This window comes from Cibotium barometz, chromosome 11, assembly GCF_041138505.1.
Source record: "Cibotium barometz isolate CiBa-2024 chromosome 11, ASM4113850v1, whole genome shotgun sequence".
Lineage (NCBI taxonomy): Eukaryota > Viridiplantae > Streptophyta > Polypodiopsida > Cyatheales > Cibotiaceae > Cibotium > Cibotium barometz.
The window spans coordinates 13,608,219-13,680,307 of NC_141056.1; the positions used below are offsets into that span (position 1 = coordinate 13,608,219).

At 38.1% G+C, this 72,089-nt stretch overlaps 2 protein-coding genes and 1 long non-coding RNA gene across 6 annotated transcripts; 2 read left to right on the forward strand and 1 right to left on the reverse strand.

Moving 5' to 3' along the window:
• The first annotated feature begins 32,673 nt into the window (after positions 1 to 32,673).
• LOC147633785 (uncharacterized) lies at positions 32,674 to 44,930 on the forward strand. 2 transcript variants are annotated; one of them, XM_086804825.1, is made up of 7 exons: positions 32,674 to 32,953; positions 34,031 to 34,157; positions 34,334 to 34,453; positions 35,803 to 35,942; positions 36,039 to 36,447; positions 44,255 to 44,373; positions 44,484 to 44,930. In XM_086804825.1, exons 1-7 carry the CDS (start codon positions 32,910 to 32,912, stop codon positions 44,590 to 44,592), a joined length of 1,068 nt encoding a protein of 355 aa, XP_086660951.1. In that variant the 5' UTR covers positions 32,674 to 32,909; the 3' UTR covers positions 44,593 to 44,930. The 2 variants fall into 2 exon arrangements, with proteins under 2 accessions (XP_086660951.1, XP_086660952.1); XM_086804826.1 differs by lacking the exon at positions 34,031 to 34,157 and having other exon boundaries at positions 32,675 to 32,953.
• On the reverse strand, positions 33,189 to 54,516 carry LOC147633786 (putative multidrug resistance protein). Of its 3 annotated transcripts, none has more exons than XM_086804828.1 (3): positions 54,243 to 54,516; positions 53,994 to 54,136; positions 33,189 to 33,541 (listed from the first exon to the last, which is right to left on the reverse strand). In XM_086804828.1, exons 1-2 carry the CDS (start codon positions 54,405 to 54,407, stop codon positions 54,035 to 54,037), a joined length of 267 nt encoding a protein of 88 aa, XP_086660954.1. In that variant the 5' UTR covers positions 54,408 to 54,516; the 3' UTR covers positions 33,189 to 33,541; positions 53,994 to 54,034. The 3 variants fall into 3 exon arrangements, with proteins under 3 accessions (XP_086660954.1, XP_086660955.1, XP_086660953.1); XM_086804829.1 differs by lacking the exon at positions 33,189 to 33,541 and adding an exon at positions 49,041 to 49,089; XM_086804827.1 differs by lacking the exon at positions 33,189 to 33,541 and having other exon boundaries at positions 53,929 to 54,136.
• LOC147633787 (uncharacterized) lies at positions 39,285 to 41,493 on the forward strand. Its single transcript, XR_015266859.1, has 2 exons — positions 39,285 to 41,115; positions 41,217 to 41,493. It is a non-coding gene; the product is annotated as an uncharacterized LOC147633787 (long non-coding RNA).
• Positions 54,517 to 72,089: the final 17,573 nt, after the last annotated feature.

Genomic DNA, 72,089 nt, shown 5'->3' on the forward strand with positions numbered 1-72,089 from the left:
ATTGGAAGGCTTTGAAGCACTTCGTGTGATACTTGAAGGAAAGTAATACACCCTCACCTATCAGAATAATTTTTTTGAGATTCAACCAACTCTTTACGATTCTATGGTGATGCAAACTATGGGGGGTGGGGGAGATCCCTCTTCTCATGGCACTCCACTACACATAATATCTTCAAGCTTTAAGGGGGTGTGTGAAAGGTTGACAACATTTAACCTTATCGTCGTTAAATAAATCAAACATTTACTTTTACTAGTTTCATAGGATCAACTACTTGTCTCACAAGACATTGGTCAACTACCTTCACAAGAACTTCACAAGATATGTAACCATGAAGTTTCTTGTTTAACTCTTTCTATACAATGAATATACATATTGTGTGTTCAATCAAGTTTGCGCTTTGTGTTTTTTTGGTGCTTTGCATAGGTTCTAGGTTCTCACACTTTCGTGCCTGATTTTGTCAATGGGGGGTTGTTCTCCACGTATTTATGTGCTTATGCTTGCTTTTTTTACCTTCATTGGTGTCTTGTGATGTAACGGTTTTGTTGGGTGCTCGATTAATGAGATGGCATTGCATGCGGCTTCTCCCCAATAGTTAATTTGACACATCAATGTTGATTATTATACATTGAATTGCCTCCAGCTTCTATTTTAACTTTAGTATGTTTTAAAGTGATTTCATTTGAACTCACCTCCCCTGTATGTGGTGGCTAGGTTTTCTTTCATGGCCCTTAAACCTTTGAAATTACTCAAAGGTGTTGTCCTTTTATGAGCTATATAGGCATTGCCAAAGTTTTTCTACTAAAATCATCAATTATGAGCTATAGGCTTTGGCCAAAAGTTTTGTCCTTATGAGCTATAGGATTTGGCCAAAAGTTTTGTCCTTATGAGCTAGAAGTTTTGTCCTTATGAGCTATAGGATTTGCCAAAGGTTTTCTACTAAAGTCATCAGTTATGGTCAAGCGGTACCTTGCTCCACCCAGTGATTTTCTACTGAAATCATTAGTTATGGTTAGGAGGTACCTTGCTCCTCCACCTAGTGATGTGGCTACCATCAATCCATAGAGGGTCATTGGGAAGGGTTTCTTGTGCAACTTCTTAAGTGAACATTGTATGTAGGGTTGCTATACTCCTTCAAATTGATAATTTATATCCTGCACATGTGTCTTCCTCTCCATTTCCTATAAATTGTGGTCACTGATGTGACCATACCTTCTGTGCCATAGTTCTCTTTTGTTTATTTCTTGTATTGTCAATATGTAAGCTCGGTGTGTGTTTTGTCATGCTCCCTATTACATCCCAAGGCTAACTAGGGTTAACACCTACAAGTTAGGTTAACCATAGCCTATGGGTAAGGCATCTTAATTGGAGGTAAGTAGCCATTATGAGACATGTACTATATTTGGCTCCTAGTTTATAGGAGGCTTATATAAGTGACTTTATAGTAGTCAATTTGAGAGAGAGCTTCTCAGACGTGGACTCAAGGCCTTGAGACTAATCCATGCTTATGTCCTAGTGTTATGGGGGGACACTAAGGACTTTGCATGTGGACTATGTCTTTGATGTTACTATCCCCTTGTGCTCAAGAGTGAGCCTGAATGGCTCTATAGTTAGGCGGCGAGGTGGATGCCCGAGCCTTTTTCCTTTTTGTTAATGCTTAATCATTGAGTCTACTAGCCTAGGGGATTTGCATTTTTCCTGGCTTGGATGAGGCTTGGAAAAATCCAAAAGGGGGAGGGCCGTCATTTAGATCTTCCAGAGTTCAAGTTTTTGTGTTGTTATTTTGCTTTGCAAGATGGGATGTTTGGATGGAAAGTGAGGAGTAACCAAGCGTGAGGGAGCAGATGTGCTGGGGATTTGTTTACCGGTAAACCTATATGTTTGCGCATGTCGTTGTGTATGCTTTTCGGTTTCTACTTATGCTTTGAATTTTTATTCATTCCAAGTTGGACTGTTAGCATTGAGCAATCACCATAGACGTGGGGCTGACTTTAGCCCTTTTTGCCTTCATCCTGCTATCCATTGCTCATACACTCTTTATAGGTGTTTTTTTTTTCTAGACTGATTTATGGCTGAGTATATGGACACCTTATTTCTTCTGTGGAGAGGTACATGGAACCTTGCCGACCTATCCACTCAGACACTCAACCTGGAATAGCTACTGTACTACCTACTCCTATACAAGGTGGTGACATTTTTCAACCCAATATACCATAGGTATTCCCTCAGTATGTGGGACAACCTTTACTGGCAATATAGAAAGGTGTGGAACACAATTTTTTTAAAGCTTTTTCTCAATTTGTTGTTCTATACTCTCAACATGTAGGCTATGTGTAACCTCCTCTACCTACTATGGACACCCAACCTCCTGTATCTCCTTTTGTGGATTCTTTGTACTCCAATGTACTTGATTTACAGAGAAAGTTGGCGGAGCTACGCTCCTAGGTTCCCTAAGCTACAACAGCTAGTAATACTCCTCCTTTGCAAGTTTCATTTCACCTAGAACTTTTCTCCGGTGGAGAAGAGGGAGTGTGAAATAAGGTTTATTGATGCCACTTCTAATTCTAGATCCCCCTTGGCATGAGTTATCTATGGATTTATTACTAGTTTTCTTGTTACTTCTAGTCATAATGATATGATCTAGACAATTGTCTATAGATTGGTAAATAGGCATACTTTACTATTTGCAAAAAGACTTTAACTACATGATCAAGCTACAGATTTATACTTTAAAGAAGTCTTTGTTCATTGAGTTATACCAAAAGTTATTGTTTTTGATAGAGATAGGAAGTTTTATAAAATGAATTATAGATTAGTTTATTTGATAATCTTGGTAATAGACTAGATTTCATTACTTCTTTCCATCTTAAAGCTAACGGTCAAACTGAGGTAACAAATAACACTATTGTTTATTATGAGCCTATGTTTCTAGTCAACCAATTCACTGGGATAAGTACTTACACATTTTGCAATTTTCTTACAACACTCCACATGCTACCATTGGTAAAGATCACCTTTTGAGGTAGTATATGGTAAGTATCTACCTACATCTATCATATATAGTAGAGGCTGCAAACTAGTTTACTAGAGATTTCAAGAGCATTCATGACCAAGTCCGCTTAACTATCCAGAAAGCTCAACAAAAATACACTCTTCAGGAAAATAAGATACGTAAATTGGTCATATTTAATGAGGGATAATATGTTCTTTTTAGGATAGAAAAGAAGTGACTAAAGAGTGTTAGCACACCCTTATAGTCCTTTACAATTTTGAAAAGAATTAATGATATGACTTATAGATTAGAACTACCTTCAAATTAAAACATTCATAATTCTTTTAATATTAGCCTTTTGAGAACATTTAGAGGACCCATCATCCTCAGTAGATGATCATGACTCACGATTAAACTTAGTAGATGATGTTGAACAATTAGAACCTAAGCCATAGTTACCATGAGAAAACCACAACTAGGAATGGTAATGTCTACATCAGATATCTTGTAACCTTTAATAACCACCCTTGAGACAGGATGCCCATTAGATACCTAAAAAGTTTTTCTATAGTTACCCAAACCTCATTAGCTCTTATAACCAAACAAGCAATTGGGATCAACTTGTAACCCACGCGGGAAGGATGTTAGCACACTACACTTCATGACCATTATTGATATTCATGGGGGCTCATAAGCAACAAGGAAGCTCATGGTCAAACATGATAATGAGAGATATTATGATTGAACTAAGAGGATTAGATTAATCACACATAATGGACATAGAGATTAGCATAATCACACCATGAGAAGGGGAGATAAAAAGGATATTTCATTCATGAGAGTGTGCCTCATAGGATGAATATAAAGCATAATATATGTCATGGATAATGTAAACCATCTCCTTAACCAACTCCTACATTCTCTCTAGAATCTCTCATCAAAGTCAACATTGGTAGGTTCATAAATGCATAAGAATAGGTGCCATCTCCTTAATCAACTACATCCTCTCTAGATTTTCTCCTAGAATCCCTCATCAAAGTCAACATTGGTAGGTTCATAAATGCATAAGAATAGGCGCCTTCTTCTACTAAAAAATCCCAAACTGCTTTAGCATAGTTGGCCTCATCGGAGGCCTCTTCTTGATGCTCCTTCTCTTCTTGATTTGCAAGGTATGCTTTTTGTGCCTTTTTGTTAAAGAAACAATTCTCCTCAATATGATTATCTTTACCACAAAATCCATTAAGCTTCTTTGCCTTTGCCTTTGAGTCGATGAAGCTTTTCTTGTTGATAAAGTTCTCATTTGTTGTGGAGAACTTATTCTTGGTGTAATATGCTCCTTCACAGACACTAGTCCTCTCTTGCTTCTTGTACTCCTCAAGGAGTTTAGCTTCAATGTCCTTAAGCAACAAGGAATCTCATGGGTAAACATAATGATGAGAGAGATTATGATTAAACCAAATGGATTAGGTTAATCACACATAATGGGCATAGAGATTAGGATAATCACACCATGAGAAGGGGAGATGAAAAGTGTATTTCATTCATAAGAGTGTGCCTCTTAAAATAGGCTGAATACAAAGCATAATATGTGTCATGGATGATGTCAAGCATCTCCTCAATCAACTTGTACATTCTATCTAGATGCTCTCCTAGAATCTCTCATCAAAGTCAACATTACTGGGTTCATAAATGCATGACAATAGGTGCCTTATTCTAGGTAGAATTAGTGCCTTTTTACAAGAGTAAAGACAAGGTTGTGAATGCCCCAAATAACCTTAGATCTTAGTCATGGATATTAGGTGTATTTCCCACAACCATTGGGGATGCCCGAGAAGTCATTATGTCATGTGAATGGTTCATGGGTGATTTTGTTATTTTCGGATGCATGGAATATGTGAGACGAGCTAGACTAAGTGTTACAAGTGATACCATGTGAAACACCACAGTCATCAAGTGTAAGTTTGGGCTTAGATCATTATTAGTGTGTGATTTATATTTACACCTTTGGGTGGCACTGTCTTGGTGTGTAATTTGATTTATTCATAGCTTATGTATTCAATAGTAGGTGAAGAGAGGCATAGGGTGATACCAAGCATGTGTGAACTATGATGATGGTACAATATATGTGGGATACTTATTGGATATTCAATGGTATTTTTGATGGTGCTGTGATCGATTATTTTGTTGGCCATGTGCCATAATTAGTACATGTTATTTATCCACCTTGAACTTAGGCTTGATTTTAGCACATGTGAACTAAGTTTATTAGTTTTACACACTCCATGTGTGAACTAATTTATTTTTGAAAAGTGCAAGCCTAATTTTATAGAGAAAATAGTTTTAGCTCCAAGGACTATAAAAAATACTCATGTCATGAAGGGAGCTACATGCATGAGGGGGAGATTCAACTCAATCTTGTGTTGATGGTGATTAATTTTTAAATTATTGCTTATGGTATGCTTTTTGTGTCTAATTTGCTCAAGGCCTATGTCTACGCTTATGTTTATTGATATGTGCATGAGGTAATTTTATCAAGTGGTACAAAGGTCCTGACATATATCCACTTTAGTAATATAATTTTTTGATTATTGCTTATGGTGGTTTGGCTTTTGTGTCTAATTTTCTCAAGGCCTATGTCTATGCTTATGTTTGTTGATATGTGCATGAGGTAATTTTATTAAGTGGTACAGTCCTAACATATATCCACTTTAGTAATATAATTTTTTCTCTATCTCTATTATTGTGCAATTTGCGTTTTAAAGTTTTGAGTTGTGAAAGATCCTTTTTTTTTGTGAGTGCTCTCTTGTATACACCACACATTGTACTCCTCTCACATTTAAGGAGTTTAGCTCATGGGATAAGGACATGTGGATGTACAAGCGTAATGATGGTGAGTAAGAGTTCTTTCACTGATTACAAAGAAAAATGGTAAGGATTCTAACTCTTCAAAAGATTAAATGGATTTATTGTAATAACAGGAAAGGGTACATAGCTAAAATTTTGTATGATGTGTGATAGGCCCATAAAGCTGATGTGAGCTTAGACTACCAGTCAATGCATTAAGCCTTAATAGTCTTTATTAAAATTGAAATAAGAACTTTGTTGGTGCTCTTTGCTTAGCCATTTTCCTATGGGGTAATATGGCATTGGCTTACGGTGTGCGATCATGAATGTGTTAGTGAGATTTTTGATAACATGGTTGATATGAAATGCTTACCTTGATCACTCACTAGCTCAAATGGACATCCAAAGCGGGCAATGATATTCTCGTAGAGAAACCGCGTAGTCGCTATGGCATCCACTTTTCGCAAAGCTCTTGCTTCAGCCCATTTGGTTACATAATCTGTGCAACAATGATGAAGCGTGCTTATGTTCCATGTGAAACAGGACTAATAGGACCAATGAAATCTAAGCCCTATTTTTTAAAAGGTTGGTCGACTCTGACAGGATGCAATGGCATCATGACCTTCTTATGTGGCTTGGCATAATGTTAGCACTCATCACAACCTTTTACACAAGTAGCACACAATCCTTGAAGAGCGTGGGCCACCAATACCCCAATTAGAGTATTTTTATTACTGGGGTATCGTCTTCATATGTCATCTTTACCACGTCTATAAAGAGTTCCAACAATTAATTGGTAAGGTTTTGCTTCTTTAAGTATCTTCCGTGCTAGATCTTTCCTTAACTTTTTTGCCTTTGGAAAATTATTAGGTAAAAAGTTAACAATTCTCTCACTCCACTCTAGTATAGCCTCCACTTTAAACAATGTATTGTCAGGTAGATCATCATCTATTCTAGTTGGTGCTTCACCATTAGGTACACGAGATAAATGATCAGCCATGACATGTTTCTTGCCAGGCCATACTACCATTGTGAAACCAAATTTGAGAAGAATCAACAACCACCTACTGATTCTTCCTATGGAGCACAATTTGTTGACAAGTTATAGTAAGGCTTGATGATCAACATAGAAAATCAATTTATTAGCTAGAAGGTAATGTCGGAATTTCTTCACAGCATATACCATTCCTAAACATTCATGATCTGTGGTGGTATAATTCATCTCAGCCTCCCACTTTGGCACTCATAGTATGGGAGCACTAGCCAAAGCTTGCCTTAACGTGTCATAGTCTTGTTGTTGGCATTCTTCTGTCCACTCAAATATAACGAGAAGCTTGTACAAGGAACACATAATCTCAACATAGAAGAGGATGAATCGCCTATAGTAGCCTACATGTACCATAAACCTTTAAACTACCTTATAGTTCATTGGTAGGGGTAATTCCAAGATAATTTTGATTTTACTCTCATCTATAAAAATCCCATTATTGGACATTATATGTCTTAAGATGACTCCATATTTAACCCAAAATTGGCGTTTGAATGGGTTTAGAGATAGAAAACAAAGTCTACATCGTTTAAATACCTTTCATAAACATGATAAATTCTCCTTCCATAACAAATGAATGCATAAATCATCTAAGAAAGCTTTAAGAAACGTTCTTAAAAAATCTTTAAAGGCAGTATTCAATAAGCCATTGGAATGTGGCCAGTGCATTTGTTAAGCTAAATGGCATAACTCTATAAGCATAAACTATGTGTTCTGTAACAAAAGCAATTTTCGCTTGATCCTCTGGAGCAATGGAAATTTAGTTACACCATGAATACACATCCAAGAAGTTGAATGCTTTAAGTACGTGTTCTGAATACATTAAGGGGTAATAATCTTGTTTTGTTACTGTGTTGACCTTTTTGAGATTGACACATACTCATAATTTTCCATTCTTTTTAGGCACAATCACAATGGGTGACTCCCAGTTTGAATGTTTAATTTCATAGATGAATCCACATTCGATGAGCTTGTTTATCTCTTCTTTAACAATGTTGGCATACTTTGGATTCATTAGATAAGGTTGTTGATGTGGACAGGTTTAGTAATTGGTACCATGGGGATTGTGTTGCATAACCCAACAAGTACTCCCTTCATATCATGGTAAGTCCATGTGAAGTAATCCTTATATTCCTTGAGGATATTAATAATTTTAGCTTCTTGATTTGGAGTTAGGTCCTTTGCTCTATAAAAATTAGCTTAGGGTCCTCCCCAGGTTCAGTGAACTCTACTTCTTTTACTTTAGCAGGACCATCATTAACTCCTTCTATCTCACTTGTTGGTTTGCATGTGGCATTATCAAACACTAACTTGTGGTCCCCAATTATAAAATATTTATAACACTTTGGATCAAGGCGCGCCAACTCTTTGTTCTTTTTTTGCCTTACGGAATGATTAAGTTTTGGTTCATCTAGACATCGATTTTGGCGATCAACTCAGTGGAAGGAGGTTTGCAATACATAACTTTTTTGTAATTTCTCTCCCCAGTTTGTTAATAAACTTGCGATGTGCATAAAATGCACCAACATGTTATAGCCATTGGGCAATATTTGTCCTCACTTTTGCAGCCTTCTATAATGATTGGTTGCATAGCATTTACGTCTCCACCATCTTTGGAGATGCTCCTTGGTGTTTTGAATAACTTCATCCTTTTCTTCAGATTGGGAATCTATATCAGATTCGGAGCTACTCCCTATAGTTTCTTTTGATGTTGCCAGATCAATTTTTCTTGTGGTGGTAAACTGAGGAGTTGGTGTTGCTTTCAATCTCACTGTTTCAGACTCCTCACCACTATTGGTTCTTGATCTTGAGTGATCCCATGTGGACTCAAGTTCACTACTATAACCAATCCTCTTGGCCTCAGAAGATAGAGCCCGAATCATTCATAGGGGCACAACCTTAGGGTGCTCCTCACCATTAGGTGTAACCTATGTAGATCCTCTAGCTCCCCAACTATCAATTGTAGCCATCATATGTGTCCAGTTTAGATCATCTTCAGGCTCAATACCTTGTTTTTTAGCATCTTTATAAGGTGGGTCCTTCCCGATATCGGTCTCTTCTCTACAAAAGTATAACAATATTATAGAGGGTTTGAATGGATGGTAGTATTAGATCTCTAGTTGAATAGTCCACCACTACCCATTGGATGTATGTGACTAGCCACAAGGTCTACTTTAAGGATTGTAGCCATCATATGTATCCAGTTTAGATCATCTTCAGGCTCAATAGATTTTTTTAAATCATCTTTGTAGGGTGGGTCCTTCCCTATATCGATCTCTTCTTTGCAAGTATAGCAGTATTGCAAAGGGGTTGAATGGAGTAGTATCAAATCTCTAGTCGAATAGTCCACCACTACCCATTGGATGTACGTGACCAGTCATCACAAGGTCTACTCTAAGGATTTAATTATCAAATTGTAGTTAGACATGGTTTTTGGACCAATCATGGAACATTTTAGCTTCACACATAAATGGTCTTCCTAAGATCATTTCATAAGAATGAGGTTGCTTGGAAAATTCCATCACAATAAACATATGCCTCACCCGATGTTTTAATACATTGATCTTAAGGTTACATAACATTCCCATTGGTTTGGTAACAGTTCCATTAGCCATTTTAACCACAATGTCTAAGACTTCAAGCCTGGGTTTGGCCATTTTTTCCTAGCATTTTGTGGTGATTATATTGACTCTTTCACCGCCATCAAGGACTCCCATTACTATGACGACCTTAGCGGGGTGACTGGTAGTAATGCGCTGGATACGTCACCTTCAAAGTATTGACCCAATTTATTGGATGGAATTTTGAACATCGATTTGTCGTACTCACATCCTCTACTTGGGTTCCTGGATCTTCTATGACTTGAGTTGGCAAAATTCCATAGTAGGCTCTTGAGTCTTGTGGGTTTCTACAAATGGTGGTAGTCTTATGTTGACTTATCCATTTAAAAGAGCTTTCAATGCTCTGAAGAGATCAAGATCTCCACACAAGCACGTAGTCATTGTGGTCTTTGTTTCAGAAGCCATGAACTCAATTCACCTCTCTACCATATGAGGGTGCTGGTGATATTTGTATTTCCACCTCTTGAACAGGTTCAGGGTTCTCATACTCAAACATTATCCTGAAGAGTTGAGAATCCATGCTTGGAACCGGTGAGTTCTCACTAACCTCAAGGATGACACTAGGTATATCCAAGGGTTTGTGGGCTACGATAGGCTTTCTTTTGTTTGGATGAATAGTGTCAGAGATGTTTACTCGTTTTGGTCTTGGTTCTCCTTTAGAGTATGTGTGACCATATCCTTAAGCTTATGAAGTTGTTCCAATTCTTTTATAGGGTCAGGGTATGAACCAAGTTTCTCTTTGTTTGGTTTATTGAGGGCATGTATTCTTTCCTTTTTAATCTCCTTAGTTTTTGTTTGAGTGCCTCTAGTTTTCTTAGAACCAGCATGTGTGTCCACTAAATCAGAATTCTCATCAATATCATTCATATAGACTGGTTCGTCAGGTGTTCCCACATTCACTCATTCTGTTTTCTCCATTTTCCCCCTTTATAGATTTCTTTCTTCTATGGCCCCTCTTCTTTTTGGATCCCGCTACTAAAGTAGCCTGGTTTTCTACTTTCTTTTCCACAACAGGTGTATTTTGAGCCATGAGTCTCATTATTGCATTCAGAGATGGGTTAAGATTTCTCAAAATTGATCTCTCTCAGTTTGACTTCATGTAGAGAGGTGCGATGGTACGACCATTTTGATGATTTGGAACCACCACTTTCATTGGGAAATCTTTGTTGACAATTTAGCCACCCTATTTTAATTCAAAACAAACTCTTTTTGTAGAGGTAACTGCCCCCCCTTTTCTCCCTCTGCACCCTTTTCTCTCGGTGTGGTCCCTAACAGTGATAGCATTGAAGAGGCATTCTCTTGACAGTAGAGTTGGTGTCTCGACCTCTTCCTATTGTGGCTAGCTGGTATGCTGGTTTGACTCCGCCTCTTACATTGACTACATAGTAGTCCGGATAAAGCTATGTGGAGTCCTCAATGACATGTGAAGCACTAAACAACACCTCTTGTGCATTGTAAATCCTCCTTGCAATAGGTTGTTGTGCCATTTGCTCAACACTGGGTTAAGGTGTTGCAGTAGGCATTATGTCTTATGCTATGATGGAGCTGGTAAAGCCAACTACTGAGGTCTATAAGCATTAGCAAGGGTTTGCAAATGCATGTGGCATTGTGAAGCCTCATTACCATAACATCCACAAAAAGTATAATTTCTATTATAGCATGCCCTTAGGACTGGACACTCACTGGTCAAATGCCCTTAGGACTGGACACTCACTGGTCAAATGCCCTTAGGACTGGACACTCACTGGTCAAATGCCCTTGCTGGCACATTGAGCACCATTGAAGCTCTCTCCTTGGAGACATATGTACGTTTTCAGGAGCTCTATTGGCTGTCATTCCCTCTTGGAGTGCTTTTAGAAATCTGTGAAATTTATCTCCACTAAAGTGTAACCTTTGAAAGGGGTTTAACCGTCGAAGTGCTATGTCGTGCTACTCTAGAAGCAACAGATTTAGAATCTGATGCTTTGGCTCCCTTGAACATGAGATTATCTTCTAGTTGAATGACATTTGTTGTGACTTTATCCTATGTGATGATCCCTCTAATGACTAAGCCATTATAGATTGCTTCATGTTTAAGCCCATGGATGAATCTATCAAGTAGTTGATTATTCGAATAGCATTCATGCGGAAGGCAACGAGAGTTCAAATGCGTAAGATGGCTAATGAAATCTCTAACCGACTCCTCTTCTTCTCTCTTAGCTTTGTGTTGCTGTGAAGCTACACCTCATAAGACTCCTTTGCACACAAATTACTTTAAGAAACATCTCTTAAGAATGGTGAAGTTCAAGCATTTTTCGACCTTGAGAGTTCTATACCAATCCCTAGCCTTACCGCGTCTAATGTTATCTCCAATGAATTTATGAGTTAGCTTGGCTATCTAGGCAGCCTTTCTATGGCTATATCGACCACCATCTCTCACAATGGTGGGCACTATGCTCTCCATCACTACTCTTCTCATGGCCTGTGCAAAAGCAACTCGGTCTGTGGGTAGAACTGGTGTTGGCATAACAAGAGCAATGATAGGAGTAGACAAAGGTGAAACATGTGGCATTGCATGAGGATGCATTGGTCTAAACCCTGGTAGGGGTAGATGTGCTACATAAGGTATGTGTCCTACTGGCACCCTAGTAGGTCCTTTAGTCATATGGGCATTAAGTGCAGTCGATCCAGCAGGAGTTGGTAGCACTCACTCTAGGGAAGGGGTGTTTCATGGGTGCACTAGAATGAGATGTGACCCCTCTAGGAATGTCAATACTAGATATGCCGGGCACATGGGGATCCATGTATGAAGTGGTGGTGGCTATCGTGGTAACCGTGGGCATGAGGTCTTTGGATCCTTTCATATTCAGTGATCCTATATATGTAATCACAGATACCCTGCAATTGTTCCTCCTTTGTTGTGGCCCTAGATATTGATTAGACAATCCCTTCCGAACTAACACTATAAGCTTGGCATCTATACTAAAATCCACAAGAGTCTGTGTTGATGTGTCATACTCCCAATCATCTATGAGAAGACAATGATCCAAGATTTGCAATCCTAGATCTTTCCTCGAGGTAGATGTAATGTTATTGCTTCTGTTGAGGCTGTCACAGTACTTGTGCAGTCTTGGCTTCGAACTCGTTTTGGGCGTACTGAGTTGTTTGGGCTGCTAATTGTTGATGTGCCGAGTGCCTTTACGCCTACACTTATTCTAATGTTCTACCATTAGGTATAAACATTTGTATAGGGGGTGGTTCGATGGTCACAATCGCAACAAGTGCAATAGGAGCTATGTGCACAAGGATATCAACGTGAACACTCCTTGCTTGTAATGAAGAGAGTACACCAGGTGTCTCTCTAAAGTTTACTTCAACTCCCTCATCATGTGGTCTGTATGTAGTAAGATTTAGTTCAGAGAGGTAGCGGTTGAGGTCGAACCTCTGAGGTAGCTAGCTACACGGTCAAAAAGACTAGTAGTTGGCCTGACTGGTGAGGCTTGGTTTGGATTCTCACTTCTCCTTCATTGACTCAAAGTCTAACGAAGTATCACTGGTCCCTTTAGTAGAGGTCCTTGTACAATGCTAAACTAGGTTATGACCAAAGGTCCTGAGCCTAGTGTAGCCAGTACACACCTAGCTCAATAGATACACTATCGTCTAAATAGGCTTCTAATACACGCACCTAGCTTGATAGATGCACTATCATCTAAATAGCTTCTAATACATGCCTAGATCGTAGGTGCCTGTGAATAGCCTGGAGAAGTAAAGATTTTTTTTTTGGAATTTTTTTTCAATAAATTTTTTGGATTGTCCAAAGTTTTTTCAAAACACGTTTCTGGTGTTTCTTAACCCCTGTCACTCAAGCACTACATGCGCTGGATCTCATAGTTAAAGCTCCTTAACTATGGAAAAATGTAATTTTTTTTTTGGTGTTAAGCAAGTTGTGTCAATACGATTGCAATGGCCTAAAATAGATATTAGGCCAACTTGTGCGTGCACTATTCAAAAATTTCCTTTTTTCTGAATCCTTTACCTTTCTCCTTTTAAATAGCCTGGACAAGTAGAGATTTTTTTTCAAGAAAATTTTGGATTGTCCAAAGTTTTTCCAAAACACGTTTTTGGTGTTTCTTAACCCCTCTGGCATAAAGAATAGTGTACTTTTTTCGGGTCACTCAAGCGCTACATGCGTTGGCTCTCATAGTTAAAGAAGCTCCTTAACTATGGAAAAATGTTTTTTTTTTTGGTGTTAAGCGCAAGTTGTGTCAATACGATTGTAATGGCCTAAAATAGATATTAGGCCAACTTGTGTGTGCACTATTCAAAAATTTTCCTTTTTTTGAATTCTTTTGCCTTTCTCCTTTTAATTTTTTTAAACATTTTTTATTTTAAAATTTTTTACTCTTTACATTTTTTTAATTTTTACTTTTTATGTTTTTAGTTCATGGCCTACGGTTTACATTTACCCAACTGAAAAAGAGTATTCTTGAAATCTTTACATTGGGCATGTACACCTAATGCATCCAACCACTCAAAACTTACCCAAAAATGGGTATTGACAAGCTTTTCAACTTTTTTTGGGTAGTGGCCTAAAATCCTATATGCATTAAATGCGGCCAGCCAATCAAGTCTAACACCTAGTGGCCCAAACTATAGGGAGATTAACCTAATGCACTATCATCTAAATAGGCTTCTAATCCTACAAAACGGAGAATTTGTGAGACACCCTGCCCCTGCATTTGTTCCATGACCTAGCTCACAAATGTAGGGGTAAGGTGTCTCACTCACCTCATGAATACTTGTGCTTGGGATCCTCACAAGTTGCACTATTGCATAGGAGAACCCAAGAACTCCACTCCGCCGCGTCGTTGCATGCAATCTCCATAATTAATCCCGTGGTGTGCCTTTTATAGACAAGCGGCGACCACCACACACGTAAAATATACAATATTAGCATTTTTAATGTCAACGCGGCCAAATGAAGTTCAATCATCTCTTAGATCCGATACATATATTCAAAAATGTCAGGAGATTCATTTGGGAACATTTAATTAGAGATAACGATAGTAAGGGTGCTTGAGATGACTTAAAGGAAGTTAAAAACATGGAAGCTTTGTGGCCCCAAGTAGATGAATCAGGAAAAGTAGTCCTTTCCCCATCACCTTAGATTTTATCCACCAAGAGAAAGGAAAAAAGAGTAAAGATGATTATTGCATCCTTTCGTACACCAACGGGACACATGCATCATCTTAAGGGTCCATTTACTCAAAATAATTAGCTGAGTGGCATAAAGTCTCATGAGACGACCAGGTACATACAACTTGTTTTCTCGCTTCTTGTTCATACATATATTAATTACTAACATACATGTGTCATACTATAGTTTGTGCTTCCTATTGTTGCAATTAAAGATTACGTAAGTGAAGACATTAGGAGTGTTATTTACAAGATCAATGTCTTAGTTCAATGGATATCCTTAAAGGAGATAAATGTGCAAACAATTGAAGATGCAAGAATAAACTCCTTAGAAGTAGTGCATTTAATTGAGAAGCACTTTCTTAACGAGTATTCTCACCATTCAAATGCACTTGCTCGTACATATAGTTGATGAGGTTACAATTGTTAGCACTATTTATTATATAACTAAAGGATGTTTTTCTTGGATCAATTCATGAAGACCTTGAAGGGGTTTGTTTGACAAAAAGCAAGGCCAAAAGGGAGCATGGTAGAAGGCTAGATAGTACAAGAATCATTAGTGAGTTCAATAAAGATTTTGTTTATTGAATTCTCCAAAAATGAAAAAATGGCTTGATAGATATAGAAGAAGGACATGATTAGCATGTACATATAGGAAACTAACAAATCCATATTAAAAATTTATTTTTCTCAATGTATAATTGAAATAATACTCTCTTTAAAAGTTATTTTTTTGTATATGTAATGTAGTATCGGAAATATGGAGCCCTATGGATAAGAAAAGAACAACTTTTTATTGTGGAGTAAAGAAATTTGGCTAACTTTATTATGGAGTGATGGCTAACTTTGAACAAGAAATTTGAGCTAGTGCTAGCGATTTAAATGTTATTTTGTCCAATCTTGATTATAATAAAACTATACAAGATATAATTGGAGTTGGATTTAGGCAGTTTGACATGTTCATTCTTGATGTGCAATGGTTTAAAGTGGTCACACTTTGGGACACATTTGTACTACCACAACAATGTGAGCACGTATTAAACAATGCACTTAATTCAAGTTGCTCCTTGTAGAGCAAACATCTTTTTGAAGATGGAGACTTGGAGGAGGAAACTATTATTACAGAATCTCAAAGAGAAGAAGTAGATTAGTCATTGATAGGCCTAGGAAAGCATTTAAAGCAATTGTTGATGTTAGGAAGGAAGACTTTGTCCTTATTCAACCAATAGATTCAATCTTCCCAATTTGTCTAGGCATAGCTCAAAGTAATATCCATGTGAACATGTCATCTGAGAACTATTAGTTTTGATATTGTATTAGGCACTAGTTACCAGATGATAAAATACAAATGATACCGAGGTTTATGCCAATTGTTAGAATAAATATTGGGATGTGCAATATAAAAGATCATGTTCACTTGGGAAGATGTGCACTTGATTATATTTGCATGGCACAAAGGGGAAAAAATTTCCACAAAAGATCAAATTTCACCAAATATCTACGTAAAGGAGCTTGAGAGCTTACATGGTTGTGATATTGTGGATGAATGAGGATGCTTTTATGGCTCTTTGGCTTATTTTGTGATGTGAATACTGAAGCCATGGTCATTTTTTTTGTTTTTTATAATTTCAAACAATATTAATGTTTGGTTGTTTCGATTATCTATGTCTTTTGATAGATTAAAATTATTGGAGTATACGAGGCCCAAAAGGTGTTTATAATGATACTGTATGTAATGAATAGTGTTTATGAGAACCACCTATTTATAGATTGAATCAACATTGTCCTTGTGCTAGAAAGCCTAATGAAAACAAAAATACATTAATACCCACCATTGATCCTCATGTCACATTTCAAGGAAGAAGTTCCATAATTAATTAAATTACCAAAATCAATGGGAGGCCCTCCATTTCAAAATTCCCAGTATGTGGATTTTCCCAAATTCCCTAATATGGTGTTATTTTCTTAATATGGTTGTACAATGACCAAGCTCAACCATAAATGCTCATTCTCTAAGAAAGTCTAGATCCAAAAAGATACACAAGGAGGATGAGAACAATCCTCTATTTATGGAAAGAAATTTTAGTATGGAGGAGTATATGATTGAAAAATATGGATATCCATCACTTGAGTGTACCATTAAGTACTATCGCACTCCTAGCAACCACCAACAATAATGCCATTCACAACCCAGGTCTACAACCCCAATCCAAATAAGCTCTCTAAGACTATAGTGCAATATTCTATATCCTACACAACATGCATATAGACAACAAGGTGGAAGATAGAGAAGGGCCTAATGAGTTTTGATGGAACTAGTGCTAAATTCATTGAGCCTTTGATTATTATTAGCTTAATTGTTATGGCCATACAAATGTCCTTGGGGTTTGCTAACTAGTAGTTGCAAGGCTTGTCGACATAGTTATGCAGCAAGGTTTGTATAAACAAGACCTAAGGTAGTCCTTTGGGCCTACCTATTTCTCCCTCTTCTAATTGCCACATATAAAATAACCCTACAAAGCTACAATTAATGATTCTACTACAAGTTTACGTACTCCTTCAAAGGTTCTTCACACGGTCTCCTTCAAAGGTTCTTCACACGGTCTTGTTACTCTTCTTCCTAACTAAGTGACAGCTACTCTGTTCACAAAAAACTTTTTACAAAAGCTCTCATGCCTCCATAGGTTCTTTGATTAGGTGAAACTATTAGTTTAACTCCTTGATCCTTCGGTGATCTCAAGTGTGGTTGATGGGACAAGAGAATGGTAAAGAATGTCATCAAGAGACTTATTGTGAATGACTCCTTGGTAGACCTCCAAAACCTTGTTGTGAGACTCCTTGTTGGGAGACTGGTTGGTAGACGAGAATTCATTTCTTGAAAGCCTCCTTGAGATACTTAAAAGGAGGTTTAGTGAGGGGTATGATGTGGCACCTATGAAGATATTAATTTAGTCTCTCTACTAAGCTCTAATCATCAAAGGAATGCTTCCTCATCTATAATCCCTTTCCATACTACTGAAACAGAAGGATTCTCTAGGACTCACACTTGCATACACACAATCCCACTCTTTAAGCCCTACACTTGTATCTACATCATCAACTGCATACATGCCCATCCTTGGTTAATATGTGTACCTCTATACCAAAGTTCTCTCACCCTACTCCATCTATTCTACCAGCATTTTGAAATCTTGATTGTATTTTTAGGCTCTTGATTGTACCTTCCTCCCCAAAGCCTCCATCTCAAAATTTTCCCTTGCATGGGAAAACCTGCGCGGCCACCTAGCATCTTATTTACCATCATGTACTCAACCACACAAAAATAAGATCACTAAAATGAAGGGTAATCTCCAAATGAAAGTGAAAATAGAGGCTTTGATACTAGGGTAATCTCCAAATGAAAGTGAAAATAGAGGCTTTGATACTAGGGTTTATCTCTTAATTAAGATTTTATACACTTTCTTCAATTATGTCTTTACATTGATCTTCAGTGGTGCTCTAATCTCAATATAGATATAGAGAGGAAGTTGTATAATGTGTAAAGGTTGCATATGTGAGGGCAAGTAGAAAGCTATACTAGTGATTTTTAAAATAGTAATTTGGCATTGATGAGAAGAGGATAATGTATCAGGGGCATACAAGAAACCAACAAGAACACATATAAATTTAATGGATAGAATTACCCACTATGGAAGTGTAGAATGAAGATGCTCCTCGATGAGAAACGGATGTAGCAAATTGTTATAGGAGAAGAGATATTATAACATGAAAGTTACTTGACTATCAGTAGTAGAGGGAGCACCTTACCTATGTCCTGGTTTTCTTGAGCCTTCGAGATCATGATGGAATAGAGAAAGGCCATCGGAAGGCCTTTCCCCCCAGGAGGAAGATGGGGAGCCGGCGCTAGACAGGGAGGACCCATATTACCCCCTCGGAAAGGCTGACCAATGGCCTTTCCCAATCGTCATGGTCTGGGGAAGTCAAATTTTCTCTAATGATATTCTCCAATAAAAAATGTCCCCATAGTAGCACCAAGAATGAATGGTGGAGATAGGTAGTGCAATGAGGGCATGAATAGCAATAGCTAAAACTTTTTGAGGGGTGACACATCAACAGGTGTGTAGGTGTAATGGACGGTGATGTGCAAGTAAAGAAGATTTGAGTTCCATTTTGTAGAATAGTGCCCGGATTTGTAGGGTTTAGATTTAACTTATGATGAGACCCCTATCCATGATAGTCCCCAGAAGAGGAGGTGCGCCATGCACAAGCAACAAAGAAATTGTGGGATGCATTATCTAAAACTTATGAGTCAAGGGACTTAACAAAAATTTTGAGACTAAAAAGGGAACTGACAACCTTAAGAGGGAAAACATTAAGAATTATGTTTAGAGGGAGGTAGCTTCATAGCTAAGTGCAATGGGAATCTAGGCTCATGTTGTCACAATGTATGACAACTCCTCCATCATGGTGCTATCCCAAATCACCAAGTAACTTTTTTAACCATGCAACACATGTAGCCATAGATGCTCCTATATACTCTACCTCTATGGTGCTAGATAAAGCAGTTGTGGGTTGCTTCTTATTGTCCAGCTCATTGTAGTATTTCCCATGCTAAATGCATAACCACTAGTATATCTCCTATCATAATTACTTTTCTTGTCCAATCTGCATCTGTGAAGCCATACACTATCACATCCTTTCCATGCTCATAAAATAAATCATAATGGGTAATGGTCTTCACATATCTCATGAATCTCCTAACAGCATCCAAATCTAGCTTCTTGGGACTCTACATAAACTAACTAACTAGCCCTACCACATAACATAAATCTAATCTAGTGACATTCAAATAAATCAAGCTACCGACCATCTTTTTATAAATAGTAACATCATCTAACTCATCACCAAGATCAGCCCTTAGCTTTATGTTCTACTCCAATGATGTTGCCATAGGCTTGCATCCAGTCATGTCATACTTTGCCGCCATAGGCTTGCATCCAGTCATGTCATACTTTGCCAACATATCCAAGGCATACTGCATTTGCACACCAACCATATACTATGCGATGTCTCGATAACCTTTATTCCAAGAATAAATCTCAACTCTCCCAAATCTTTCATGTTAAACTAGCTACCCAATGATATCTTCACATTGGCAATGTCATTCCCATAATCACTTTCAAGTAATCCACATAAAGGACAATCACTTGTGACTTCTATCAACAAGTAATCCACATAAATGACAATCACCGCCATACCAATATGTGTCTTCTTCATATATAATGAAGAATCTAAATTTTCCACATGAAATCCAATGCTAATCAAATATCTACTAATCCTATCACTCTATACACATGGTGCTTGCTTCAACCCATATAATGCCTTCTTTAATCTACATACATGTGTGGGAAATTTTGGGTGTGCATAACCTTATGGATTTTCCATAAACACCTCTTCTTGCAACTCTCCAATGCTAATCAGATATCTACTAATCCTATACACATGGTGCTTGCTTCAACCCATATAATGCCTTCTTTAATCTACCATGTGTGGGAAATTTTGGATGTGCATAACCTTATGGCTTTTCCATAAACACCTCTTCTTGCAACTCTCCATTCAAGAAAGCACTTGACATCCATTTGGTGCAATTGCCAACCTTTAGATGCTGCCACCAATGAAATCATTGATCTTACGGTAGCCATCTTAGCATCTTAGCGTTATGCACAAACTTATGGACATTTAATCTAGTGGCTAAGATGGCTACCATAAGATCAATGATTTCATTGGTGGCAGCATCTAAAGGTTGGCAATTGCACCAAATGAGACATTTAATCTAGTGGTTGGGTGATGCACTTCTAGAAAAAGAGGTATCCATCATTATAAGAAAACTCAAAATGAGGAGTCCAGTTATTCTTTTCCATTTTTAGACCATGTAGTGACAAAGTCAAGGTCATTACCATAGGTGTCTCTCATACTCAAGAAGTGCTCTCAAATAAATATGTTATAAATAGTAGTCCTACTACTTAGAGCATCAGCTATACTACCATGTTATAAACATGGTCAAGGTCATTACCATAGGTGTCTCTCATACTCAAGAAGTACTCTCAAATAAATATGTTATAAACAGGAGTCCTACTACTTAGAGCATCAGCTACTACCATGTTTTCTTTACGAGGTTGGTGTTGAATAACGGGTTGAAATCTCTAAATAAGGTCACCATTTAATGTGCATATGAGGTTGTGACAATAAATGCTTGATACTTTGTTGGTGGTTAGTCTTTATAACAAATTCAGTACCCATGAATTTGTTGGTTAGTTCTTTATCATAGGTATTATACTTACTTTTAGCTGTCTAATGGTCCTACTCTCATAACCACCATCCTACATAAATATTTCATTTAGCATCAATGACTATGACAAAGAAAGGTCTCGTAAAATCAAGCAATTACAAAGTAGGTGCATGTGTGAGTGTGTTATAATTCATTGAATACTCTTTCTTGCCTATCAGTCCATATGTAATGCTCTGACTTTTTCAAAAGATCAGTAAGTGCATGCACAATGTAAGCAAAATTTTTCACAAAATGGTGATAGTAACTACAAAGACAGAAACAAACAAAGCTCATGAATATCCTTTGGTTATGGCCAAGCCTCTATAGTTTATATATTCTTGGGATCTACTTGGATGCCATTAGCAGTGACAATGTGAACTAAGTATTCAAATTCCTTTTGGAAGAAGATACTCTTCTTGAGATTAAGATAGGGTCATTCTTCTCTTAAGAAGATTAAATACCATCTCCAAATGCTTTTTATGATCCTTGTGACACTCTTACTAAAGACCATTTATATCATAAGAAAAGACAACCACAAAGTTTAAAATTTTAGGAAGGTTCTATCTATCATTCTATTAAATGTCACTGGAGCATTAATAAGTCCAAACGGCAGCACCAAAAACTTGTAGTAAGCAAACTACGTATGGAAAGCAATTTTGTACACATCTTCCTCATCCATTCTTAGTTGATGAGATAACCGGACTTGAGGTCGATGCTAATATCTCTCAACTTATCTAAAAGGAAATCTAGGAATCAAATACCTAAGGATAGGTGCTCCATACAGTGAATTGCTAGGTTGAATTACCTTTCTCTCTAGCAAGTCTTCTATTTACCTTTGAGTCTCCTTTCATTCTATTACATAAGCTCCTCTATAAAGAGGCATACTATTAGGTTGTATGATGTCAATCCTATGGTCTTAAGGTCTCAATTTAGGATGGCTAGGTGGTAGGTCATCAAGAAAACAATAAGAGAATTGTGAGAGAAAGGAATCATATGAGGCATCCCAGGGAACAGGTTCATGATAATAAGCTTATTAACCAAGATGAGGTATGTCCTTTTCCTCTTCCTCATTTCCCTTTTTTTCTTGTGTGTGGATAAGGAGTGCATAATTCCCACTATCTCATAATCCTTTTGAAAATATATTTTGATCATTATGCATGAAGTGAAAAGAAGTGTAGATGTTCTTTCCTCAGAATATGGTGAAATAGACACACTTAACTTTTGTATTTCCTTATTTCATTTGTACTTTTGATTTTGGAATGCAGCTTTAACTTTGTAACATAAAGGTTTAGAAGATATAAGATTGAGTGTATTCCACTAGTCCTTCTGAAATAAAATTATGTGTGCTTCCATCATCGTGTAAGATCACAATTTCTTTGTTTTGCACTTTACCTTGCATCTTCAAAAGTGTGCAGGAAGTAAACTTTTCTTGTTGATTATTAGGTTGCTTACCTTCTTGGTCAGATTGCTCACCCTCATTACCATAGTCGTCCTTCATCTTCAGGTAAGTAGTCTTTATCATAGTCGTCTCCACCGTCTTTAGTTGATCATGTTTATTCGAGCTATCTTATGGTTTGTTCTTTTGAGGACAATTTGGTGAAATATGTCCTAATAAATTACACTCGTAACAATGAACAGCATGAACATTGGTTTTTTCTTTAGTTGTCATGGTGAAAAAGAAGAAGCGATGACATTGCAAAATAATGGATAATAAAAGTTTGTAAGAAGTAAATAATACTTGTTAATTTGTCTCCAATTTATAAAAAGTTAACTATATTTTCTTGAGATTTTGAAGTGCAATTTGAGTAATTTTGTCAAGTCATAGCCCAAAAATTAACAAGTAATACCAAGTGTGGAAACAAACCTTGAATGGAAGCCAAATTGATTTTGTTAAACCGTCCTTGACTTTACAATTTTTTTTTGAAGTAATGCAATTGTTCCCCTTTTCTAATTTTTTTAGAAATAACAGATTCTCTAAAATTTGGGGCCTCTCTTTGTGCCAATTTCAAGAAAAGCTGAATGTTTTTAAAGGTTTTTGTTCGATGCCTAGAAAAACTTTGGACTAAAGCTTCAATAGCCTTTCCTTTAACATTTTAGTTGAGGCTTTATATCTTGTGACTAAGGATTATTATTAAGCCTTTACACTTACTACTTTAAGCTTTTTAACTTTATCTTTTTGAGGAAAAAATGACGTGCATAGGCCTGTATAGCGAAGCAACTTGGATGCCACCGACCGTTTGTGAAGGAGAGAGATAAAGTAGAGGTTCCACCTTCTTCTAAGAATAGAATCCTATCCTTCACTACATGCTGAACACATGTACATAACTTGATCTTGATGAAGTAGAGGTTCACAAAAAACCTCTTTTGGAGAAGAAGGGTGGTTCTGAGCTCATACAAATCCACCACTATCCATTGGATAATAGAGCTTTACCTTTGCTTCCTTACGATTTCGATTTGAATTAAGTGGTTCTTTAAGGGTTCTTCCGCTTCAAAGTAGCAAATTAAACACAAAAACTATAGCATAAGAATTAATCAAAAAATGAAACATCATCATTAGTAGAAGATTGGGATATAGCTCCCTTCATGACATGAGCATTTTTACATCTATTTAGAATTGTCCCTTGGAGCTAAAAATATTATCTCGTAAGAAACTGGGCTTGCACCCTTTAAAAATAGAGTAAACACATAGAGTGTACATTAAGAGTGTATATTAAGTGTGTAAAACTAATAAACATACTTCACATGTGCTAATATAAATAGTGTCACACTCAAGCACGAGGTGGATAAATAATATGTACAAATAATGGGGCATGGCCAACAAAATAATCATGGCAATCACGACACCATTAAAAATACCATCAAACATCTAAAAAGTGTTATGTGTATACAGTCGACCATCATCATAGCACACACACACTTGGCATTACACTCACAAAGATAATCACATGAATGTCATGCAAAGATATGAATAAACTAAGTTGCATGCCAAGACAATGCAACATAAAGCTATAAATATAAATCACACATTAACAATGATTTAGGCCCAAATTATACATCTACTGATGATGAACGACTGTGGTGTTTCTCATGATATCACTTGCAACTTTTAGCCTACCCCCACTCGTGCATATGACATGAGGCGAAAAATAATGAAATCATCATGAACCATCACATGACGCAATGACTTTTCAAGCACCCCCAATTGTTATGAAGGGAGTGTGCTAGAAATATAGTAGCCCCACCACACCCATGTGCTCCTGTGAAAGGAGCTTCAATGATGGTTGATCTAGAACTACTAAAGACAGAGGTTATATGTGCTAGTAGAAGCTAGGGAGTAAATTAAGAGTGATGACTATTGAAATGTGTAGAGAAGGGTGTAGTTGTGTACATATATAGGCTTGTATATGAAGATGGTAAAATGATATGACCATATCATTTCCATCCTACATATAGGCTTGTATATGCAAGATGGCAAAATGATATAACCATATCGTTGCCATCCTACATATAGGTCCACCGTCATAGTTAATGTCACCATTATGTGGCCATTCAGGATCATCTTGGGCCCCGTTTAAGCCTCATAAAATCAAAGATGAAAAGATGGCTTAAGTAATTCTAAAAAGGGTGTCTCAAGAAAGAGTACAAACACTTTATTATTTCTATTTTAGAAAGGGTGTCCAAGATAAAATTCTACCTACTCAATTTGTGGAGTGTTATGGGGTAATGGTCTAGTGTAGCATGAAGCCTATTTAATAATGTGCCAAATATAATCAAAGCCATCTCTTAACCATTTGGCATCCTAATCCACCATCTTTTGTGAATATGGGGTGCTTCTTGTGCTATTCAACCTTGGCTACTCCACATAATAGGGGCTATACAAACTTGAGCCAGCTGATGCTTGGACAATACGATATGAGGGTGGAGCATTGATATCCAACACAGTCTATGGATGTAAGATCATCCACATTTAGAGTAAGAGAGACTCTGTGAGGATGAAAAAAACTAAAATAACACGGGTATAAGCCACAACTTTGTAACTCTATACACCTTGATACCACTAAGGTTTGAACTAAAAGTCATTATTCCACCATTGGAACCCACATAGAACCTATCATATCAATAGTTTTACCAATGCGCCTAGTCGTTGCACTAATTACAAGTGTATATATATTGTGATTGGCACAAGAAATAGGAAGGGGGTTAGCAATGAAAGATGGAAAAAGGACCAAGAGAGCTTGGAAACCAAATCAAGAAAGCTCAAGTGGCTAAAATGATGCATAAACTTTAAGGTGACATGAATCCAAAACAACTTTTGGATTTTTTTTGCACAAATATGTGACACATTTGGTGAACTAGATAACTTCACTAATGTCAAGGCATTTGATTTGTCTTACACTAGATAGGAGAGCATGTGATGTTTCAATCACTAAATCATAAGGAAAGAGAGGTTTTTGAAAAATTAGAAACTAAAGAGTGGATCAAAATGGAGGAGGTGTGTATGAATTTATTACTTTCATGAAGCATCTAAACTAGAGATATGAAGAAGAACATGAAAGAATAAGTGATGAATAATTTTTGTCATAACTTCTTTTTGGATTATGTGATTTTGATCTTCATGATCATGTGATTGCCTCTGTTTCTTGTATTAACTAGCCATCAGGTGAAAGTTAAGTCTAGGAATGATTCGAGTCTTCACAATCATGTGACTACTAGTGGATTATAAATATCAACTACCTAGCAATTATGTGGAAGGTAAGTTTGGGAAGGATTTGATAACAAATACTCCCTCAGATGTCTCTTAGGAAACCCAAGATGCTAGTCTAACTCTTAAAGAGCCATGAATTGCTCAAATGAATACTCCCTGACTTGTCTCTCAAGAAACCCAAGCTACTAGTCTAGCTTATAAAGGGCCATGAGTTCCTCAAATGTCAGTTGTGTTGATGAGCTTAGTGAAGCCTGGTTGGAACAGTTAGAATCCAAATTAAAGATGGAAGAAACTTAAGATAGCATGGGGTATATGTATTTGTATTCTTAAAGGGATATAATGTGGTGTGGTATATGCCATCAAAACCACTTGAGTGTTGAGTGTCTTCAATTAAGATAAAGACCATCACTTTGCTATGCATGTTATGCAATGGGGTAAACATATCACCAATTAGTTTCATTATCCTTGTGTAATGCTATGCTTTATCTAACAAGACACTTGCACTACTAGCTCTCCCAAGACAAAACATAATTGTGAATCCCACTCAGACAGCAAATAGTACCCTTACCTCCACTCAACCCCTAGCCCCAAGTGCCTCTCAGGTTACTTAAGTGTGATTAAATAACCAACAAACAATATAGAGAATGAGCTGAACATTTACACAAATCTTCCTTACACAAAGTCATTGCCCATTTACTATTGGGACCACAAGGGAATATAGATTTTAGTTTTCCTAGCAAGGGTATAACCCCAAGGGCAAAACATCAACTTTTAGCATGCAAAACTCCTCTACATTGCGAAAATTATTAAGGAACCCACACATAGTCACTATGGAATTCCCAATGAAATATCACCAATCCAAGCTATGGATCCATTAATGCATACATAAAATTGAGGTGGGGAATATCACTACATGGATTGCCCATTATTACGGTCATCCAAGTAACCCCTAATATGATGCTAATATTAGCATATACAAGGTAAAGGTGAAAAAACCAAGTTTTGAGCTAGAGTGGATCTCATTGAGCAAAGATTTCAATAAATACCCCACAAGAATAGGGTAAACACGCAAATCCAACGGAGGAAAAAGGGATTGAAAGCTAGAAGAAGCTACCAACTTGGTGTGAAACTATTAAGAAACATTTGAGGCAAGGATCAAGGCTAGAAAAGGCTCTTAAACAATACACATCATTGTAATATCATCTCCATAATCTACAAAACTAGTAGAAATGCAACCGAAATATTAGAGCTTCCAAAAGAGGAACCTAATCAAAGCTTTGAATCATATTTAATGTCCAAAATGCTTGAGGAAAATTCCATCTCCTAAAGTTCTAGAAGAGTGTAGGTCTCACATCATTTTTTATACCTCAGGGAGTAGAATATTGATTAGGTCTTTGTTACAAAGAGATCCTAGTCTATGGATAGATCTCAAAGACTAGATAAAAGCACTATGTAAATTTCCTTATCCTCAAGAGCAATTATTTATGTGCCAATTATGCCCTAATTTGAACTTGAACCTTATTTTTACTAAAGTGAAGTGAATGAATTATCCTAAACTAGATTTTCTTTTAATCTTCTTCCACTTTAATGAATGCATCCATTGATTATATGAGATACCTTATATGATTTTCTTTTAAGCATCTTCCACTTTAATGAATACATCCATTGATTGTATGAGAGACCTCATATGATTTTCTTGACCAAGGCACCAAATTTTTTGAGATAATAAGGAATGTGTACAAAAGTTCTATCAAATTTCACTAATGTAAATTATGTCACATCAAGGTTACTTGAGCCTTATTTTTACCAAAGTAAATGAAATAATCCTAAATTAGATTTTCTTTTAATCATCTTCCACTTAAATGAATGCATCCATTGATTGTATGAGATCTTATATGATTTTCTTGACCAAATTTTATGAGATAATAAGAAATGTGCACAAAATTTCTATCAAATTTCACTAATGTAAATAGGAGATTGCTAGCTATACATTATGCCATAAACCAAAGCCTTCACCATGTCAACAGTGAAGACTTTGGAGTTGTAATTGTGAAACCTCCAATTCATGAATTTCCTTAGGATACAAGAGTAGCATTCTCATGGATTTTTTAGGATACAAGAGTAGCACTATAAATTTCATTAGAATAAAAGAGTAGCACTTTCATGATTTACACACATGAAGGTAATCATATGTGCTTATATGACATTAGTGATAGTATTTTGCCATTACGTTAAGATTTTTCATTCTCGCCATTTCAAAAGTCTTGCATATGTTAGTATCTATGTTAATATCTCATCATTTTAAAACTCTTGCATATGTTAGTATCTATGTTAATACTTCATCATTTCAAAACTCTTGCATATGTTAGTATCTACTTCATAGGGTCAAAACTATTGCATATTTCAGTATCTATGTTAATGCCTCATCATTAAAACTCTTGCATATGTTAGTATTTATGTTAATACCAACTAGGGTCAAAACTCTTGCATATGCCAGAATCTATGTTAATACCAAGTAGGTTCATCGTATCTATGTTAATACTAACCAGGGTCATGGTAAAAATACTAAAAAACTTGACAGGGTTCATTTTATTTTAATAAAATGAGGTTTAAAAAACTTTTGTAACTATGTTGTAAGAACTAGAAAACATTAAAAACTATAGATAATCTCCATGCTAAAACATTTGTTGTTGATAATACATTGGTTGTGAAATAGTTGATTAATGCATTCAAAATCTATAAACCAATATCAAAGTTCAAATTGTGTGTTACTTATATTGTTTTTATTCTAAGGCTTTGTAATAATAGTTTTAAAATAAGTTTAAGCTACACTATAATGTATTCATAGCTGATTGATGCATTCAAGATCTATAAACCAATATCAAAGTTCAAATTGAGTGTTGCTTATATGATTTTTATTCTAAGGCTTTGTAATCATAGTTTTAAAATAAGTTTAAGCTACACTATAATGTACTTTCATTTCATATTTTTTGCATCAAAATGTTGCCGATGTTTTGGACTTCAGTATAAAAAGTGTTTCAAATTTACACCTATTTTTAGGCCCTTTTCAAAAGAGGGGTCACTCTATAAACCCAATTTTTTAAAAATTGGCCAAAAATTACCAAATTTGTACAACAACAATATCCCCAAGTGTCCCATATCCATGAGATATCCCCCAAGTGTTTGATATCTACCATGAAATATGACAATTTGGCTTGCAACTTTGTTTTCTCTTATTAGGGTTTTTACTTTAAAGCCAATGGTTTGTTGCATGTCAAGTTGACTTCTTAAATCATTGCCAATGGTTTGTTGCGTGTCAAGTTGACTTGTCAAATCATTGCCACTACACCCATTAAATCTTACACTACTAAAGTTTTAAAAAGATTCCTTTGGATAGTTGTGGATTTTTTTTCTCAAGGGATTGATGAGATAGAATACTAGATTATAAAAAACTTTAATCTCTTTTTGTACTCTTAAACCACCATTTGGCACATGGGAAAGTGTGTTTGTTATTTGTAGCTACCTTTTTTCTTTCTAGTCTAAAACTTGATTATTGGGCCAATTTGGCTATGAAGATATGTACAAAATGATGTATTGGCCTCTAATGGAAACTACACCATTTGAAAAGAAAAAAGAAAAAAGTGAGATGGAAATGTGATGAGGTGATGGTTTCTCCATCACAATTTCCATAAGTAGACCATTGCAAGAATTCTTTGTAAGAGTTCTATAAAGTAGACCATCACAATTCCCATAAGTAGACCATTGTAAGAGTTCTATAAAGTAGACCATTGCAAGAATTCTACTTCATCCAAACTACTATATAGCTTGTGTATTGTTAAACTCCTACATGCATTTTTCTCTAACCAATTTCAATCATGAAGCACATGATCAAAAAGAGACCTTGCAAAAAGTGATGAGCACGAATAACTTTCATCACAAGTTTCATGTTTGCACTCAACTTATCTACAACCTCTCATTAAAAGTGCATCTTTTTTCTTTGAACTAAGTTGCTTTTCTTTTTATACAACATGAGACGTGATGTGTACATGTCATTTGTTTTTTTTGGTAATCTTTTTTGTTGTTTGATGCTAATGGCTCTATTTCCTTTGGCAAGCCACTATTCCTCATCATTGGTGTGCCTCTTGCTTTTACAATTCTAGCCCCACCTTTTGTTTTGCAGTTTGTGTGGTATGCCCAAATTTATGTTCCTCTTTGCATCTCTTTTGAATAATTAGACATCAATTTGCTTCTTCCATTTAAATTTCTTATCTCTCCAAATTTATCTCCTTTGTTTGAAGTAGTTGGAGTTAATTCTTTGCAATTTATCATCATCCTTGACCTTATTCAGCCTTAAAGTAGGTTTATTAGCTTCTTGGATGTGGATATGCATAAAACTATAGTTTTGAAAGTAAGGATCTCTTTACCTACCTTATCTCATCAACTTATCACCATATGTTTTTCTTCTTTGAAAGTAAGGCCTTGATGATATCTCCCATATTTCAATATGTTAGCCTTCTAGGTTTAGGAAATACCTTAGTGACTATAGTATGTGCAATAAACATCAAGGTTCCTTTAGACACGTGACAGGGCAACAAGATGAGGAAGGAGGAAAAGAGCAAAAATCCAAGAGAAAGAAGGGAGAAGGGGAGATTGAAGAAGGAAAAGAGAGATAGAGGGGCATAAAGACAACCAAATATATATATATATATATATATATATATATATATATATATATATATATATATATATATATCAATACTATTTCACAAAGGTATTTTTGATAGACAAATACAAGTTCAATTTTCTCAAGTTTTGCCTTGATTTTTTTAATCGATTCAATGAATGAATCCAGAAGATGTTTTATTGTTAGAATTTGACAAATTATCTTGCCATGTAACCTATAAATTTATGATGATTATTAAAATTTCAAAAAATCACTTAGGTTTTGAAATGACATTGCATAAAAAAACTAAAGAAGACATCTTTTTTAACGAAATTTCGTTTGGGATACTTATAAAAAACAATCGAAAGTTGCAATAGTAATAGAAGAAACTAGAAATAATGAAATGATATCTTGACTAAGACACTCAAGGAATTTTCAAAGTAGATTTTAAAGGAAGACATGCTTAAAATGCTTGCCATAAGAAGTAGCATTGAATAGGAGTACTCATAGTGACAAGTCATGGCAAATAAACATATAATCACAACAAGAAATGAGGTAAAGTTTCTTATGATTGAAGGGGAAAGATGGGTGGACCTATGAGAGGAGGTCTTTGTTTATAGTCAAATTAGTACACACGTAAATCACAATTTTTAAATGAAAAGAAAGCAAATAAGGGGCAATGATACCCCTTGTTGAAAAGCTTAAAGGAGAGAACACTTTTCAACATAAGCCTAATGTCTCTATTATTTGTAGAAACAAAGTTGCCATGTGTAAGATAGGTTAGTCCTATGCCAAAGCTAGGTAGGCACAATTTTGTACCGTAATAGTCACACTGTAAGATATACAAAATCAAATAAATACTATTTACAATGAAAATAAATATAAAATACAAGAGACTAGATATACAAGGAGGACCCTTATCTTGGCACCCCAACCTCGTTTAGTGAGAGAGAGAGAGAGAGAGAGAGAGAGAGAGAGAGAGAGAGAGAGAACATAGGGCTGAGTGTAATAATCAAGGCACCATAATGTCTAAACAGAGAGTAGTAGTAGTTAATCACACTTTGTAAAGGCTATGTCATGGTCAACATGTCAACATAGTAATCAAAAGGGAAATGGAGTTGGAAATACAAACTCTTCACACACATGAGGTGTTTTATAAGAATCTATTAGGTTGTGGGTTCTTGAAACATATGGCTAAAAAATGTACTCACACGCAACCTAGACGTTGGCTATCTGTAAAATTATTTCTCATACTTTTGATGATTTATTGTTTATTATTGGTACTAGCATTACATTATAAAGCATGCAACTACGTGAAGATAGATGGGCCATAAAATATACATGGTGGTTTTTTATCTCATTATCTCTCTTGAGTTGTCGTACCTCGTCGCTTCTAGACTCAAGTGACTAAGCATGTGAAGTCAAAATATTAATGCTTATTGATTAAATCTCTTCATAGTTGCTATTACCTACAAAAATCTTTATTGATACCATGGGAAGTGAAGCCTTGTGTGAGCAAAGCCATGGTGTAAATATGTGATATCTCCACCATGTGAATTACCATTGAAGTTTCATATCTTGAATGAGGAATGTGATGCACGATTCTATTAAATTGTTTTACATCTTGCCTCTAAATTGATAGCAGGCAATGTAGACTCTCTATAATTTCTGTCCTCTAATTTGATTGTGTGTAAGTAGTTGACTACGTATCCATTCCATGTGACCATTATCTTAAGCCTTCAATGTTGCATGTTCCTAGAAGATTTCTCTACAATTTAGAATTATTGTGGAATCTCTTGAACCCCCTTTTGAGTGATGTGAATGGAAATACACCCTCTCATCGAAAGCAATGAAGGCCATCACTTACTCCTCTCTCCTCCCTTCCCATGAGTGATATCAATCCCCCTCCTTCCATTTCAAAAAGTTAAGCGAGCCTCAAAATAAGCTTTGAGCTCTAGGTGTGGAATCTTTGAATGAAGGGTCTGATAGCCTCGAGTCAAGTCTAGTTACTCAATAACACAAGCTCCTAGCAAGGGCGTATCCAAACTACCCTGTTAGGGTGGATGTCCAAGTGCTCGCCACATTGAGATTGTGGGGAAAATTTTGTAAGTAGCCAATATATGGAGGGTGATGACATATTGGGCACCCTTGGTGCCATGAGAGTGGATGGAATGGGCCATCACCATTTATTCAAGGAAATTTTCAAGCATGAGCATGTGATGCCTCCACATAGTCATCATTAGTCATAGATGAAGTTCTTGAAATAGGATCATAGCTTTTGAATAAGAGGTTTTGAACTTTAGCCTCATGACTCGCGTCTCGAAAGAACCTAGAGAAATACGTAGAGGCCTCTAACTGCTTTGTCAATCATGCTATCCTCACGAGAGCAAACCTCTTCTATTGCGAGTCAAATGGCATCTCCAATTTTCTTCCAGTTTTGTGGCCGCTGCTGTACACTCTTATGGGCTTCTAGCCATGTGGGTTCTTCAATTTTCTTCGATTTAAGCTTCATCATCTAAGGTGTTCTGGATTTTCATGAAAAACCAGCCAATGCGGAAGCATTCTCGTCCTCCCTGGAGGTACTTAATCTTCTGCAAATTCTTGTACATAAATTGGGTTTTTGATTGTGCTTGATTGGGCGGAAGTAATTCATTAATTGGGCGTTGTCTTTAGAGATTAAGCTTAATTGCTCATTACCCGGGCGATCAAGAGTGGTAATGTACCATCAATCTTGTTGATACAGCTTATTTTGGCCTAATTAAGTAAGTGTGGCTGTGGTTGATTTGACAGCCATTCTACAATACAGGCATAATTTGCATTTTATATTGTTTCAAAAGATTACTTGCATTGAATGGTTTTATTAGGGATTTGCAATTGGCTTTTTATTATTCGATTATTAGCAAATTATTAGCATTCTTTTTTTAATAATCAGTGCGATATAGGAGCATCAATATGTTGAAGGCAATCCTCCAGTCTTAGATATAAACATTGGATGCATACATACATTACACATATGTAGTCCATCTGCACATCTGTATGTATGCTTATGTATGTGTAAACTTTTACAACTACAGGTTTATACAAATGTCCGTACTGTTATGCATACACATGTGTAAGAGCACACTCATTGCTGTGGTAAAGTCAAGTTTGTATGCTTGATTGCTGACCTGTCAAATTAATCATGGCATTGTAATGATGTCTAATACATGCTGCATGCTTGGATACATACAAAGTTACAGATGTTGTTATGCTTATGTATGTGTAAATCTGGTGTATACAAATATTATATTATAATGCCTGTACATGAATAATATGTTCTCACACACATCAATGAGGATTGCTTGGTGTACATATAAGGATGCCCATATGTACCTCCATATGTCAGTGCATATACACATCTCTGTTTGTGCTTATGTTAAGTGTAAACTTGTATAATTATAGGTGTACACATACATTCACTACATATAAGGATGTCCATATGTACCTCCATATGTGAGTGCATATACACATCTATGTTTGTGCTTATGTAAGTGTAAACTTGTATAATCTATGTTTGTGCTTATGTAAGTGTAAACTTGTATAGTTATAGGTGTACAAATACATGCACTATGAAAAATTGAAGGTCGCCGTACTAACGTAGCTTATAAAGCTCTCAGAATGCATGGAATGCCAGAGCTCAAAAATGAGAACTCTTGGAGTAAACAACCACGCCCTCTAGAAAATGGGAATTGGGTTTGTGAGGACCCACATTGTGGAAATGTGAATTACCCTCGCCGGACAGAGGTACAGTTCCATTGAGCATTTATGTCCTGATGTACACACGTGTATACATACATACATTTATGTCATGGTGTACATAAATGTGTAAACATACATACATTTATGTATGTATAAATATTTTCTGCCCTTATGCTCAATGTAAAACTTCAAGTTGATGGCGTGCCTGTTTTTGAGTGCAGTGTTTCAAGTGTAGAAAGCGACGGGGTCCGATGGGTGATGCTGTAGTGAAGGCTTTCATAGAAAAAATGAATTTGGTCAAGGGCGAAGTGCAGCATCCAACTAGAATGATTCATCCTTTGGTAAGTTGGTGACAGGTGAATAGACACAGTATCTTGTTAGGATTTGAAGTGATTGTGTGTTGTATTCAGAGAAAGAGGTGTGACTTGCTTGTTTAGTTGCATCATTAAGACTTTAAGAATCATTAAGGTCAATTGCACCATTAAAGGAAATTTAGTGGACAGGATTGGGTTATCGTGGCACATAATCTTGGATTCTTTAAAGTATCATCGAGTCTCTGTCTGCTTGCAAGCTTCTTTGGCATTGACTTCACAGTTGGTATAATGATGAAGATGTGCTACTTAATAGGTACTTGGGTAGGAAAGAAAAAGAAAAAATGCTCCTAACTGTAGCTATATGGCCACTGATCAAGTGCGCATGTAATAATAGAACTCACAAAGGTTCTCCTTCACAAGCTCCAAAGTCAAATGTGATCCATTTCATTGCTCACTGTGGGGAAAAATGAATGTGGAGGCCCCCTGTGTTACTGGGGGACCGGAGGTGGTTAAGCTAGTCTTCTGCATTCCTTCACTTACTGTGAAGCCAGGCTGTTCTCAGGAGCTGAACTAGTAGCCATGTCCAAGAGTTCGCACGTCTTTATCACCATTGATAAAGAGTCATGCAATATGGATAGAAATGGAGGATGGGTGGCAAATCTAAACACCACCTCTGTGCTGACAATGGAAAAGCAGGGATGCAAGGGTACTTTATCCTTGTCTAGTGGATCCTCTGGGAGGACAACAGGTATAGTTGCCGTTGTGGGCTTGACATGGGGGAGGTGAACCTAGCAGTGGCTGCATCCACCCTGTTGATGACTCAGTGCATCCTCTGGGAGGACAACAGGTATAGTTGCCGTTGTCGGCTTGACACAGGGGAGGTGAACCTAGCAGTGGCTGCATCCATCCCTGTTGATGAGTCAGCTGCTTCCACCACCTTACACCCTGTGTTAGCATCTTTGGGTGAGGGCTCAAGCAAGAATCTCTGGTTGTTGATAAGGCTGAGATATGGGCTCTTTGTGTTGTGTTGTCATTAACAGCAGGGGCAGTGATTAGCCAAGTGCCCATTCTTACAAGAGACATGGCGTTTTTCAAGTAAACCTGTGACTTCCACCCTCTGATAGAAGGTGGATCCATCTAATGGCATAAAAATAATTTGAGAAGAGAGGGCCTCTGGCTTCCCCATGATGGTATGGGCAGAGGGAATGCCTGCTGCTCGTGCCAGAATGAACATTGCAGGTGTTGTAACCAATTCTCAGCTCTACCTCATGTGCCTAAATCAGATCCAAGGTATTTGTTTAATGCTACACGGTGAGTCTTAGTAGTTCCAGTTGGGGGCATAAAGATAGTAACCTAATGATTCTTTTCTCCTGCAGCATGGAATGGTTTCATCTGGTTCACCTCTAATCAACAAGCTCGATCCTTGGCCAGGAGCAGGTCTCGAACAGATACCATTTGAATCACCACATTTTGATGGTGAACAGTGTTTCTTTGGTTGCAGGTCCACCACCTTGAGGTATAGCCTCAGTATGAGCTTGACATAAGCACAACATGGCTAGTATGTTATACCTGCTTTTTCTGACAACATTATTGGTGCTTTATGTGTGCACAGTGCTACGACAGCAGGAAAGCGCCTTGCTGAACATTTGATAGCTTGTTTTGCGGCATCATCTGATCCCATTGGTGATGCGGGAGAATGCTTGACATCAGCAGCATTATGGCTTCAAACCATGAAACTCAGGTTCCACACAGCAGAGGAGCAAACTTTGTCTGCTTCATCATTGGTGTCAATAGGTTCCCCTGCATTTGGCAACTTGTCTATGGGGGTAAATGGTTCCCTTAACATGCTTTCGCAGCCTCAGTATGCAACAAGTGTGGGCCATGGTGCTGCTGTCTTGGGTGTGGGAAACATATTAGCTCGCCCCAACTCTAGTGTGAGCAATTCCTCAGGTTCTCGAATGCTAGTGCGGGCTAGCTTAAAATGGGAAGACTACAAGGATCGGCCAAGTGACTTTCTCAGGGTATGCAATTAATTTTTACAATTTGATTTTTGAGGTTCTCTTTTGTTTAAAATGTTACATGCATCACCAACATTTGATGCATGTGCTATGATAGGTTAGTTTGTTAGGGTTAGGGTTTAGGAGAGGATTCAGCCAATGTTGTGAACCATATTATATTAAGAGACAGAAGAGGGCAACATTCGAAGGCGTATTAGATCCTGGCTTGAGTGTAGGGCAGCATTCTAAGGTCATGTTAGACCCCGGCTCGAAAAACGAAAAAGACAGAAGAGGCTATGAGTGTGAGGTAGGGAGGAATCGTGAACGGGTAGGCATTAGGCTGCCTACCAAAGTAACATGAGTCTGAATGCAGATCACACAAAGTGGGCTTACCTTTCATAGAAACTGCAGTGACACATAGGTGGGGGCACCCAAAACAAGGAGCCATATTTTATTTGGGCGACCAATGTTGAATGAAGTGTAAACAGGGCAGTTAATTTGAACACCGACCTTAGTAATATAGAAAACATTATCTTTTGGAAAAAAAAGCACGTCATGATGAAGAAGCCCATTCTTCCTTCTTCATCTTTCATTCTTGCCATCAGAGCCTCAGCACCCAAACTTCCTCTCTTCCCTTCAGATTGTGGGCATCTACATGTCCTTAGATGTAACATGACTAAAATGCAATGACACATAGGTGGGGGCACCCAAAACAAGGAGCCATATTTTATTTGGGCAACCAATGTTGAATGAAGCGTAAACAGGGCAGTTAATTTGAACACCGACCTTAGTAATATAGAAAACATTATCTTTTGGAAAAAATAAGCATGTCATGATGAAGAAGCCTATTCTTCCTTCTTCATCCTTCATTCTTGCCATCAGAGCCTCAGCACCCAAACTTTGTCTCTGCCCTTCAGATTGTGGGCATCTACATGTCCTTAGATGTAACATGACTACTATGCAGAAGCGTGCTTAATGATGATTAACGCAAAGCAACAAAGATTTAACGCTATCACATGCTCATGACATAGAGAAGTAGAGAGAAAGAGAAGAGAGAGACTCTTTACCCAACCTACTCCTACTATATATTACTGAACAAATGAGTAATTACAATGATTGCCATAGATCCAATGTAGATCTAGACTATGAATGCTATGAATGAACTTATGCTTACTGTCCTCCACTGTGCGTTAATGGAAAACGCTGATTTGGAGATGTACTTGGCTGATCCAAACTGTTAGACTGCATGCCTTTGGCTCTACAATCTCTGTCTTTGAATGATTACGAATGACCCATGACCTGCCTTTATATAGTAAAGTGTTAGGAAGTCGTAATCAGGTCGGTTTTCACTTTTCAGGCCATAAAAAGTCATCAAAAATGTCATAAAATGTGTTCATATTGTGTCCATAATATGTCCCAAGCACTGGTGCATGTACTGGGCACCCCCGAGCACCTATAGGGCCACCAAACTGTCTCCAAACTGCCCATATACGACCTCTAACTTTGCCCTTAAGGCAGCTGTAAGGAATAGTCATGTCTACGTGGCGCGTGACATCTCCTCCTGCTAAACTTAGAGTTGGGGTGCACATGATGTGCCTTTGCTCCATGCTGTCGATTCCACTGCGGTCTGGATCTCCCATATGGTGTCTCCACCACTCTCCTCGAGAACTGGCGGGAATGGAAGTTGCCCCTTTGCCTTTGGAAGCTCTATGGGCATGATAGACTCCATGAACACCTCAGCAATTGAAGTACTTAACTTCTCCTCCTCGTCGATGGATTTGGAGATAATTGTGGGAACCTCGCAAATTGTCACCTCCTCGATGGCTATGATGATCTCAGGAACTCGCATAGAATCAAGAATTGTTTGTGGCTCTTCATGCTCGAACAATTGCACCTCTTGCTTGACCTAACCTGCGGATCCAACACGGTTTCTAGTGCCTCTTTGGTATCCCTTTGTCCTTGGTCTTGTGCTGCGGTACTCTTGTCCTCTTCCTTGGTCTTCACCACACTTGCTTCCACTGGAGTACTTTGACTCATCATGGCGAAAAACTCTTTTATTTGTTTCCAATACTCTTCTTCACGTCTTTCATCGTCTTTTCTTCTTCGCCTTGCTTCTTCTTCATGTTGTTCCCTTCTTTGCCTTGCTTCTTCTTCACGTTGTTCCCTTCGGCAATCTTGGTCTTCACATGCTTGCCCTTTCTTGGGATGCCTGTTCGAACATGCCCAACTAGCTTCACTTTGCCTTTTCATCAAAGCGAAAATATCCTCTATGGTTTCCATGAGGAAACGCTTGCTATTTTTTTTGCTATAATCAATCCCAAAACCCTAAACCTAGGCTTCTACATGCATCCTAGACACCCTAGAGCCATGCTAGACTGAAATATAGACTTTCTAGTACTATACTATGCTGACAATGAGCAAAAAGCTGATGCAAAAAGGCTGATTTAATACAAAAATGCAAACCCGAATTTTGCTTGCAAACCCTAATTTGTTGATTCACATGCAAACCTTAGCATTGATGCAAAACTTTACGACCTAGACATTCTCTGATACCAACTGCTTCCACCTCATGGAGGAGAATCTGTTCAAGCTCAATAACTTCGGCTTCATCTACCACGTCCGGTTGTTTCTCATCTGCAATATCCTGCAAAGCTGGACCAATGTAGGGCTTCAACCAAGAAACATGGAAAACATTATGCATAGTCCAACTATATGGAATCATTTATCTTTTTAATGATAGGAAAGGGTCCGAAGCTACGAAAGGATAATTTTGGACAATGTTTGCCCACTTGCTTCATTATCCGGAGATATACCCAGTCCCCTTCTTTAAAGTTGACATCCCTTCTTGATTTGTTGGCTTGCCTGGTGTATGTTTCCTGTGCTTTGGCAAGGTGCTCTTTGACAGACTCAATAATCTCTAAAAATGTTTCGGTGGTCTTGTTGGCCTCCAAGGAAGATAATACCATATTTTCTTGTCAGAAGTGACAAGAAACGGCGACTAAATGCTGTCTCGTATGGAGTTCGACCAATGCTAGATGAATGAGTGTCGTTGAGTATGGCCTGAACCAAAGAAGATAATGCTCCTACTTTGACTGCCTATCATGGCAATACGATTTAAGAACATCAAAATGGCAACTGATTGTATATTTTTGTCTGGCCGTTTGTTTGCAGATGGAATGCAATGGATAGATGCAACTTGGTCCCAAAGTTATTGAACAATGCTCTCCAAAAATTTGAAGTAAACTTGGGATCCCTGTCTGGTGTTATTGTCCTTGGCAAACCTCCAGTGGGGTACCAATGTCAGATGAATAGGTGAGCAATGTCTTCAGCTGTGGTTGTTTGCTTGCATGGGATCAACATGCAGAATTTATTGAATCAGTCCACAATGGTCATACACTGTGTTCCGAGATCCAAATGCAGCGGGAAGAGGTGCAACAAAGTCCATACTAATATCCTAGAAAGGACTATCTGGAACACGCAAAGGTTGAAGTAACCCTGCCTGTTTCGTATGAGGTACCTTCACTTTCTAGCATGTTTGACATGCTTGGACATATTGATAGACATGCAGATTTCACATTGTGAATTTTTCGTCCGAGTTGCGGCCAGTTGATATCGTGCTTATTCTTTCTATCTTTGGCGGTGCATTTGCCCTATCAACTACTTATTTGCTGTACTAATTCTTTCTATTTGCTTCTTCCCTTAGTGCTAGGCTTCATTATGGCTGAGTCTGCCCTACATCTCTGGAGGTTTGACAGAAACTCACTACGAAGGCCTTTGTGTGAATATATGCTCTTATGTGTGTGTGTGTGTGTGTGTGGAGCAATGTTGCATAGAAACACGTTTCGTACAAGTTTGAAACGTACGAAACGTTTCGTCCTATACGAAACGCGTTTTTTATTCATCCTGAATATTTTAATACCCTACAGTCCATCCCATCACATCATTTCATACGTTTTCTGTGCGCGTTTCCTAGTGGTGGCCACCTGTACTTTTTGTCGTTTTGTGTGCTAGCTTGCCATCGAACCAACGCCCGCGTCAGCCCGCCTGCTCCTTGGTGTCCTTGGGCCTTGTGGAGGTCTTCTAAAGGGGTAATGTCATGTTTTGCTTTATGTTGGTTCTCTACACAACTCACAAAGCATCACGTTTTCTCTTCCATCAATATTTATGGCATATCTTCCTCCCTTGCTCTATTGAGGCCTAAGGCTACCTACCTTCTCTTCTCCTTGCCCTATTGTTGGCCAAGATGACAGTTAAATTCATGAATCATAAAATGACGTTACTTTATGTTATGTGTCTAGCATGGTGAACTTTGTCACAAAGAGGCCAAAGGTTTTGAGCATGTACAGGGCCAATAGTGATCTTGAGCTTCTAAAGCCCTCCAAAACTCGGTTTGCATATATGTTTATTGTGGTGGAGAGACTGGTGAGAGTGCAACATGGCTTATTGTGCACTGTTGTGTGTCGTGAATGGACAGCATGAGGACAAGGATGAGCCCAAGTCTATAGCATTCTCTCGTATGGTCATGAGAGATACTTGGTGGCAGGATGCAGAGGGACTTGTGAAGGCCCTTCAGCCCATGTATAGTGTCCTTCGGCTCACAGACATGGAGGGGAGTACCATTGGGCTGTTCTATGAGTTCATGGACAGAATTGGTGAAGCTCTCAATGATTGCACTACCTTGTCACCTGACAGGTGCTCACCCTTGGGCTTTAACTTTAGTCTTTGAGTCTTTCTCTTGAGTCTTCCTGTAAGTTATTTTATAAATCTTGATCTCTTATGTATGTCACATGTAGAGTTCAAGATATTAAGGAGATCTAGAATCGGCGTTGGGATTGGTTTCATAGGCTAATCCATGCTAACAGCTCACATTTTGCATCCCCTTTGGAGGAATGAGGAGCAATACCTCAATGAGGAGCTAGAGTCGGGATGTACCGATTACATTATTAAGTTGGTGGGACTCGGAGGTGATATACAGCTTATGAGAAAGCTCGAGGATGAGCTTCTCATTTACCGCAACGGTAGCCATATGTTTGGGCGAGCTACTGCATTGCTCAAGGAGACACAGTTGGAGCAACTTTGGACATGTTATTTATTTTGATCTTGGATTTTGAGTCATGACTCATCACCCACGTGGTGATCCTTTTGATTTCTATTTAGTGATTTCTGTTTAGTCATCACCCACGTGATTTGTGATATCATCATATCTTACATGTATTTTGTTTTTATTGAAATGAATTCAATGTGGTCTCTTATAAGTTATGTCAACAGTTTTTTCTTTTGTATATTTCAAGTTAAAAATATACATGCTTTTTCTATTTTGTATGAAACCTTTTTGTACCCGTTTCTTACCTTTTATGAAACGTTTCAAAACATATGAACCCCGTTTCATACCTGCCGTTTCAGAAACGCTTGGCAACACTGGTGTGGAGTGCGTGTGTGAGAGCATATCTTGATACAGAGTTCTACACCCACTATTGGGCACTGATGACGTTAGTGGGGATGTCGTAGTATCTAGTCCATACTATGCATAATGGAGTTGATAGTTATATAGTCTTGTGGGTTGACTACCATATGAGTATATAACATGCATGCTCCTAAAAGGTGAATTTGGGCATGTTCCTAGATTCATCTAGGTATATATATTGATAGACATCCTGTCTCATCTTTGGCCAATAGAGTGATCGCTCAAGTTTCTCCAATGTACTGTTGATACCACGATGGCCTCCAATGAGAGAGTCATTGACATCATGGAGAAGTCCCTGTCACTTTTCCCTAAGAATGCACAATCGGTTCTTGTAGAATAACCAGTCATCATGAATGGTATAGTGACCCGGTTGAAGATTCTTCTTGTAGGGCCAATCTATAGTAAGTCCCAAATTCCAATGAATTCTCGTATTGTGCCTTCATACTGTCGAGATCTTTTTCTTGGATTTCAAGCATAGTGGACTCTTGCAAATTTTGAATTGTGCCTTTGCGACTAAGAGCATTGGCAAACGGTGTTATTTGAGCCAAGGATGTATTCAACATACCTCCAAACTGTTGAAAGATCTGACTCCATCTGGCTTGTTTGTCACTCCATTGGGCAATAGACATGGCTTGCAACCATTTTAGTGCATGATGATCTATCTTAACGGTAAACTCTCTTCCGTAAAGGAAGTGTTTCCAATGTTTAAGTGTTGTCATCAACCCCAATAGCTCTTTGTCATACACAGAATATTTTATTTCTGCATCATTTAATTTTTGGCTATAATAAGGCACTGGGCGCCCTTCCTGCTTGAGGATAGCTCCTATGGCTAGATTGCTGGCATCAATGATTACCTCAAAAGGATCATCCCATGTGGCATGAAGCCAATTTGAGAACCCGAGATTCAGAGGCAACTTTTTTCATTGCATAAAATGCCTCCAGTGCTTTGCGCGTAACGGACACCTTTTGTCGACGCGTCTTCACGCCCTTGAGCAAATCGGTAAGAGGTGTTGCAAGGTTGGAAAATTTGTCCATATGGGTATTGTAAGCTTGGTAGAGACCCACAAAAGAGAGGATCTCTTGCTTTTTATAGCAATTGGATTGCAGTTCGGATTCACGTGACCTATTGGTTTTCAGGTCCATAAATATCATCCAATATGTCATTATAACATGTTCACACTGTGCACAACTTGCGTCCCATCCATTTGTGCATGTCTTGGGGCATCTCCATGATCGTATTGGACAATCCAAACAGCTCAAATTGGACCATATCCTGCCCCTAATCTGCCTCTCAGGTAGCTGAAGTAAGGTCCATGTCCACATGCCAGGCTGTTAACGCATACATGTGACAAAATTGTTTTAGTGCCTTAATCACTTTACTAGAAACCCAGTTGAGAAGCAATATCAATAGGCCACTAATCTCAATTATAGCCCTAATTAGACTGTTCCATCACAAGTATTTGGCACCCTATACCGATCTCAATCATTGAGTGAAACCTGAACAAGAGCATTGTTCTCCGACAAATGGAATATTTTGCCCAAGCATGTGTCAGTGGCGGCTCATGTGACTCTCATAGTCCTTATGTCTGAACCAATTCTCCCCTTTTAAGGGTGTACATTCCTTCATATGACCATAATTCTTCACAAAGAATATGCCATCAGGATTGCAATTCTTTGTGGTGATTCATATAGAACAGTGCCTTCCATCGGTAAGCACTCACTCATGGTAAGGCGGGTGCCCATAAAGCACACTAGAAAAGTCGAAACTTTCGCCATAGCAGTTAACGACCCTAGGCCGCTTGCCTGAGAGTCATGATACTCAGTGTCAGGATATATCCCAGTTATGATACACACCACCTCCACTAAGTATTGACACACCACCTAGGAGATTATTGCTAGTATCATGGCGTGGCATATCTGGAAGACCAGATGCTGAGAGGCCTTGGAGGGTACTCATGTTTATGACACCCAGTGTATTTTTAGTATATGGAGTGACATTGTTCATACTCTTTTGGCCACCTGGGCCCGTATGCAGGGATCTCTTAGAGTTGCGCAAGCAAAACACAGCAGATTTATAAGAGAATGGAACCATGGTATTCTCTTCTCCTCCACTTTTATGGGGCTTTTATGGCACCATAGTGCCCCTGATTGGTTGAGATCTCCCTACCTTTTGGTTTGAGATCTCCCTTTGTATATTTTATATTACTTAATAGAAGTCTCTTTTTTGGAAAGAAAAAAGGCGAGGTCACACTCGTCACTCAAACTTAGACTGAAAACTGTGGTGACTTTTGCATTTCCTAAAATGTAAAGAATATATAGTCTGCATGAGTATCACTTGTTTTTAATAATGTGAGAGATATCTATTAGGAGTTCGGAGATCCGGCTGCGGTGACTGCCTCTGCATTTGGTGGAAGCCTGAAGCCTGAGCCTGGAGTTAATGGCAATTGGGAATGTGAGGAGTGCGAAAACGTGAACTTCCCTAGAAGGTGAGTGATCCTACCACATGCCTTTTTCTCAGGTCTATGGTGAATTTTATCTCAGCTTTTCATCTCTCTGATATCAAATGTTGTACTAAAAAGGTTCCTTTGGATGATAGGACCTGTTGCTTTCAGTGCCGCAAGAAGAGAGGAGTCAAAGGAGACGAATTGGTCCGGAAATACGTCCATGGCCTATTTAATGATGGCAGCACAATCTGGGCTATGTGAAAACTCTCTTGGAAGCAGATTGTTGTTCGTCTCTATGCCATACCTTGCAAGTTTTTAAAGCAATCTGCTGGCATACAGATCTAGAAACTCCTTTATAGACTGCTTTGTGCTCAGAAAAGTTGTATACATGCCAAAGGTTCACTTGGAAAGTATAGAAAATATGGAATTCATCATCCACACATATTAAGGACAGTTTTGTGTGTATTGGGCAATGACACTTTGGTATTCTCGTTTCTAAGGGATGGGAGGTTCCAAAACTCAAGTTGGTCTAAGGGGCAGCTTATGGATGCGATTGTGAGATCATTATAACATAAATATGCAAGTAAATTTGTATAATCCAATCAATGAGCCCACTGTCTCTGGGTTATTCTCTACTTATATGGCTATCAATGGCTCTTTGCATTGCATGATGTACTGCTGGGTCTATCATCATAACTGACTCTATTGTCCAGACTAATCAAGTTGCACAAAATTTAATGAGTTAGGTTAGATGCTGTATCTGAGATTGTTCCTTATGATCTCTGGGCTTGCGATTGGATAAGGTCACAGTAGAGGGGACGGTATGGGCTCTTCTTTCTTGACTAGATTGTGCATTTCACCCAAGATCATCATTGACGAAGTTATCACCCTCACAATTCATATGTTTTGTTTTTTTTTGCAGTCACTGTTGGAAGTCCATGAGAAGCGGATGCCAAAACTTGTTTCTGTTTCATTATGTGTACTCCAAGATAAGCCCCTTCACATCGAGCCTCAGTGCTGGACGTCAACCTTCTCTGCCATTGGACCAATTGAGCCATCTCCTTCACATAAAGTACCCAATACTGGGAAAACCTACACTGATGGGTTCCTTCTCTGACATGCCCAGGGAAATCTCATCTCCATACTTATTACTTTTCGTCCAGCCGTGGCAAAACTGTGTTGGCAACACTCTCCACATAGAACTAGGGGGGAGACAGATATTGGGCTCCCTTTTGGGTGCCAGGCGTGCAGGGCTTGGTCAGATCATTCTTTGGCACCTGACGTAGGAGGCTTTTACCTTGCCCCCCACCACCCCCCCCCCCCCCCCCCCACACACACACACACTCTTTTTTTTTTTGTCAAAACAATGCTTCATTAAGGATTGTATGGTACATTCATAGCTGTCCCAAGGTGGCACAACTACTACTCAAATATCAGAAACAGTGGAAAAATACTTCCAATTTTTTAGAGGAAAGATCTTTGAGGTCAAAAGAATCTTGGAGTGAAAGGTAAAGAGACCTCCTTAAAAAAGGAAAGCATATGATCTCATCATGGCAGAAAATCAACTGATTTCATGCATGGTAGATCATCCACAAAGCCCAATATCTAGTCTAGGCAAGGAAAATTGTGTAATCTAGCACAGATGAAGAAAGGTGGCTGAATATCTGGAAGAATTTTCTGAAGTCGTCATTGGGAACCCCCTCGCCCCCCAACACCCCACCACCCAACCTCTCCTCTTTCTTCCCCGTTAGTTATGACCACCAGCTCGTCAGGCACCTTGCCTACTGCCCATCAGCTGTTGGGCTTACCTGCCATGCTACTTGGCCTATACACCACTTTCGCATCCCTCAATTACGATATACACCACCTCTGCTGAGTATTGACACCACCTTTGAGATGCTAGTATCGCGGCATGGCATATCTGGAAGACCAGGAAAAGCATTGTGTATCCTCTAATGATCAAACAAATATTTCATCTTTAGTGCAAAGGATGGTAATAACACCACCTTATTATAGATGTTTTTAAAAGGGGCCTTGCCTGTAGATGCATGCACAAAATTATTATAGGCAAACTCTACCAATGGCAAGTACATGCAACATAGCATTTTGAAAAGATATTATAGAGTCGAGTTTGCAACTTCACTTTGGCCTTCTATTTGAGATGTCCAACCTCCAAAGATGAAAACCTTAAAAGACGTGTGAAAATGGAATACCTAATAAGGGAGTATTCATGTTTATGACATCCAGTGTATCTACAGTATATGGAATGACATTGTTCATACTCTTTTGGCCACCTAGGCCCGTACGCAGGGATCTTCTAGAGCTATGCAAACAAAACGCAACAGAATTTTACGAGAGAGTGGAACCATGGTATTTTCTTCTCCTCAACTCATTTTATATTACTTAATAGAAGTTTTTTTTTTGGGAAAAGAAAAATTGCTCTATGTAAAATCGGTGGCCAAGAATAAATGTAAACACACTTTCAAAAGATCTCCAAGCACCTGGGAGCAGTGTAGGTCTCACTGTCTTTGAAGAATTCTGGTTGCAACTGCTGAACAAGCTGATTGCCATTGCTATAGGCTGTACTCAATTTTAAGGAACTACCAGGCTTTTACACCCACTTGGAGGTTTGAACCCACATGAAACACCTGCATTCAAGATGTATATGGGAAGAGCCTTTGATAATATCTAGGGATTTTACACCTTAAGGATAACAACTAGAAGGATTTTGGGAAGTTGCTGGAGTCCAGAAGACCTTCCAGGAGCCTCGTTGGAGAAGGCTATGCTGCAGAGGGCCCATCTGGTGTTTCGCATTGCTTCCAAATGCCTCTACACCCCCGTCAAGGAGAAGTCCTGATATTGTTGCCACCCATGGAGGCACAAAAGTTCTATCAAATTTCACCAACGTAAATAGGAGATTGCTAGTTATACATTATGCCATAACCCACCATGTCAATGGTGAAGACTTTGGAGTTCTAATTGTGCAACCTCCAATTCATGAATTTCCTTAGGATACAAGAGTAGCATTCTCATGGATTTTTTACGATACAAGAGTAGCACTATAAATTTCATTAGAATAAAAGAGTTGCACTTTCATGATTTCAAAACATGAAGGTAATCATATGTGCTTATATGACATTAGTGATAGTATTGTGCCATTGCATTAAGATTTTTCATTCTCATCATTTCAAAACTCTTGCATATGTTAGTATCTATGTTAATACCAACTAGGGTCAAAGTTCTTGCTCTTGCATATGTCAATATCTATGTTAACACCTCATCATTTCAAAACTCTTGCATTTGTTAGTATCTATGCTCATACCAACTAGGGTCAAAACTCTTACATGTGTGAGTATCTATGTTAATACCAATAAGGGTCATGGTATCTATGTTCTCTTATTAGGGTTTTTTACTTTAAAGCCAATGGTTTGTTGCATGTCAAGTTGACGTCTTAAATCATTGCCAATGGTTTGTATTGTGTCAAGTTGACTTCTCAAATCATTGCCACTACCACTACACCCATTAAATCTTACACTACTTCTAAAGTAAAAAAACATTTCCTTTGGATAGTTGTGGATTTTTTCTCTCTCAAGGGATTGACAAGATAAAATATTAGATTATTAAAAAAATCAATCTCTTTTTTTACTCGTAAACCACCATTTGGCACATGTAGCTAGCTTACTTCTTTCTAGTCTAAAACCTGATTATTGGGCCAATTTGGCTATGAAGATATGTACAAAATGACATACTTGCTTCTAACGTAAACTAAACCATTTGAAAAAAAAGGAAAAAAGTGAGATGAAAATGTGATGACCATTGCAAGAATTCCATTTCATCCAAACTACTATATAGCTTTTGTATTGTTAAACTCCTACATGCATTTTTCTCCAATCAATTTCAACCATAAAGCACATAATTTATCAAAAAGGAACCTTGCAAAAAGTGATGCGCACGAATAACTTTTATCACAAGTTTGATGTTTCGTGATGTGTACATGTCATTTGTTTCTTTTTTGGTAATTATTTTTGTTGCTTGATGCTAATGGCTCTATTCCTCATCATTGGTGTGCCTCTTGCTTTTACAATTCTAGCCCCACCTTTTGTTTTGCAATTTGTGTGGTATGCCCAAATTTGTGCTCCACTTCTTATCTCTTTTGCATAGTTAGACATCAATCTGCTTCTTACAATTAAATTTCTTATCGCTCCAAATTTTTATCTCCTTTGTTTGAAGAAGTTAGAGTTAATTCTTTGCAATTTATCATCATCCTTGACCTTATTCGGCCTTTAGTTATCCCATTTTTAAAAGCACGTTTATTAGCTTCTTGGATGTGAATATGCATAAAACTATAGTTTTGAAAGAAAGGCTCTCTTTATCTACCTTATCATCAACTTATCACCATATGTTTTTCTTCTTTGATTTGATATAGCCTTGAGGATATCTCCCATCTTTCAATATGGAACTCTTAAGCACTCTACTTTTTTTTGTACAAAGTTGGGTATCATGCATGTACTTGTAGAATGACTATCATACCATTTTTATTTTTTATTTAGTACAAAACTTCTTGCATTTAATTTGGCTTTGCACGATCATGAAATCTCTCTTGAATCCTTTAAAATGGATGAATATTACATCCAACCCTAACATACGCTAGAATGGAAATGCAATTGTGGTTGGGAATTTACTTGCTATCCACACCTCCGAAGTGCTACTTCCATTTAGTCGCTCCTCTCCTTCACGCGCTCCTTAGGTGTGTCACTACTTCAATAGTAAATGGTCACTCTCTCACTCTTACTCTCAAGCAAGAGGCACAACCCATAATCTAATCTCTCTCTCTCTCTCTCTCTCTCTCTCTCTCTCTCACACACACACACACACACACACACACATAAGTTGCACCAAGGGACTTTTCAATTATGTATAAGAGTGTATAATACAATAGTGAGATTTCATTTATATACTTTGGCCATGAGTTCACATGGTGGCATTTTGGCCACCCAAAACATAAAAAGTGGACTTCTAGTAGCCTTATAGTTGATTGGCCTTACAACTCTTGAGCACCAAATAATTAAATAAAAAATATACAATGTGCTAGTCAAATATTTAGTTAGCATGCCCCCCTTCTTAATGATGTTGATCATGTCCTCGATTCCTCGAGATTAAGGAAAACATTGACCAAGAGCAGAAGAGCAATTGAGGTGATTGTAACAGTTTAGAGACATTGCTTGATTAGTTTCTTGCTCCTCCGAAATAGACGGAATAAGGATGCTAGTATGATGGAAAGAAGGTAGTGGAGTACTGGTGGAGCGAATTTCCACTTATTAATATAATGGAGAGATGTTACTGTTAGATATTTATGGTAATACTACAGTGAAACCTTTTTTTGATGCCATGGACACTTTTGTTCCACTGGGTTTTTCTCTATAGTCATCCAAGTGTGAATGGACACCTTACAATTAGCTAGTATATAAACAACCACAATTATTGCATAGGATTACTCCCTTATGTTCTTCTAATCGAGCATTGTGTGTGCAAATTCGTCTCCATTGTGAGCTAGTAGTGGTATATTAGAGCAGGGATTTTGATCTCTCAGCTTCTTCATCATTGAAGTTTTTCTTACTGGAGCTTTAGATTCCATTGAAGCTTTCTTGCATACTTGGAGCTTCACTCATAGGCAGAAGAAGGCGGCTTCTCTTGTAGACTTGGAGCTTCACTCACTCACAAGTAGCAGATTGCGGCTTCTCTTGCATAGTTGGAGCTTCACTCATAGGTGGCAGAAGGTGACTTCTTCAGTAGGTGTGTCAACGACTTCAACAGCACCACACCTACTGCATTTGCCATCTTCTCTCCATCTTGTAGTTCTCCGTTCAATAGTCGTCGACTGTCAATAGTGCCATTAACTCACTGCTTCACTATAGTAGGGTTAGGTGCCCGGCACACAATGAAAGTGGTGGTTCTACTCTAGAAAGTATGTCCCAGAGTCCTAAGCTCACACACAACACAAGAAAACATGAATAGACTTGAATGAAGAGGCATAACAAATGCGAAGATGATTGAATCACTTCTATCATTGCCGCATGCTGTTACAACTCCTCTATGCCCCATGCACACCCAACAGTGGTCATAGTGAGGTGGAAACTCACAAGATAGAATGATAATGACTACAAGACTCAATAAATGATAGTGACTACATGACTCACTGCACTGTGCACACCCAACAGTGGTCACAGTGAGGTGGAAACCCACAAGACAAAATGATAGTGACTACAAGACTCAATAAATGGATAACAAAGACAACAACGAAGAGGATGAGCCGAAGGTGTATGTCATGAAGAGTTGGATCCCCCTTCAGCTCGATCGCTCGATCTACTTCAACAATCGTCCGATCTAGGACTTCAATCGTCCAATTCTACTATAATTTATTGATTGCTCAATTCTACTTCAACAGTCTTCCAATCTAGGACTTCAGTCATCTGATTCTACTACAGTTTGATCACTCCACGATTCTACTTCAACAATCATCTAATCCAGGACTTCAATCATTAGATTCTACTACAAATTAATTGCTCAATTCTACTTCAATAACCGTCTAATCTAGGACTTCAATCATTCATTCAACTTGTAGATTTTTAGCAAACTGACAGATCGGTCATCAGCACATATCTGGTGACTTCATTTCAAGCTATTTTAGCATCTCTTTTTCTCAGATTTAACAACAGTCAAGTATGACTAGCAACTCATCCAATGATTTGTTTGGTATTCTTTCAAAAGGAGACAAGTTCGATGGATTAAATTACTTCTTTTGGAGTTTCATGCTCATAAATGTCCTTATTGACAAGAATTATGGAATCTTGTCCAATGATGATGACCCCCACCCTAGCACAATTACTCCTAGCACTCCTCAAAGGAGTCATGGCCAACAAACCCAAACACATGCTTCTCAAGTTACTGATGATCAAAGAAGATGGAATTCAAATAATACACAAGCTTTGGCATTAATTATTTTCTCTCTTAAAGGAGCTACTATTCTGCACATTTGTTCTTGCAAAACATCTAAACTTACTTGGGACACTTTAGAGACTATGTATCATGCTAAAAATGATGCACAAGTTGCTTTTCTCAAAAGGAAACTTGATAAGGAGAAAATGCAGGAGAAGTCTATAAATGAACACCTAACCAAATTGCAAACAGCTTCTCAACATCGATGAGATCATTCGTGACAAGGAAATGGTTAACATCATCCCTAACTCTTCGTATGAATCTTGTGTGGGTTTCAATACTTCCCTCCGGCTTTCTTGGAGGGGCAATATAGCCCCTCTTACCTACCAGGATCTTTTCAGCTTATTGTTAGAAGACGAGCAATGCATTCATCTCAGTTCTAGCAGTGATCAAGCTCTTGTCACCAAGAACAAAGGCAAAAAGTTCCAGTGGAAGACCAATTTAAATAAAACTTATGAGATTAAAGATGATTTCGAGAAGCCAAAGAAAGTTACTTTGCTGGTATTGCAAAAAGCTCGACCATGCAATTGAAAATTGCTTTAAACTCCAAAATAAGAATAAGAAGAAGAAGGAATCCAACAAAGGCTCCAATAGTTTTTCCTCTGAGAACTAAAGTACCCAAAAAGAGGACTCTACAAATGTTGTCCTAGAAGACTTCTCACTTATAACTGTTACAACTTTAATATTGACCAAATTCATGCCTCAATGTCTCTAACACTTGGTTTCTTGACAGTGGTCCCTCTAAGCTCATTACTTCTGAAAGAAGTTTGGTCAAAAATATGGAGTATGTGCAAGTTGATCACACAATTATGTGTACAAATGCAAGCTTAAGAAAGCTTTATATATGGTTTGAAATATGCCCCAAGGCTTGGTACCAAAAGATTCATGCCTATTTGATTAGACTAAGATTTCAAAATAGTCAAAAAGGACAAACATGATTTGATTGTTATCATTCTCTATATTGATATAACATGTTGTTGATAAGAACCAATGAAGATTTTATTACAGCTTTCAAGGTTGACCTCGCCTCAAATTTTGAGATATCAGATCTTGGTCTTTTATACTACTATTTAGGTATGCGGTTTATATAGCAAGATGATGGTATAGTCATTAAGCAATCTAAGTAAATCAAGGCAATGCACAAAAGGTTCAAGATGGAAAGTTACAAACCAATCTCTATACCAATGAAACCTAGTGCAAAGCTCAATTTACATGGTCATGAACCATTTAACATAAGCACTGATGATTAAGCTATTGGATACCTTATATATTTGTGCAACTCACGGCCAGACATCTAGTTTAGTGTATCACAACTTTTGAATTTTATGTATTACCTAGGGACTAAGCATTGGCAGGTAGTTAAATGTATCTTTAGATACTTACAAGGCACTCAAGACCTTAGATTGTTCTATGCCGAGGGGAGTGATTTAGAACTGTAGGGGCAATGAACTATCTACACAATAGCCAAATTTGGAAATTGCTTCTTCCTTGGACACTCATGCATCTCTTGGCGAAGCAAGACGCAACTAACTATGGCAACCTCATTTTTTGAAGTTAAATACAGAGCAGCATCCTTGTAACATTTGAATGTGTATGATTGAGAAGATTGATGGAGGATCTTTATATCTGAAGAGACACCCCTACTCCAATTCTCATTGATGTGACTGACAATCAAAGTACAATGACAATAGCTAAGAATCCTATCTTTCATGCTAGGACCAAGCACATTGAAGTGCACTACCACTATGTGAGAGAGAGACTCCCTGCAGGTGAGATCAATCTGATCTTTTATGGCAGTACACATGATAATGTGGTAAATCTTTTCACTAAAACCTTATCACGTGAAAAGTTTAAGACCTTTCGCAAAGCTTTGGGCCTCATCCCTTTCAGAGACTAATCTTTACAATCTCTGTAAACCTCATATTGGTACTACAAGGGAGTTTATTAGTTATTTATGATAGTTCTACAGTGAGGCCATGTATTAATGCCATGTGCACTTTTGTCCCACCAGTTTTCTCTATGGCCATCCAAGTGTGAATGGACACTGAGGTATAAGCAACCACATTCATTGTTTAGGGTTGCTACTCATTTCTTGAACGAGCTTCCCTTGCAATTGAGCTAGGCATTCTCTATCACACTCTACATCCTTGTGTTCTTCTTACCGAGCATTGTGTGTGTGAGAATTCAGTTCCATTGTGAGCTAACAGTTACTTGATTAGTCTGTTGTTCCTCTGAAAGAAAGGGGATAAGGATGCTAGTATGATGAAAAGAAGGTAGTGGAGTATTAGCGAGCAAATGTCCACTTATTTTAGTATAATGGAAAAAGGTTAGTGGAGTACCGGGTGAGTAAATGTCCGCTTAGTGTAGGCATGATTTATTGATATTTGGGACTTTATTATTTGATTTGATTTTGTTTCTTTCATTGCCTTCTTTTGTACTTCTATCCTCTCTTAAGTAATGTTTACTGTAGACTAGAATGAAACATCTTAATTAGAAATGAATGGTAAGAAATGTGGAGGGTTAGTTAAGCAAAAATTATTTAGTTAAACAACAATGGGCAAAGGGGGCTCTAGAGGAACAAGTACACAATCATCTGTGTGAATCCTGTGCTCCTTTCTTTGATTATTAATGTTACATTGATTGATCAACTTTGCATAGGTGTGTACCTTCAGCTCTTTCGAGGGTGGATGTCTTCAGCTCGGGGGGTTCATGTCTTTGACTGTAGGAACTTGGGGTTTTTGAGTACTACTCTGGCTATGGCAATTCTCTGCTTTCGCCCACCTGACATCCTCGCTCCCTTCTCTCCCACCTGTTTGACATGCCGACAACCAAAACATAAATCAACAGACTTTAAAGGCTTTCTGAGTTTTATGAATGGACTGCTGGGAGATATGGTTGGAGTCAACATTAATCACCTGTGTTGCACAGCCACCCTGCAAACTGCTGATGAAGTCATGGTGGGCATCCGCTGCTCGTGCCGCCTGTTCAATTTCCGCCATGGTAGCATTTTCCTTGCCATATGTAATATTTTCCCATATCGAACAGGCAAACAATACAGACTCTTGACTCGCCAATGCCATCTGGTCCCTTAGCCATTTGAGCTCCAAGTCCTTTATATCAACCCCATCCTAAAGAACCTGCCCCCACTATGTTGACTACCCTTGGTGTTAGAACTCTTGTGTGACTAGCTTCTTATGCTTCGATTAGAAGGGTGAAACAAGTTGTTGATCCTTGTTTAAGATGGGTTGTTGATTGGTTGGAGAGACTAATAGAAGGGTGATCTTGGTGGCTACTTATATCATATGGATGCATGCCAAGCCATACACACAAGATGCATGGCACCATGTCACATGTGTGTTTGGGGTGAGGTCTCGTGAAATCGAGTCTTACTTCCAGCTCTCATCCGTAAGGACACTGCTTGGTACAAATAAAAATCTCGCATTACCAAAAAAAAAAGAGAGGATAATTAAGGTCATAACACCTTTAACGAAGCTTGATGCACATTAGTTGATAACTCACAAAAGACGAGAATGACTTTAAGAGTAATTCGATATACAACCGCTTGTTAACTGTTGAATGGTGGCATTGAAGGAAGCCACTTCATACTCAAGATCCCGACACTATGATTGATGTTGTCACTATGGAGGTGCATGCCTCTACTATAAGAGACATTATGTTCTCTTGCGAGTGGTTTGGACTAATTCTTCAACTCTCTTTTTTTCTTTCTTTTTCCTAACACTTTTCTCTCCTTTCTTCATTCACTCTGAGTCTAGCACCTTATGCTTTTTTCGACTCTTAACTATTTTTTCCCTATTTTATAAGCATATGTGGCTTTGGTGTATAGAGTTGGCTATTGAATTTTGATAACGACGACAAGCCCACGGATGATTCCTCGTTGCAAGGCCTGCAATGTGTTATAGATATGCCCTAGTGGGGATGGCCATAAGAATTTTGTAGTCACCAGGTGGCTGTGTAAGCGGCTACATGCGAGGCCCTCCACTTGGTACATAGATAAGTAACCAGGTGGAGGTGTAAGTGGCTACATGTGAGGCCCTCCACTTGGTAAGTAACCAGGTGGAGGTGTAAGCGGCTACATGTGAGGCCCTCCACTTGGTACATAGATAAGTAACCAGGTGGAGGTGTAAGCGGCTACATGTGAGGCCCTCCACTTGGTACATAGATAAGTAAAGGAGCTATTTCAAACCACTTTACTTGTTGCCAGCTTGAATGTACCTATTGGCTCTTGGGATGTTGTGGGCACGGCGAGCTTGATGATAAGGTTATGGTGGAAATTGAAGTGTTGCCCTTATGCGAGAAAAGTTCTTATGTGTTACACCTTTTTTGGATGAAGGTTTTTATGGTTCCACTCACATAAGGGGTGGTGAGGTTTTGTTGAAGAGAAGTATTCAACTTTTAGGAGTCAAGGGGATAAATTTAAATCTTGTTTTGCCCATATCTTGCACTTTTGCAAGCACATTCTTGTGTCTTCCCTAATTGCAAGGAGAGGTTATTATGGTTTGCTTGCTCCTCCTTAGGCCACCACACCAAGGCCATGGTATCACCCATCACAAGATATTCATTGGGCCCTCCGTCGAGGTTTGGTTGCATTTGGCTCATTTGCTCAACATATTCTTGTGTCTTCCCTAATTGCAAGGAGAGGTTATTATGGTTTGCTTGCTCCTCCTTAGGCCACCACACCAAGGCCATGGTATCACCCATCACAAGATATTCATTGGGCCCTCTGTCGAGGTTTGGTTGCATTTGGCTCATTTGCTCAACATATTCTCAATGGAAACCCATCTTTTCAATTGTAGGAACTCTATTGAGTGATGATCAATACATAAGGCTAAGTGTATTGGAAGAAGTGTGATTGGATGCACTACAATGAACAATAATTTTCCCAAAGGAAGTGTGATTGGATGCCCTCCAGTGAACAATAATTTTGCCGAAATAAGTGTGATTAGATGCACTACAATGAACAATATATGTATGCATTTATACATATGTATATGTGTGTGTGTATATACATATACGTGCACACACACACACACACATACTCATATATAATGCATACACATATATATACATACACACACATACATATACACACACACACACACATACTCATATATAATGCATACACATATATATACATACACACACATACATATACACACACACACACACACATATACATACACATACACACACATATATACATATGTACATGCGTGTACACACACGCACATATATACATATGTACATGCGTGTACACACACGCACACACATACATGCACATATTTGTATATATACACGTGTGCGTATGTGTGTGTGTGTGTATGTATATATGTGTGTATGTGTGTATTTATATATATTTATATATACATACATACATATGTGTGTGTGTGTGTGTGTGTGTGTGTGTGTGTGTGTGTGTGTGTGTGTGTGTGTGTATTTATATATATTTATACATACATACACATATGTATGTATGTATGTATGCACACACAATGCTGAGCTGATGAAGATGTCACTCCATATGCTGCTTTATGCCTCTTTTTGTGCAAAAACCTAAGAACTACATATATTCTCCTCCTTGGATTTTTTTGAACTGCTTCAATTCAGTGCAGGTCTTAGTTTCAACCATTGAAAGCCATTCCTCAAACTTTCTAAAAGCTCGAGAGTTTTTCTTAAGGAAATACACCCAAATCTTCCTATTGTAATCATCTATCAATGAAAAAAATAAGAAGAGCCTTCAAGTGCAATAGTCATGTATGAGCTAAGAAGGAGCCTTGGGCCTAAAGTTTCCCCCTTATGGAGTTGTTTACCTACCATCATGTAACCTTTACATATATCCAAACTATTATGATCTAAGAATCATCAATGCACTCAATGTGCTACAACATTAGCTATCTCACTATACACTTCTTCACAATAGCAATAGACAACTCTATATCTGTAAATGATAAGATTCTTTCTTGGTATTGAGAGTGCCATTCTCGGCATCATCTGCTTGTTTTTTCTTACATTCTTTATCTATGTATCATTTCTTGTTATAATAAAAGCATTTAACCTTTTAAAGAGTTAGAATCCTTACCATTCTTCTTTGTGTAGTGAAGAAATCTTACTCGCGCCACCATTACGCTTCTACATATCCACATGTCCTTATCCCAAAGTAATGAGCTAAACTCCTCAAATGTGAGAGGAGCAGGCCTAACACCAACATTTAAAGATGTAATAAAGTTATTATATTTAGGCGACAAAAATAGTTAAAAGAGAGATTCCACAAAGAGAGCACGTTTATGCTAATTGCTGCTACCATCTAGTTATGGAGATCTTTGATTCTTGTGAGAAACACCTCCATTGCTTCACCTTAAATCAGCTTCTCTTATTGAAGCCGATTTCTCAATCTTTGAGGGATTTATGGTCTCACCCTAGCTCTACAACAAATCTCATGCTTATTTAGATGTGGGTTTGTGTTCTCATATTAGTCTCATACTGGCTCTACACAATAAAACCCATGCTTATGTAGTTGTGGAGATATGTTGAACCATGGTCATCATGCTATCTTCCACACTAGTGACAATGATGCAAGGAGTATCTGCATCTCTTCATCTCCAATCTTTAACAACATCTACATTCCTCACAATAGTGGTGGATGAGGTCTTGCTGAAGATGCCATTTCTCTTAAAGGGGACCATTAGAGAGAGCAACAAGAAGTTTTGCACTAAGACAAGGTATAATACCATGTAAGAGGAATTAGCGTGTGGTGTATACAAGAGAGAACTCACAAAAAAAAAGGATCTTTCATAGCTTAAAACTTTAAAACTCAAATTGCACAATAATAGAAATAGAGAAGAAAATTATATTACTAAAGTGGATATATGTCAAGACCTTTGTACCACTTGATAAAATTACCTCATGCACATATTAACAAACATAAGCGTAGACATAGGCCTTGAGCAAATTAGATACAAAAACCATATCAAAAGTAATAATTGGAAAGTTATATTACGAAAGTAGATATATGTTAGGACCTTTGTACCACTTGATAAAATTACCTCATGCACATATCAACAAACATAAGTATAGACATAGGCCTTGAGAAAACTAGACCAAAAAACCATACCATAGGCAATAATCAAAAAATTAAACATCACCATCAACACAAGATTAAGTTAAATCTCCCCCTCATGTGTGTAGCTCCCTTCACAACATGTGTATTTTTTATATCTATTCAAAATTATCCCTTGGGTTTAAATCTCCCCCTCATGTGTGTAGCTCCCTTCACAACATGAGTATTTTTTATATCTATTCAAAATTATCCCTTGGGTTTAAAAATGTTGTCTCTATAAAATTGGGCTTGCACTTTTAAGAAATAAAGTAGTTCACATATGGAGTGTGTAAAACTAATAAACTTAGTTCACATGTGCTAATATAAATAGCATCACCTAAGTTCAAGACTAAGTTCAAGGTGGATAAATAACATGTACAAATAATGGCACATGGCCAACAAAATAATCATGGCAGTCTCTCACAGCACCATTAAATATCCAGTATATTGTACCATCATCATAGTGCATACATGCTCAGTATCATCTATGCCTCTCTTCACCAACTATTATATATAAAGCTCTGAATTAACCAAATTACACACCAAGACACCACCACCTAAAGGTGTAAATATAATCACGCACTAGCAATGATTTAGGCCCAAACTTACACCTGATGACTGTGGTGTTTCATATGGTATCACCTGTAACACTCAATCTAGCTCCTCTCGCATATGCCATGCATCTAGAAATAATAGAATCACCCATGAACCATTCACATGACATAATGACTTCTTGGGTACCCCAATGGTTGTGGGAAATACACCCAATATCCATGGCTAAGATCTAAGGTTATTTGGGGCTTTTACAACCTTGGTTTTACTCTTGTAAAAAGGTACTAATTCTACCTAGAAGAAGGCACCTATTCTCATGCATTTATGAACCCACCACCAGTGTAGTATGCTCCTTCATAGACACCAGCCTTTTCTTGATTCTTCTTGTAATCCTCAAGGAGTGCACCTTCAATTCATTGAATTCTCTTTCTTGCCTATCAATCCATATGTAATGTTTTGAATTTTTCAAAAGATCAGTAAGTGCATGCACAATGTAAGCAATTTTTTTCACAAAACAACGATAGTAACTATAATGACTAAGAAACAAACAAAGCTCATGAATATCCTTTGGTTATGGATAGGTCTCTATAGTTTATATCTTATTGGGATCAACTCGGATGCCATCATCTCAGTAGAGACAATGTGACCTAAGTATTCAAATTCCTTTTGGAAGAATTCTTGGGATTAAGATAGGGGGTCGTTCTCCTTAAGAAGATTGAATCATGTCTCCTAATGCTTTTCATGCTCCTGGACACTCTTACTAAATACCATTAATATCATAAAAAAAGATAACCACAAAGTTTTGAAATTTTAGGAAGGTTCTATTTATCATTCTACTAAAGGTCACTGGAGCATTAGTGAGTCCAAACGGTAGCATCAAAAACTTATAGTGACCAAACTACGTACAAAAAGCAATTTTGTACACATCTTCCTCAACCATTCTTACTTGATGATAATCGGACTTGAGGTCGATTGTTGCTAGTACCTCTCAACTTATCTAACAGATCATCGACTCTAAGAATCAAGTACCTATTCTTTATCATGATCTTATTGAGGGATTTATTAATAAGTACGATTCTTCTTTCACATGAGAAGGGCATGTACTCCATATGATTAATTGTTAGGTTAAATTACGCAAGTCTTCTATTTACCTTTGAATATCCTTTTGTTCTATGACATTAGTTTCATAAGGTTCTCTACAAAGAGGCATACTCCTAGGTGGTATAATGTCATTTCTATGGTCTTCAAGTCTCAATTCTCAGGAATGTTGAGTGCTAGGTCATCAAGAAAACAATAAGAGAGTTGTGACAGAAAATAGGCCCAAGGATTATACCAATAACTTCAATCAACATGGTGAGTGCTAAGACCAATTCAACTTTGGTGCTCAAATTGTGGACTTAAGCCATAAACACTACTACCGTATTTATGGCCACTCAATGTCTTAAGTGGAAGTGAGAAAGCTTGATTTAAAAACTTATCCTATCAAGGTTTGGCTAGATCTTCTAGTTGGAAAGAATTTAGAAAGATGAATAACATTATGTTTATAGAAAGCCAGACAATATTTTCTACCTAGTTGGCCAATGGCATGCTACTTATAGTTATAGCTTCTTAGAAGCGTAATATATTCAATGGTATTTTTGATGGGCAGGTGGCCAATTAGCATGCACAATATAGCCCCAATGCATTTCCAACATATGAGGAACTGCATGATGCTATTTTGCATTGATTCTAGAAGACTAAGACATCCTTGCAAGTATTGGAGAAACTAGGCATTCTGGAATAGAAAACCTTACGAGTAGAAGATTACACGGCTAAATTCTACACTCTATAAAGTTGAGTAAGACTCGGTAGATCAGCCAACTGAGATACTTATGGTTTGTCCCTACTATGAAAGAAGTTGAAGCCTGTTGTAGCGTTTTTTGATCTCATCATCAACAGATTTAATGGGCTAGTAAAAGCTACTTAAAGATTGGATCACAATTTAGGGAAAAGCTCAACTTTAAAGGAAAAGTGGGAAGTAGATTTCTTAGAGGATGAGCAAGAGGAGGACACTTCAGATGATGACTTGAATGCGGAGTTGGATTGAGAATCTAAGCATAGGAACCAGTAGAAGAAAAGCGAGAAGCTAGAGATGGTCGAAGAATGACTAGTGGCAGCATTGGCTAAGATTCAAGGTGTAAGTGCAGGGAAAGCTAGATTTGGACTATGGTGGCATCATGAAGTGTTTAAATCAAGGTCGCACCAAGGAGGAATGTAAGCTTACTCCCTACTATGCTTTATGTCACACCACCATTCATGTTATGGAGGCTTGCTGGTATAATGGTAGAGTGCATCGTCTGTAGCATCATGCAAAGCAAACTAAGGCCATAGTTCCAGTCCAATAGATAGCACCAATCAACCATGTCACTATAGACATATTGCAGGTGCATCCCTATGGACGAGGTCATGGTGGTGTGATTGGGTCTACCTTTCCAGTGTGTTATACAAAGCAATCGATCATCGTAAGAAGGCAGAGTGTTTGGTGTGGTAGCATGATTAGTAGAAACTCTAGAAAACATAAGCAAAGGGGTCCACTTTGGCCTAACCTTCAACAATTAACCTCATGCAAATTCAGCCATATTTAGAGGCATTTGAGCCTCGATAGGCTGTCCTGGTAGTCACAAGGGTGCACCTTATAGCTCATTTAGAGAATCGAGATGGACCAAGGACAAAAAAAAAACCCATAATTGGGAGGAGCAGTGATGTGTTCGTCGAGACCAAGTTGCCAAGATGGTGCAGGAAGCACATGGCAAGGTCTAAAATGCGGATGGTGGTAGCAGGATAGTTTGAAGACCATTCGATCATAGAAAGGAATTAGTCTAAAAGAACCAAAAAGGATCCAAGGTGTAGACTAGAGCCAAAAAAAGCCAGTGTTAACCCATTCCTAGAGTTAACAAGAGCTACTACCATTATCTTACATCAAGGAGTCAAGGTAGATACACCAAAAGGTCATACATTCAAGATATGAAGCAATGGTTTCCAAAGCTACGACTTGGATAGGCACCTGTAATGGTTCGATGGAATACTGAAGACGATTCCCGCTTCAAGAGCATGTGGTAGCTGTTGAAATTTGAGCATAATGATGAGCTATGGTGGATCAAACACTAGAATCAACATCATTAACAAAGTGATTAGCAAATGATTAAGACGTAATTAGTGAATAATTAGCAAATAGATTAATGTAGGCATGGATACTCAAAAACCAGCAAATTCTCATTAGGGCTATGCCTCAATTTATAGAGTTTACATCAAGCATCAAATCCCATTGATTTCTCCATGATTCACTCCCAGAATATCTCCACCTTTTGCCTGATTCTCTCCACCTCTTCTCTTTTCCCTGAATATCTCCCAGAATATCTCCACACTCCTAAATTCCCTCATGCTACCCATTATTCTCTCCCAGTAGATTCTTCTAACCTTTTCACAGGTTCTTTCACAATTACATCTCCTCTTTTACAGCCTCTATCCAAGAGCTTGTTCCCACACACACCCTATTCACTTGTATATTTCAACACCTCCCGTCAAGTGAATACTCCTAGTACACCTAGACCCTATACCAAGTTTGCCTCCCTTTACTTGGCAGTCCGCGACCAGTGTCTACTCCTCCCCTCAAGTTATCTCAGCACACTTGGACCCTGTATCAAGTTTCTTTCTTTCTTGACAGTCCGCGACCAGTGCCTCAAGTCCCTAAACTCCATAGTCCTTGACACTCTCTCTCTCTATGTGTCCAAGGCTACTATAAGTGCCCGCGACCTTGACTAAAGTGCCCACACATACATCTACCACGTGGCCTACATCATTGGTGGCTCAGAGGTGGTTTTACTTTATTGGGGCAGGTTACATTGGGTTGTGGGGTCTCTCTCTCTCTCTCTCTCTCAGAGATTTTCACATGGCTCCTCACTCTTTGGAGCCTCACATCTTCTCTTGTCTTCAGTCTTCTTGTCGTGGCAGCATCTCTCCACGCGTCCGTCTCTTCTTTCAGTCTTCTCGGGGCAGCTTCTCTTCTTGTGGCAGCTTCTCTTCTCGTGTCCATGTCTTCCTTCAGATCTTCTTCTCGGTGTGGATCCTCTTCTTGGGAAGAGATATTCTTCTTCTTTCATGGCTGGGGCCATGAGCTCGTCCGTCAGGTCATTTTGCTCCATGTGAGCAACATGTTTCAATGTTTTGCTGACAGTTCCTTTGGGCTTTTTATGTTTATCTTGTATCATTATGCAATGCAAACCCAAATTTATGCGGGAGGTCTTACCTCTTGCCTTATTCTGGACAAGGGCAGTGTCTGTTCCCATTTTTACATTGATGAAATGTGCCCAATACATAATGCGTATAGCATTCATTCTCATACACATTCCAAATACAACTCTGGCTATGAGTAATCTTGAATTTGAGTGAGATTTACAGGCATTAACCAAGGGTTAAATGCAAAATGATGATTTTCACAAATTTATCAGCACAATTTTACCAGAAATTACATTAAATCAAGGGTAACCAATTTGTACGGGATGGTTGGAGTATCAAACCAACTCCGATTTGCAATCTGAAGTTATAGGGATCTGTATCAGATACCTAATGGTTAATTTGAACCCTCAATTGCACCAAAATACAGTGATTAGTACTGATTAATCACTGATTAGCAAATTAATGCTCTGTTTTGTGTGCAGAAAATAGAGTATGCGGGGAGTCCAGATCTGGTGCCTTCCACTTCAAATGAGCTCAAATGCTTTCAAAGGCATCAATAGCAATGAGTCTAGTAGAGGATTAAGCCAAGAAACACAAGATTTGACCAAATAATGAAAGCTTAATCTCTGTTTTACCAAAGTCACCTGCAGATTTGATGAAGAGCTTGGATCTCTCTGTAGACTTAATGAAATTGATTTCTGTCTTCACCAGCTTGTAGAGCATGCTTGATTACCCCTTGGGCTAAGAGGAATTAGAAAGATTTGAACTGATGAGCTCAAGATCTGCAGTTCCCTTCAGAAAAACGACGCCTGCTAATTAGCGAAAATTGGCTGCATCCGCCGGCGGTTTGCTGCTCCCTTTAGATAGGCTTGAAGCAATTGATGTTAGCTAGCTTGTGTATAAAGCTTGTGCCCTAATTTTATGTGTGCAAGGTGCTACAGACCCTCCACTGGCTGGGGGTGAAGGGGAAGATGAAGAACTCACTAAAAATTGATTTTTTTTTGCTAATTACCTACTAATCCTGATTAATTCACTAATGGGCTCATAAATCTGGTTGATTCTAGGCATGGCTCTGATACCATGTTGAAATTTGAGCATACTGATGAGCTATGGTGGATCAAACACTAGAATCAACATCATTAACAAAGTGATTAGCAAATGATTAAGACGTAATTAGTGAATAATTAGCAAATAGATTAATGTAGGCATGGATACTCAAAAATCAGCAAATTCTCATTAGGGCTATGCCTCAATTTATAGAGTTTACATCAAGCATCAAATCCCATTGATTTCTCCATGATTCACTCCCAGAATATCTCCACCTTTTGCCTGATTCTCTCCACCTCTTCTCTTTTCCCTGAATATCTCCCAGAATATCTCCACACTCCTAAATTCCCTCATGCTACCCATTATTCTCTCCCAGTAGATTCTTCTAACCTTTTCACAGGTTCTTTCACAATTACATCTCCTCTTTTACAGCCTCTATCCAAGAGCTTGTTCCCACACACACCCTATTCACTTGTATATTTCAACAGTAGCAAGTTAGAATGAAGTCCCAAGTGATGTACTTCATGGATATATTATGAGAGTAGTCATTGTAATAGCATTAGGCCTCTTATGAGCCTAAACTGTAAGTGAGTGTGAACACTTATGGCCATGCATATAAGTGAACTTCTCTGATAATACAAAATACTCTCCCATTGTGTAATTAAGTCTTGCTTTTGCTAATCTCTCTCTCTAATGCATGCTAGTGAGTGTGTGTGAGTGATGTGAGGTGAAAGGAGGGACGAGTACCCGTAGTGCAACACAGCGGTGTGACAACGCTCGTGGGAGGTGCAGTGGAATTGCTTCTCAAGGAATTGTAGAGCTTGGACAACTCAAGGGTTATGAGCTCGGCCGCCATTGGAAAGATCCTCACAATAGTTGCAGTTCACCAAGTAATCTCTTGTTGGATGTGTTTCAAGGGGGATGAGCCACAACATTTGTGGTGCCGCTGCCGGGGAGCCATCCCTTGGCTTTTCCATCGTTTTTCCTCTAATCTACGCATTACCTATTTCCCATTATCTTGATTAATAGTTTCCCTTGAAAAAGATGTGGATTTGATGGAGATTTGTGTGTGATTTTGTGAGAAATAGCTCTTTTTTTTTGTTTTGTAAAAAATGCTTGTTTGCTTAATTTTTAGCTTAATTTGTTCTTTTTGTTATTGATAATATTTTTTTTAAATGTTCCTAGGGCTTTCACATAGAGTGTATTAGGCTTAGTTTTCATCAAACAATACATTAGAATGTAATTTTTAGTGAATGTTAGCTCTCTTTAGAGTTAAACATAGAACTAGAATCATTAATTTTAGTGTAATTTGTGTGTTTTTGTTGGAATTGTATGTAATAGAGTATAATCAGCCATTAGGAGTAGCTTAAGCATTGAAAATATTTCTCAAAACCATCAAAAAATCCTTTAAATCAACTAATTTCTCTTAATTTACTGGTTTTTGTCATTAAGGGTGATTAATCCACTTCAAGAGAAAATTTTTAGAAAATGTGTTATTTGGGGTCCAAATTGATCATGTAAGTAGTCTAAATTAGTGTTTTTGAGTGTTTTGAGAGCATCTAGATGCATTAAAACACCTAATTACGTCAATTTCTTCATCAATTAGAAGAATTTGACTATCTTTTGCTTAATTTTATCTTAATTAAGAGTCTAATTAAGAGCCCAAAATTAAGAGTCTAATTAATCTCCTATTTTAGATTAATTTACACATTTGTTGATGCATATAGCTTAGCATTCCCTTGCTCTATCCAATGATGTGCTCAATTTTATGAATTAATTAGGGATTAGTGGTTAATTAGAGTCCTTGATCTTTTATTAATTCTTAATCACTTTTTTTTACATAACTCATTAAGTCTAATGAGCATTCAATGAGTAGATTCCCATGAGTTGTCAAATTGTCTATTTTGGAGTCATTTATGAAGGGTGTAAGGGGATGTCATAAAAAGGTTGACTTTTTTTATTCCCACTTACCTTTTTGGAAAAATGTCTATATCTCCTTAATTTGAAATTTAAAAATATCCCTCCCCCCCAAACAAGGAAAATCAAATTTTCCACTAGTCTCCAATATATATATATATATATATATCAAAAATGGTTCACACGAACCATTTTCTGTACTCATGCCTTAGGGTCTCACGCCCTAAGGGTCTGCGCCCAAAAAAAAATTTCAAAAAATGGTTCTGCACTCTCACGTCCTAGGGGTCCGTACCCAGAAATAAAAAACGAAAATCGGTTCATGATGTGAACCCTTAAGTGTTTCACGTCGTGAAACAATCCCTATGTAAAAATAAAAAATAAAAAAAATAAAAATTGGTTCATGTCCTAAGCGGTTCACGGCATGAACCCTTAAGTGTTTCACGTCGTGAAACAGTCCCAGTGCAAAAAAGAAAAAACAAATTTGATAAAATCTGTGAAGCCCGCTTCACATTGTGAACTACACCTTGCTAGTTCACGACGTGAAAGAGGATCCGTCGGTATAAAATAAAATAAAATTCAAAAATTTATTCACACGTGAACCATTATCTGCACTTTCACGTCCTAGGGATCTGCGCCAAAAAAAAAATGAAAAATGGTTCACGCATGAACCATTTTCTACACTCACGCTTTAGGGTCTCATGTCCTAGGGGTCCGTGCCCTTTTTTTTTGAAAATCGGTTCATGGCATGCCTTAATTGTTTCAACAATCCTCGCATAAAAAATAAAATTAAAAAAATCAAAAATCCGTTCACGTCCTAAGCGGTTCACGGCGTGAACCCTTAAGTGTTTCACATCGTGAAACAATCCTCGTGTAATTTTTTTTTAAACATCCGTGAAGCCTACCTACTTCACGCTGTGAACTGCACCCTCCTAGTTCATGAAGTGAAAGGGGGTCCATCGGGAAAAAAAATACCCTTGTTTGGAGACTTGTATCTCCTAAACCGTGAATCCGAGGCGCTCTAGTTCTCATCGAAAAGTTGACATCGAGCTCTTCAAATTTGGTCTTGAACGTTCGAATTCAGAATCAATCGTTTTGGCCTTCGACTAGCAGCCTCAAAATTCGACCTAGAAATTGAGGCAAAAAACGATCCTTAAAGCACTAAAAACGAAAACGACTGTGTACAATATTCGGACTACTTTTTGAGGGTCTAAACTCAAAGAGACAAAGTTGTAGTACTCCAAAAATACTACAACTCTCTCATACAAAGTTTTTTCAAATTTCTTTTGGAACACCCCTCAAAAACGTGTTGCAAAACAAGGAAAAAATTCTAAAATTTTTTTCCCATCTCGAGACAGTGATAAAAAATAGGTTTAGGACCTTCTCTTCCATTTAGAAAGTTATTAGCACGTACTTTTTCTGAAAAATATCCCTAAGAGGTTATTCACGTGCGTGTAATGTCTAAGCTAATTAGGACAAACAGAGACTCGTTTGACCCAACAAAGAGTATGCCATGCCTTTTGAGGCACTAACGGGCTATCAGAAAATATAAAAAGGAAAAAAAAACCACGTGTGCTTGCTCATTAAGGAGCAAATGACAGTGTCAGACATGGTAACGATAGAGGGATTACGTGGGCCGACACTCTCACTAAACCCAATGGCTGACAGCTTCAAGCCATTGAGATCCATGCCACAAATGCACCTCCCAATCCCATTCGCCATGGCAACAACAAGTGTCATCGGGTTTTGCACCCCCTGTCACTTCAATCCCATTGGACTTTGGTCCTTTACCTAACATGTACCAACCCTTTTCAACCCCTGGATGCCCACACCTTAGATATACTGACTAGTCTAGGAAGGGGGGTTGCCCAAGGACTCAGTGAGTCCCTACCAACAAGAGCACTCACATACGGTCTCATTGGCTCATACAAAAACACGACCATAGAAATTTCTAAAATCATGAGCAAATATAACGGAACAACTGATCCTATTCAATTCAATTCATACAAATGTTTGAACAGTGATGCGAGGCCATTGGAAATCCCAACTGCCCCACCATGGTACATGCATTGCGCTTAGAGGGAAAAGCTAGTTGATGGTTCATCACATTGATGTCGATGATTAAGACCAACTTCAGATCCTTGAAAATAGCCTTTATCCACGGCTTTTCAAGACAAGGTGATCAGTGGAGTGCAGCCAAATAACTTTATTCAATTGAGCATAAACTAAACAAAACCATTAGAGACTTTATCCTTCGAATAAAATGCTTGGACTCACGATGTGAGTCATGGGAAAAATTAAACGATTCTCAATTGAAGAGATGTTTCATGTGATGGGCTTAAAGAATAACAACTTACACAAGTTGATCATTGTATCCAACTCAGAAACATTCGATCAATGTTGCAAAAAAGCAATACGGTTAAATGACAACATCATGGAAGATGATCATGATACGAGATGTTCCTCATCTAAACCAAGTGAAGCAATGGCTAAAGAATGATTGATCTCGGAATTGTCATTCCCTGAATTCTATGCAGCCTTGCTTAAAAGCTTTCAATTGACATCTCTAAGAGAGAGTGAGCTCCTTCAAAACCAGCCATCCTTAATGCCTCTACAAGTGACGGGAGAAATGCCTTGTGTTAACTGCAATCACTATGACCATACAAATCCCCCCATTGTGCATACAAGGCACCTGTCTTTCTGTACTACATATATTATAAATCCTTTGGTCATGATACTACAAAGTGTCCCAATTCATCAACAATTGACTCAAAACCTCCATCTCCCGTGCACCAAGCAGAAACAATTGAAAGGGTAGAAACTGCTCTCAGGAAGCAGTTAAGCAAACACTTCAGTGTTTCTATTGTCGTGGACCTCACAAAGTAGCAGACTGGACAGTTTGGAATACTTCCATGCTCATAGTCACTGACACTTTGCAACCCATGTGTGAACGATGTGGCATTGACCACATGTTTTAAGATTGCCCAAGACAAGTTGCTTCAATGCAGCTTGTCTCACAAAATACAACTCTAAATATCTTAAGTGTACAAAACGGGCAATTGTCCACGTACCCTTGAATTTGCTTACACGCTTATAAGCCAAGGCACGAGAGAGTGTAAAAAAGAATACAAAAGATAACACTTCGAAATGGGTAGAAGAACATGCCTTAAAGCAGAAACCAAAAGAGAAGACAAAACCTTTTAAACCCAAGAAAAACAAGTGACAACAAACTATCGACACCAAGGTTGAATTAAAGGACAGAAAAAAGGAGCTCGTGGAGGACATAGACCCAAAAGGGGACATAAACCCAAAAAAGCCAAAAGCTACACATGATGCAGAAGCATCCACCTTAAAGGCATGCAACATAAAATATAAAAGCTGGAAAGAAAGTTCGATCTCATCGTATATGCAAAAATAATGAAAACCTGACGATCTAAAAAAAGTCAAAAGATGAAACAAGTTCTAGTATATCACTTAGTGAGGATGAAACAAGTTTTGATTCATCACTCAGTACACTTAATAGACCAATCAACCCACCCAACCACCCAAAATTGAAGATCATGATCACATGACATATACGAAATGCAAAAAGCAAGCTCGGGAGAGCATTCTTAGCATGGTTGAGTGTCTTATAAGATCATTGGTTATGATTGAACCTCATAATGCCAATCCTAAAAAAGCAACCAAAATACAAAACCCAGAGGAGTACCGCTTCCCCTTTCAAGAGAGGAAGACATACTCTCTACAGAAGAGTCATTAGAGACAGATTGTGAATTATGTGGTTGAGAAAGCACGTGCGGAATTCGATGAATCCGTTATACGAAATTAAAGCAGTCTCTCAAAACCTCATTGAGGAATGCTCTTCTCTCTGGCGAAGCCAACATAACATCAGCACTTGCATCTTTAAGGGCTCAATATGAGTTATACCAATATATAAAGAGCTCCATAGAACATGACTGTGTGAGGATTCGCAAGTTTCTAAACATACCTCATTTATAATTATGAGAGGACCAAGTGTGCCATTGTACACATTGGGTACTCTTGAAAAAGCTAAGCGCCAAAAAGAGAATGAAAGTGAATAGGAATATGAGACGGAAACGGGATCTAAAGCTAAAACACAAACTGAAAAATCCATGGTTCCTCTTGAAGATTCTATCATGGTATGGTTAGATTTCTCTATAGGCAATGATGTTAAGCACAAACGTGCATTGATTAGCCCTCGAACTAGTCATAACATCATGAAAATAGACACTTGGGTGTCATTTGGGACAACCTAAACTCATCCCTATAGACAATGGTCTTGCAAGATGAACCAATGGACAAAACATTGAAGTTCTCGGTTATTTTAGCTATGCTACTCAAACAATCGGGGGAGATGTGGAATTTACATTCCATGTTACCCTAGATCCCCTTGAGTATGATGTCATCCTTGGTGGAACTTGGATACGTGACTCATTGTATTCACTTGATGAATCCATGCAAACAGTCACCTTGAACACTTATGCGCAGACATTGTACAATTGCTATTTTTACTTGAGGAAGAGACCTTGGAGGAGCTGGAACTTCCAACATATCTTACTGAAAAGATCCCTAGGATTCTGGTTGGAATGGAACTTTCCAATAAAATCACCACAACTCAAGCACAGCTTTATCGAACATGAGAACACAATCTCATAACCCTCGAGTTATGGGATTTGTTAGGTCAATCAACACTCATGGCTCATCCTCAAAGAATTCCCTTTACACGAGACTTGAACATGCCATATTTGGGATACTTTGAACATAAAATGTATATTGAAACTAACCCCCTTACTTGTAAGTTTTTTGTGGTTAAGTGTGTTGGAAGCATATTTGATCTTAGGGCGTAAATGGACTATTTCTACCCAAGCACCACTGTGCTTTGCCAGCGAGATAGGTCATTCATGATAGTCAATGGTACAAAGTTAACAATACCATATTGCAAGAAAGAGGATCCAACCTTAGTGGATGTCTATGATGCTGAACGCAAAAAGTTACGAGCCTCTTCCACAAAAACCCCTCTACATAATGACCTACCATCTGCGTCAATGACCAACTCCGATAAAGCATCTACCCCTTCAACCCCATCCTCACCAATGAAGTTCGATGCCAAAACCTCGCAGTCGATAGCTATTCCTAAAGAAGTTCCCCATGCACAACCATCTATCTCTAACAACCAAGGAACTCAAAGGAAAAGCCCTGGAGCCTCTGCCTCTTCATCGACAAACCCCACCAAAGGAGACAACCGCATGCTCGAAAGCCTCATCATCGAATGCCACTCTGTAAGAGACTCAAACCTCATCGTCTCAACAACGCCCATGAGTCTCAAACCTACAGCCTCAGTGCCAACTAATGTGAAGGAGGGCTCACAACCTTCCACTTTAACCCAAAAGAAAAATCCACTAAGACAACAAAAATCAAGGTATCTTAATGGTATCAAAATATGGGTGGAGAAGCAGCTACTTGTTGCCCAAGGCTACTACGAAGGCACTAATCCAATTTGGGTGCCCCGATAGTCAAAGCCTCTTCTTCAATGCAGCACTTAGAGACCAAGGAAAGGTAAAAGTACACCACAACATCGTCCAAAAATGCCTATGTGAGTTCCTCAAAGAACTCCACCAAGTCAGCAAGTGTGGGTACCCAAAAGATTACTGCAAGCACAAGGGTACTACCAAGGAAATACCAACGCTTGGATTTCCAAACGCATCACAAAGTCCCCTAAGCTTGCACAAAGAAGGAAGCCTTAACACCAAAAGCATCAGCCACCAATTTATAATGTTCATCAAAGATGGGTGCCTGTGCACATACTTCAACAACAAGAATACTATGATGGTAATCCCGTCATATGGTTGCCAAAATCGAACAACATGAAGAAAACCTCACCACCATCAACTTCAAACCC

Excerpts from the sequence above, each read along its gene's own strand:
- LOC147633785 (XM_086804825.1), top strand. The coding sequence starts at position 32,910 with ATGAAAAACCAGCCAATGCGGAAGCATTCTCGTCCTCCCTGGAG. Across the intron at positions 34,454-35,802 it reads CTAGAATGATTCATCCTTTG|CATGGAATGGTTTCATCTGG; the intron begins GTAAGTTGGTGA and ends TTTCTCCTGCAG. Across the intron at positions 35,943-36,038 it reads TGCAGGTCCACCACCTTGAG|TGCTACGACAGCAGGAAAGC; the intron begins GTATAGCCTCAG and ends ATGTGTGCACAG.
- LOC147633786 (XM_086804828.1), bottom strand. The coding sequence starts at position 54,407 with ATGGCATTGGCGAGTCAAGAGTCTGTATTGTTTGCCTGTTCGATATGG. Across the intron at positions 54,137-54,242 it reads AGGGTGGCTGTGCAACACAG|GTGGGAGAGAAGGGAGCGAG; the intron begins GTGATTAATGTT and ends CATGTCAAACAG.